This window comes from Stylophora pistillata, chromosome 10 (assembly GCF_964205215.1).
Source record: "Stylophora pistillata chromosome 10, jaStyPist1.2, whole genome shotgun sequence".
Classification (NCBI taxonomy): domain Eukaryota; kingdom Metazoa; phylum Cnidaria; class Anthozoa; order Scleractinia; family Pocilloporidae; genus Stylophora; species Stylophora pistillata.
The window spans coordinates 28,460,917-28,531,051 of NC_142528.1; the positions used below are offsets into that span (position 1 = coordinate 28,460,917).

Consider the following 70,135-nt stretch of genomic DNA (forward strand, 5'->3'; position numbering starts at 1 on the left):
AAGGGCTCTGGTATGAAATGCCTCATTTGTATTTCATAGAAGCAAGCCAAGTTGCTGAGAATTAACTCCCCTACTGCGCTGTGTGAATATTCAAGAGACAAGATTACGTCGATTACTCAGTTACTACACTGATATTTTCATAAAGTTTTTTCAGATGTAATTTCAGCAATGGTCTCTGAACTCGGTATTGTATCGATGGAACGTATTTATTCTTTTGTTCACTCTGATGATTAAGCGCATTGTTCTTCAATATCGATCACTGAAAGTTGCTCTGAAAGTAAATACAAATGAAGTATCGAGTAACTTCGACGCCAAGGAACTAACGTATGCAAATTATTTTCCATTTGTTCATAAGAACTGAAACGGCTTGACAGTAGATTGTCAAATGAGCACTTAATTATTTCCGGAGGGTTGACAAAAAAACCCTTGTTGCTAATACCGAATCGGAAATAAACTTTCTGTAAATGATTTAGCACTTAATTCTAGCAAATTAGTATATGAGCACTTAATTAATTCCTTTGCGTGGGTTGAAAAAAACCCCTTGGCGCAAATACCGAAAATAAGCTCTCGGTCAATACTTTGAAGAATGTTAATGAAGGAACTTGTTTGATTTAACAACAAATTTTCAGAGCTGAAATCTTGTTAAAATAAGTAGCAGATAGGAGAATTGTTTAATCTTGGGGGGGGGAGTTGTGTGGGAGTGAAAGATTAAAGAAAAGCTTCCGTTGGACTTCAGGCTAACAATAAACTGAAGTTTCTTGCTAAGTTCGGTAATGCTCAGTGAACAATAACGAAATCAAAATAACGACGATCGGTTAATTTAAACTGTAGCTTTCTTAAAGTTCATTTATGAATTTCTAGATAAGTTGCTATACGTTTTTGTCAATCGAACAATCGCCCTCTTTGGTAATGTATCGACTTATGATATTTATTCCCCCTGAGCCGGTTTAGATGCATTATTAATATTCATGGTATCCATTACTGATTGAGCGAGTAAGGCGAACATTTTACAATGTATAGAGCCTAGTAAGATGAACCCATTACTTTTTATTTCAGTTTTGTTTAATAAGTAACAATTTATGTCAAAATATCCTTTCATGTGCTTATATAATGACTGGACTTCGCGTCCTTCATTAATAGTTCCTGCGTTTGCCAATAGTGTCCTAATTTTTCACGGCAATTAAACAGTTCCATACCTTCACTTAGCAAGATTCAGTTTGTTTGTGTAAGGTTCGCGCTAGGTCCGTGAATCCGAGCAAGAGAAGACTCGGTCCGTAGATTAAAGTAAAAATACCTCAGCCGAAAGCCTAATTTCGACTCGACGTTTCAGCTTAGGAAGTTTTTAATTCATGCCAAAGAGCCTGAGTCAGCCATTTGATATCATTTGGCTTTCAAAACTATTTGGCAAAAACCTTTCTAACCATTTTCATTAGTGGACAAATAGGAAACTATTTGAACTATGAAGCCCACGGAAAGAAGAGTGTGAAGTTCCCTGATGATAAAAGAACTCGAAGATACATTTTACGAGAATGATTCTTAAAGAACGTATCCTGAAGTCATTGAAGAAATGTTTGCCATTACTGGCCAACCTTCTTAACTTGGAATTAAGGCAGAAATTCCTAGGTACTTTATTTGTTCAGTAAGGTGAAGTATTTTCAATTTTAGGGCTACAATCAGTTTGGGATATTAAAGAACAATGCACTAAAACAAAATATCACGTCACGCCTGATATGGCACAGAGTATAGTGAGTGCGGTTTCCCCAAGACCCCAGACGTAAGCTCGATATGAAACTGTACGAAGTGTAAATGAACGGTATTTTCGATACCCAAAACATCCTTTCAGATGCTTTCGCAATGGCAGGTGTTGTGTATACATTTAGTGGAGACACACACTCCTCAATTGCTTACTACTATTCTATCTTTATTCGTTGATCAAGTATCTTATAAGCTGGTAGAATAGTCTTACTTAGTAACAGTACTTTCACATCACTCAGTAATCTTACAGTAATATCACTAACACTAGTACAAGTACTTTTACTGTGTTCTCAATACACTACACCAGGACTTCGTTTCGTTCATTCATAGTGTCTGTGTTTGGTAATAGATTTCTAATTTTCTACAACAATTAAACAGTTTGATCATTTTAATTAGAAACTCAAGCAAAAACCCGAATCGAAAATGATATTTAGATCATTTCTATTCTACGAGCTTCTGTTGACTCTTAAGACTGTCCGTTTCATTCATAAAGACGTTTTGGTATGATCAGAACTTGGCAGAGTTCAGTGGCGTGATGGTTTTGTTCTTATGTTTTTCATGCAGGTATAGGAATCGTCCACTTTTACGTCTGGCTCCTGAGAAATTGGAGGTGCAGAAATTTCACGGATGTGAATAGATAAATGTTTTTGTCAGAGTTATTTCTCCAAGAGTCATTTTGGTGGTTGTTAAACCTGCCTGTTAAGAAGACGTTACCGAATTTATGCGCGAGCGACTCGCGCGCGCTCGCTTTGAGACTTTGAAGTTAAATGTCGTCGACAAATCACGAGGCCTTTTTTTTTGTTGACGGGTGCTAGTTTCTTCTAGAGGATTTGAAAGTTTTCAGTTTTTTCGCGTGAAAATGTTTTGGCGGTCGTTGGTATTTACCGTGTTTACTGTGAGTTTACCGTTTACCGTGTTACGAATAAACGTGTTTGTTTGATTTCCGTATCGCTTCTGGACCCTGCTGGGTCTATTAAAATTCAGACTTAGAACACAGACGCCATTCCATTCAATTATAAACAAGATTTAGCTGCTTGCTTCGTGAGTTGATGCGTGTCGTTAGCTGTGCTTCCAAGGGAAGTGGTCTGAAGGCTTTTAAAAGTTTAGAAGTTGAATAGAAAACAAAGAATGTTCATGTTGAACTACGAAAGCAGAATAATTTTCTTTCAGGTTGTTTCGCTGAATAAGACAAACAACTTTTGTTTCCGTGTTCCCGTTTTCATTTTCAAAGAATCAGAGGAAGTCTGCGCTCGCAATATCTTCATTACATCACATGTTTACAATATGCCCAAGTGTGCACCTACAATTAATTTGAACAGCTATTTCCCCTGTACCAAAATAAATGAATTTGGAAACCAGTTATTCAGAACTTTTGTATTTTTTTATTTCCTTTTGGATAGATCATTGAGGTTTAGCAAAAACCGAAACCACTTTGAGCAACCCTGGGGTTGTTAGGTTTAAAATAGCTAGTTGAGTATTGACTACAAACTTTTCACTTAACACTCAGTCTAGCCGGCAGGAAAGTCAATACGTCTTTACCAGAAGCAGGAAAATGGAAATGAGCTTCTTTGAGTTCGCAAAAACCGCTGAGAATAGCAGATTTTACTCAGGCTGGAGTTTGCCACGTAAGCACTTTCACTACGGAAGTACTTTCACTCTCTAGATGTGTATCTACCTAAAGATAGCATTTATTAAGAAAGATTGCATTTGCTATCTGAAGTCTAAGCTGTGCACTCGAAGTCGGTCGACTAACGGGTATATAATGAGTAGCAGTACACTGATTGAGGTGTTCGGTCACATCGCGTTCAGTTTTACACGAGGTGTTACAGAGCATTACAACCCTGAAGAACCTGAATTTACGGCGGAGTCCTTTGGCTACGATCCTTTAGAAAGCACCGGACGAGAATGGTATTATCATCCTGCTGATGAGTTTATATTTCAGGAATACAGCGATAGAAGAGACACAGCTTTTTCTTCTTTTCCGTCAAGTCTGATTGATGCGAGATGTATAGACGCGTGCGCACCAGAGGAAAATGAAGAGACATTAGACAACGAACAAGATGAAGATCGAGCAATGGCTTGGAAGCGGCTCAGACCATCCGCTCTTTCCACAGTGGGGAAAGCAATGTGTAATGGGGCACTGATTTCACTGATGATGGCCACTCTCATAGGCTCGCTATTCATGTTGATCACTTATCTCTCGTATAAAACTGAACTCAACTGTCAGTTTCACTCCAAAGAGTCAATTCCGGTACAAGTTCAGTGGATCATTTCAATATCTGGTATCCTCTTCTGTGCTCTTCTGTACATGTGGTTTTTCGCAAGTGTGATTTTGTTATTTCGCCCATTTCAGCTGATCGGGGTGAAGAAAAAACTTATTTTAGTAACTTTTCTACTGTATGGCTTGGATACACTTTATCGTGTTATTCTTCAAGTGTTTCAAGTAAATCAGACAAAGGCTTTCAGGAAGCAAAAGATCCCTCTCCATTTTTTGTTTCTTATGAGCATATGCGGGCAAGTTTATCTTTTAATGAGGCATTTTTTGAGAGGAGGTTCGAGAAGACAACAGGCAACCTTTTTCTTTCAAATGATTCTGCCATCCTGTTTTAGCGTCCTTCTGGGTTTCATCGCAACTGTTTCCGTTTACCCAGCGTACAACAGACAAAACAAGGAAGGAAAACTTCTAATCGCTATTTTCGCTCCGCTTGTTGGAGTTGTACTTAAAGTAATTTCTAGGATTCCCATTCAGCGGTTGTGGAAATTTACTCATCCGGGATATTCTTACGTGTTATTGGCGCCGGTGTATTTTGGCTCAGCGGTTATGTTTCGAGTTTTGCAAGCCGATTTAGACAGTTTACAATCCATGGCTACTCTTGGAGTAATTCACGGATTTGCAGAAGTATTGGAAAGAAGCATGATGGTTATCATCGATCACTTCTGCCATGTAATTTGGAAAAGAAAATCAGCTCCTTGGGGAAGTTTTCGCACTCCTCGCCGTGAGAGGCTAATGGCTGACATTGCCATCATGAGCATGTTGTACGAGTCAATCGGACTCGTGTCTGTTAATGGAGTTTTCTTCTTGTATCAACTTATTTACATGAAAAGCGAATCCTTTGTAAAGTTGCTTCAATCGTTTGCCATCCGAACATCAATTTTGCTGGTGATTGAGTGGTTTTTCACAAGTGTATCTCTTGCGATAGAAACTCACTATCAGAACATGGCTGTCATGGCAGTTTGGCGGAAACGATGGAGAAGACATATCCTTGTGGCAATTATTAATGCAGTTCCCTTAGCAGTGTGGTCGAGCGGGTATATGATAGAAATTTTACACGGACATGTCAATGAAACTAACCATACTTGCAAAATGCCGTTTTCTTGAGAGTGTGCAATTGAAATATGGACTAACTCAGATATGATGTGTGTATGCATCTATCGTCTATGAGCTATATGTCTGGGAATAAGAATTCCAATAGGATAAAAAATGGACAGGTTTGCGCCGTTCGGTCGGTGGCATCACTCGTTTATTCTTCCAAAGAATTCTACAATAATATGGAATTCTTGAAACCCGACAAGAGCCAAATCCGAAAGAATTTTGTTTTTTCCTATCATGAAATGAGTGAGACACTAAGTGCACTGTGATTAGTCAAAAGCTCAGTATATTTTATTGCATCATTAACCCGCAGCTATGGATAAAAATGAATGAATTGTACTCTCTTTAACCGGGTGGCTAACCGGGAGGTTGTACTCTCCTTAAGGTTAGCTCAATGGAGAGACCGCTGGACTGTTGTGCGGGAGGTCGAGGGTTCGAGCCCCGGCCGGACCAACACTCAGGGTATTAAAATAATTGAGAAGAATAGCTACCTTTCTATAACATCAAGAAATGATTAGATATTCTAGTCTTCTCGGATAGGGACGAATAAATGGAGGTCCCGTCTCCTGCAGGGTTAGGGGCAGGAGACGTTAATTTCCCACGCACGAGATTACTGTGTGATGGATGTCCTCCCCTGGGGTGGGATGGGTGGGTAACAGGACCCCCGTTGATACCAGTGTTTACTACACTGAAGGGGCTATCCTGTATAAATATAGATGTCTACTCTACTCTACTCTACTCTTTCGGTTTAGAGGGCTGATAACCCACTATAGGTGCTATTGAAACACGCGAAAGGTTTCTAAATAACTTAACATAGGCTCGTGAGCCAACTTTTGTTCCGCTTACCACACATCCCACCAGTGTTATTACACCAGTGAACCTACCGAAATATTTCATATCAATGCTGTATAAGCCTGAAGTATCATTTATACTTGCTTAAATTTTGTTGGGTGTAAAATTACCCTTTTACAGAATCCGGTGTTGAAAAAAAACTGCAGATCCTTGTCTTTCGAAGAAACGATCTCCTCGCCAAGAAGTCGTCTCTTTTCTTTGCTTTTAGGAGTTATTATTTGTAGTTCGTATTCTTCAGAGGCCCAGTGATCAACCGCTTTGAAAATTTCCACCTCGTTGACGGTAAACGGATCTCTTGCAACAACTGACGTCACTAAAGATCGTTCAAGTGTAACTAATCCATCAGAAGTCACGGCTTCTCGCGTTTACCTTTCGATCACTTTCCCACATTGTTTTTCCAAATCTTGCCTTTGTTAGCATTTAATAGGATAAAGAAGATGTTCGATGTATCTAAATTTTCTCACAGGCAATTAGTACACAGCCCAGCGAGAGAGGGCACCATGTATTCGTTCGTTAAGTACAACACTTGCATTACATTATTTCCGCTCAAATTCACTTTGTCGCTGTACATGTGACGAAGCAACCCCAACTAACTGTGATAATCTCAGCCAGGCATTTGAATAGAGTTTTTTTTCCGCCACTTGACCATAGAACATCGTAAAGACGACGGGACTACTGACTGCAAGCACAAACTTGTGAGCTGGAATTCTTTTTTAACCAAAAAAAAAAACGAAACTGTAATGATATATTACAATATTACGATATTACAAAAAAGAGATATGTACTGTCCGCAGTTAGCAAAGGCTAGTCGAGGCGGGCCGTGTTTAATATGTATATTATAAAATATAAAATAAAAAGATTTACAGAGCAAGAGATTCAAAATTCTAGACAAATTTCAACTAAATTAATACATTTAAGATACGGCAAGAAAACAGAACAAGCTGGGGTCTTATAGTTGTGCTATTAAAGTAGACAAATCAATATAATCGTCATATTTTTCGAGTCTCTGGAGGAGGAAATCATGAGTTTTACTCTTAAAATTGTATTTTGATAGCTGGCGCACTTCACAAGACAAGCTATTCCAGATTCTAGCACCATTTCTTGAAAATGCCCTTTTTTGTATATCTAATCTTGAATTTTGAACAAAATAGTCGCCTCTGAAGAGGATCTTGTCTTATGGGGCTGAATATTAGCTTGATAAGTGAATAATTTAGATATGTTAGAAGGTGACAAATTATTGGATATGTCATACATCATGATGGCAAATGATTTAAAGTAAAGCATATCCAAAGGAAGAAAACGGGATTGCAGGAGATCTGTAGTCACCAAAGTACATTAAGCGAAGGGCTCGTTTTTGAAGGATTAGAATTTTATCTCTATGAATTTTTGCAGCTCGACCCCACGCGACTATACCATACAACAAATAGGGTTGGATAAGTGACCTGTAAATGTGGTTTAGAGTACTAAGGGCTACAAAGTGTCTTAATCTAGAGATAAAGCTGATTTATTTACTTATTTTGGATGCAATATGAGCAAATATGGTGACCCCAATCATCAACTTACCTTACTTTTTCACCCGATTCGACCCTGCTGGAGCAACAAACTTCACATCGCTTAGTAGGGACCTTAAGCAGTCAGGACGGCAACGCCAAGGAAGACTTCGATTAAAAAATGAATTTCTACTCTTAGTTAGAATTTTAAAAATGGCTGCAGGAGCTTACTGTCTCATACGACGCCACAGCTCAACTTCAGCATGACGTATAAAAGCAGCGTTGAGTTCCAAATGGAAATTAAAATAATTTGCCGTCGCGGTTTCGGTTCGCAGACGACGCAAACTTTGGCGATTTCACGTTGTTGTTTTGCATAGGACGGCTAAGAAATGTACAAAGTTTCAAAATGCACGTGCTGAGCTATTGTTCTGCCAATTAGATCTCTTGTTTTTCCACGTCCTCGTTGCCGTCGCCTTCGTGGTTGCTTAAGGTCCCTAATAACTCCCCATTGACGATAAATTCAGTCCTTTCCCTGATTGATAAACATTGTAACGGGCAGTTCCCGTCGCCACCCACCATCTTCACCCTGAAAGAAGCATCCATTGAAGTAGTATTCAATAAATATATCTTATTAGACGTTTTGTTGTGTAGTATCGCTGATTATTTTTACGAGTTGTGCCATATTTTGACGAGCCCGTAGGGCGAGTCAAAATACAAATAACGAGTAAAAATACTCAGCGATACTACACAACAAAACGTCTAATAAGTTATTTATTATCCAACATGCCAAACTGTTATTTCAGTGCGGGCGAATTTTGCGGATATTTATTTACGGGGAGTGCGTGACTGAAGTGTGCGAAGCGGAACGGAATTGGCGCGTTGTTGTGTTGCTGTTTCTGTTTTCTTCATTAAATGAAGAAATTTTCTGGTCGTCAAGCTGTTTTTCTTCGTTCGATTCATCTGATAAACTTGGATGTATATTTGCCAGCCATTCTGAATCTTCGTCGTCGGAAATATGATTCAAATTGTCCGCCATTATTTTTTTCGTAACTACAATTGAATTCTGCGCTTGCGCGATGAGAGAAAACCTGTTTAACCGGTTATCTAGAGTACAAATACTGCCTGATATTTGTACTCGTCTATGGCGTTATTTGTACTCTTCGAAGTGTAGTTGGATAATAATGTCTCTTCTTTTGACTTGAGCGATATTTTTACCCCACAGTGCATATGTGGTGTAACAGTCATGTGGTGGTTTTTACCTTTGAGTACTTACGGCTGATGAACAATGACCAGTCATTGTTCATCGCCTGGGAATGGTGGGGAGGGAGCCTGATTCCACCCCCTCCCCCAAGGCTCTGAAATATCATGGTCCCCTTCAATGGCAGTCAATGTTTGGCAGTGCCCCGGACCCCTTTATATTCTGTCGGCGACATTGATCCCCCTTCGTTCCCCATGAAAACCGTGTGATCCCACAAATCCTCCTCTCTCCTCCCCCTCTCAGGTGACAAATGATGATTGGTCCCTAGAGTATATTGGACTTAGTCGAGAAATTGAGAATTAAACTAGACTTACCTTTAAGTTGAAGGTTGGTGGTATACGTAATTCTATGGAGTCATCATGAAGTGTAAGGGATCACGTGAGATTGCACAATCCAACCCCAGAAATCAAGTTTTAAAGGCGAACAAATGCTGAATAGTAGGTCTAAGAATGGGCGGGTTCGCAGTAGAAGGGTGGGCATGTGATCCGTTACACTTCATAATGACTCCATAGAATTACCATCAAACTTTACAGGTAAGTCTCGTTTAATTCCCAATTCTATTTCGTCCTCATTCAGTATAGGACTTTGAAAAGTTCCACCTCGTTGACGGTAAACAGGTCTCGTGTGACAACTGACGTCACTAATGATCGTTCAACTGTAACTAATTCAACAGAAGTTACGGCTTCTTGTGTTTACCCTTCGAACATTTTCCAACATTGTTTTTCCGAATCTTAATTGTCTTTGTCAGCATTTGATAGGATACAAGAGACATTCGATGCATCTAAGTTTTCTAACAGATAATTTTTACACAGCCAAGCGAGAGAGGGCAGCATATATTTGTTCGCTAAGTACAACACCTGCCAAATTTATTTTGTCGCCGTACATGTAACAAAGCAACTCCAAGAAGCTGTTTTAATCATAGTCAGGCATCTAACTAGAGTTTTTGTGTCCGCCACTTGACATCGTAAAGAATACGGGGCCACTGACTGCAAGCACAAACTTGTGAGCTGGAATCACCAACTTACGTCTCTTATTAACCCGATTCGACCTGGCTGGAACAACAAACTTCACATCGCTTAATAACTCTGTTGATCGAGGGATCGTGCACATATACAACTCTGTTGATGATAAATTCAGTCCTTTCCCTGATTGATAAACATCATAACTACGAATTCCCGTCGGTATCCGCCATCTTAACCCTAAAAGAAGGATCCATTCAAGTAGTATTCAATAATGTCGCTTCTGTTGACTCGAGCGCGTTTTTCTTTTTTTGTTTTTAACTTTTTTTACCCTCAGTGCATACGTGGTGTAACAGTCATGTAGTGGTTTCCCCTCGAGTTGTTTAATTAAGGAACCAAGGAGCCTGATTACACCCCTTAAGTCTCTGATGTATCATCATCCCCTTCATTGGCAGCCAATTTTTGGCAGTGCCTCCTTTATATTCTTTTGCCTCCTTTATACTCCGTTCCCTATGAAAAAAATAAAATTTTATTACACTGTTTGGTGTTCAACTCTCAAAAGAAAGGCTACAACAAAATGTAACCGTATCAGTAATGAAAGTGAGCGGCTTTCAGATCTCGGGAACGATCGATGACCACATTTGATCGACGCAACGAGAGCTTTTTCCGAAAAAAAACTGTTTTCGGTGCAAGTGAAGTTACAATGTGTCAAAGGCTGGAATGATCTTATCAATGAAATAGGCAACACTAGATTTGAAGCTGTGACTTAAACCTCGCTAACACCAGTATCTGGTATTTTATATTCTGTAGGGTAAAACATTAATGCCATGGAGGTAAGTCACCCAATATGCAATGTTATAACTTACAAACGTTAACGGAAACAAGATGCGGCTTGCTTTGTCCACTTTAGCGGAGAGTTCCATCGGGCGATAGTTCCTTTTGTTGAAGAAGCAGCGAACAACTGTGTCGTAATGCGCCTGCGTGTTTTCCTCGTCCATTTCGACCCAGGCCTCATCGGGCAAAGGCGGACGCATCTCCCCGAGGCTCAAATGCCTGTATTCATCTTTTATCATATGGGAAAGTTCTCCGTGTTCATTTGATTCCCAGCGATTCAGGCGATTTCCTCCCTCGTTGTTTGTTTGAGTGCCAGTATCTGCTTTTCGTGGTCTCAGAATTTGAACACCAGACACATAACGGCAGTTCAGTCCACTTCTGTCCCTCATGGAATTCTATTTAGAAGAAAATGCAATTGAATCAGTTCTACGAGGAGGCAAATTGTTAAAAAAATCCTATTATGATAGAATTACGAACGGGGAACAATTTTCAAATCGATGGTACTATATATAAAGTAGACGGTGGCACTATGGGACAAAACCAATAAGATTTCAGTATCATATGCGGGGCACATATCATATCATTAAAATCTGGTTGGCCATGTCCCACATTTTGTTTTTTTTTTTTTACCGTTCTTAGTTCACATAAAGTGAAACACAATAGAGAGGTAAAGCAGTTCCGAATGGATGTGACGGGGGTTTATCACAATGACGCGATGCTGAGACAAATAACTGAAGGAGTGAGGATAAATAATGTGAACGAAGACTCGCTTATGAACTCCAAGAACGAATGGAACTTTTTTCAAATCCCACGAGCTGTGATTGATACATCATGACCGCTTACATGAAGCCTGGAAGAAGTGTGGACATTTCAGAGTCACTTATATGAACAATTATTTATGAGTATTTTAAACATGGCGGAGTACTACTGATGAGGATCGTAATTGATCGAAATCGATTTGGAATTCCGCTACATTTTTACAAGTGACTTTTTATATACCATTTTACACGTTTTTACAATTCTTGTATTCGTTTTATAATAGTTTTTAGTGCGTCGAACGTGACTACGAGACGTTATGTCTAGCAAACTGACTCAATTATCGAACACGTTCCTGGCCTCGGCCCACAAAATTTCATCACAACGTTCTTAGTTCCTTGTCACCAGAATTCCTCGTGTTTCTGTTTTTTCGTTCGTCTTCTATTTTCCTGGCGTTTGCTCTCCACAACCTGTCCACGACAATGCATTCCAACAGACTCAGAAAAATGATTGTGAAACGCACCATTAGGTACCAGTCCATTCCTTTAACATAGCTGACCTGTGATCAAAAAGTATATGAACAATTTCTTAGCAGAAGTCACTAATCCACACAACCTCTTTAAATTACATACATCTATGCTTTCTTAAGCGTGGCTAGCTGTAGTTTGCAGCTCAATATTTTACGTTTTTCTCTCGCTTGGTATATTGAGTGGAAATTAGTATTAGTTATATTTTGGAATATTTTGGCCATCAGCGCAAGTTAGTGTTTGATTTTCGGGTTTGTTTTTATCCTCTCCCTCTCCAACAGATCAACAAATATAAAGCGGATATCGATCAGCTGGGACAAGAATTTCAACAACAGACGAAAGACTTTGAAGAGGAAAAAAGACGACTTGTTGCAGAGGAGCGAGCCAAATGTGGGAGGGAAACCAGCGTTATGCGCTCAAAGCTGAAAAGCGTTACACAGCAGCTGATTTTAATGAAGAACACTTTGGACAATATAAAGAGAGAACATCAAGATCTAAGGATAAACTGTTTAAAACTCGGGACTCGAATTAAACCGGCAATACGCGAGGTGATAAAACAAGTAGGTTTCACTTCCTGTAGCTCGCATGTTTCAAGACACTAAGTACAGTGGAACCTCAATTTACGAAGTGCCAAGGGACTGGGGAAATTGGCTCGTTATATCGAGGTCTCGTGGCATACATTTTACTGTAACTTTAGCCGGGCTGAAGCTGAAGTATCGTTCGTTATACTTAGGACTTCGTTATATAGAGGTTCGTGAAGTCGAGGTTCCACTGTATGGGGTACCTCGTTTACACAAGGATGGATTTCTCCTGCGAGAATTTCGCGATCTGTTTGCAATTTCAGTTCTGAATGGAACTCCACTTTTGTTTTCCTTACAGATTGTGCAGCGCATCGAAGGAATTGATGACAAAGATAAAGAATTGGTTACGAAGTACAAAAAGGAAATGGCGCTGAGGAAAAAGCTACACAACGAACTAGTGGAATTGAAAGGCAACATTAGAGTATATTGCAGGGTAAGGCCTGTGATCAAAGAAGACGGAGGAGGAAAAATGGCTGCCAATGTTGTTTCTTTTGACGAAGATGACGATGGTGTTCTTGGTGTTTTCTCCAAAGGATCAACAAAACTGTTCGAGATGGACAAGGTGTTCACATCAGAGTCCACTCAACAGCAGGTAATTTTTTTTTTTTGTTATGCCAGTAGATGTTGTATTTGATGAGTCAGACGTGACATCATGCGTTCGGGCTTTAATTTTTTAATGCAAACCTCGCGCTAACGAACAGTAACTGATGCAAAAGAAGGCAGTGATGGTGTTTCCTTCATCAATGCACCAGTTTAGCAGCCAAATCTCGGAGCAAACTTTCATTTAAAGGAGCTTTGAGACAGTTGTGTGTACTGGAAAATATTGCTTGAAAATCTTTTTGTTCGTCATTTGCGACCCGTACTAAATCCTCGCTATACTTAATGTGTGATTCATGTTTGTTTATTATTAGCATGTAAGTATTTTTATCAAAGTGTGGTAAAGTTTTTGCAATTTCGGTGAACTGCTCTAATGAAGTAGAGATATATTTAGCCAATAGACGCTCTTTTAATCTGCAATCCGCTTTTCTCTCTCTCCAGGTGTTTGAAGAGGTTAAGGCAGAGGGAAAATGATAAGACCAACGATTTTCTTTTTACATTATTCATTAGCTCCTGAGAACACTTTGAATATATGGGAAGAAACCTAGAAAGTTAAAGGTCTTCAGGCGGTGATTATGGATGAAAAAAAGTTATTTCGAAAATTTCTGTGGGCAAACCGAACCAAGCTGCCTCTCTTCTTCTATCTCTTCTCTTTCAGTACTAGTTTCTGTGCTGCGTCCCATTACACTAGAAAGCGTGTATGTGCTGCTCTTTTTTAATAATGATAAATAAAAACGGTCCGCTTCAAGAGGATTTGAAAGAAATACTAGAATCATTATATTATCATACTCCAAACCTGAACTCTACGGTCGCTACATCGACGGCTGTATCGGCGCTACCTCCTCTACCAGAGAGGAACTCACTCAATTCATAACCGCAGTCAATTCTTTTCACCCGGCTCTGAAATCATGTACCTGGGAAATTTCTGACAATTCTTTATCCTTTTTAGACATCAAAGTTTCAATTGAAGGCAACGGTTTATGCACTAGTGTGTATGACAAACCTACAGACTCGCATAATTACTTGTTATATTCGTCTTCGCATCCATCTCACGTTAAGAATTCCATTCCTTTTTCTCAGTTTCTAAGACTTCGTCGTTTATGTGGTGATGACTCTGATTTCTAGCACAAATCAGAGTCAATGTGCCAGTTTTTCGATAAACGTGGTTACCTTGATTCTGTCGTTCAAGCGGGTTACCACCGCGCCCAACTTATTGATCGACATTCAGCACTACAAACGTCACAAAAGGAAGATTCCGACCACACTCCATTCACTCTTACGTTTCACCCTCCCAACCACTCAATTAAATCCATCATTCTTAAAAACTTTGAATTACTTCAAAACGATCCAGAGACAAGCACTATCTTTTCGCAGCCTCCGCTCATTTCATTCAAACGCGACAAAAACATAGGCAATTTTTTGGTCAGAAGTTCTTTTCAGACTAATGACCAACCAGGCACTTTTAAATGCGCTCGTGCACGATGCAAAACGTGTCCTTCCATTCACAAAACTGATAAAATATCGGGACCCAAACGATCCATTAAGATCACCGCTCACTTCACGTGCACCTCCGCCAATGTAATCTATTGCATAACTTGCACCTATTGCAAAAAGATATACATAGGCGAAACAGGCAGAAGACTAAAACCAAGGCGCTGGACATAAAGAAAAAGGGAATTACCAGCTTGAAGAACCAAGCGATGGCTGCTGGTGATGCCGTGAAAAATATGTCCAACGAGAACGAAGTTAATGAGCGAAGCGCCTCCCAGCGGATGCAGAACATGGAGAAGGAAATAGCCAGATTGCAGAAATAGCCTGCTACTCTGGAGGAAAAGCTGGTAAAGAAGGATGAAGAAATCAGAAAAACGAACGATTCAAGAGAAAACATCATGAAAACCATGCCTCAAACATTACAGGTGGCTAACGCCAAAAAGGCAGAGAATGAGATCAAACTGTCCACAATCCGCGAGCAGTGTAAGCAGGACTTGAGAAGAGAGATGGAAGAGCAACTGCGGGAAAACGAAACGGGATTACCAGAGACACTTTGACGACAAGGATAGGAGTGTAGAGGAGATTAAGCATGAGAAAGAAAACGTAGAAAGAGAACTTGCTGCTGAAAAAAGCGACTCTTCAAAAACAGATCCCTCTTCTTCGGTGAGAATAAAGTTTATGGGTTTCATTTTGTATCCCTGTTGACTCTGTTTACACTCATCAGTGCTAGTAGTGCTGTGGGTGTTCGAAACTAAATTAAGTCTTCTTTTATTTTATTCTAACGCTCATTTGTTATTTTTCTTCTTTTAACTTGTATGAAGAAAAGGGACATTATATCAGTTCAAGATCATTTTGCAGTTATTATTGCGAAAGCTGTTTCACAATTTCGACCTAAGGAGCTGGTAGCAAGACCTTAAAACTGTTTGTTTATTTGTTTGTTTCTTTTGGACCCTGATGTAGCAGACAAGGCGAATCCGACAACGGCTCCTTCAAGATCAGCAAAGAAATCCTTCAAGGGGAACAGCAGTGACATACCATTGGCTCAGGTAGAGATTAAACCTTTTCCAAACCCACTCGGCAAAATAGCTACAAGATCCTTATTTTTGACGTAGAGCTGTTCCAAAGCTTGGCGCTGATCGTTTATCAGATCGATTCCGCGTTGTTCTAGGATGCCTGTTTTTTATCACTTTAACGGCTGAGTGACAGTTATTTGATCTCGACCAATGAGAATTCTTTATTATTTGTTTTGCATCGTGCACGAGCGCATTTAAAAGTGCATGGTTAGTCATTCTAAGCAACTTAGGGCAAATCTGCGGTCTTTCCTTACAATTAGGTTGCACGGAAAGCCGCAAAACCCTTGAACAAAAGCTCATCTTTCACACCGGCAGTCTAAATCCCACAGGTATAAACGAACGCTTTTCATTCCACTAATTTATTCATGTTTTTCTCCTTGCCATGTTACCACCAGTCACGTAGCTCCACTTTCTGCCTTTTAAAGGACACACAACCCACAATTCCTCTATTCGCTCCGACGAAGGGCTAACGCTCGAAACGCCAGCTTTTATAACCGTAACGGTGGCCAATTTACCATTTCAACTTTGTTGATATATTCAAATGATTATTATTATATTATTATTGTTATTTTTATTATTATTATTCTAGTAAATTATAGTAAATTTTATAGTAAATTTTTTTACTATTCTTTTGCGTTGAACTTTTGAAGACTTTGCATTTCCTTTGTCAAGAGACTTAAAGTAAGATATAGACTTCCTAAACAGCACATTATAATTTTATTATTCATAGCCATATAACTATGTAGTTTTGGTTAGTGATATTTTTCCTTAAAAGGAGAATTGTAACTAGCAAGATTTTTTTTATTTTTTTATACACATGTTAGATTCAATAAGTCTTTTCTCATTAAAGATGTTGCTTAGCTACAGAGTATTCCTCAAATGATTATTATTATTTTTTTTTTTTTTTTCATGCGCGGGATCAATGCTGGCAATCCCGGCCCATCTTACCCGCTCGGCTAGCCGATCACAACACAGGATTCGCTCCTTCTTGCCCACGGTCGCTGCGTGCGATGTAATAAACTCTATTATGTAACCCCGTACGTTGCTTGCTCTGTTTCAGCTCAAAATCGAATGGACGAAAGTACAAAAAACCGAGGACAGTGACGAGGTCTTTACTCCGGGCTCTTCAAGAGAACGTAAGAGCACACTCCTACTCACTGACTAGCTTTCACAAAAGTCTCCTTAGGAATGAAACAGTTCAGTCGCTACCGTACGAACTTGGAAAATCCCAAAGTAGTCACTTCGTTTGATTTGTTGTTAGCCACCGTCTCAAAGGATCTTAGTCAACCACGCCTTTGTTATTTTTTACATACGGGCAAGTGCGGAGAAAGTCGTTCATATTACACTCGTAGCCTGGCAAGAGTCGTGCTGGTCCGTCAACCCTTTTTTACCAAGCGTAAAGAAAGGAGTTGCAGAAAGAGTAGCGTGCTGCATCCTAAGAAAAAATCCCACGCGATCCACGATTACTAAACACGAACAGATTTAAAATACGCTTAAACAAATATTAAATATCTTTAAGGAAGTTTGTAAAACGTTTCTCGATTGCACTCTCGGCCGAAGCGTATACCATATCAACTTGTGATAATGAATCCCAATTATCGAGAACTTCGGTTAGATTACAACCAGTTAAACCAAGAGATTCAAGTTGGAATATTTGATCCTGTATGATGCTTGTAAGTGGAGTTATAACCAACACAACGGGCCGTTCATCATCGTTACCCATACGCTACCAATACGCTACCCATACGTTACGCTACCCATACGCTACGCTACCCATACTCTACCCTACTCATACGCTCTGGAATAATCACTTTTTTATGCCTTTGCACTGATGCATGTCATGCCATGGAAAAAAAAAGAAAAAAATGTTACGTATGATGCACGATCCTCGCAGTAGATAGCGCTATTTATGCAATAGCGAAAATCAGACCTGAAAAAAATCAGGCCTGTACGGGACTCGAACCACTGACCTCTGCGATACCAGTGCAGCGCTCTACCAATTGAGCTAACAAGCCAACTGGGAGCAGGCCGTTAAGTTGATTGCACCTTGTTCTTAAGGTTACAAATGAGTGCAACGAGGTTCATTGCTCCAAGGACAGCATACTATGAGAATGATTTTAAACGCAAGCCTGAACCTTGCGCTTACTAACCCTTAAACTCCGAGGACCAGGACAAATATTGTTCTTTCAGAATCGATCCTATATCAAGCAGACCAGGAAGCCGTTACCGGGCAGACAAGCTAGTGATGGGAATAAAGTGTATCTTAGGGAATCATTAGATAATCCAATACCAAATGCTTCAGACTTAATTTCTAAGAATTCTATGGCGCGCAGTTAAGAGAATTACTATTGAGATCTGGGAGTGAAAGGGGGTGAGAGGGCAACAGGACTCGGTAATCGTTTCCATATTTTCCGCCAGTGTTAATTAAGCTCCAAATTGAGCCTAAATAATCAACCTGTCATACATTTTAGTCATGTCAAAAATTGACCAAATTGTCATTGACCAAATCAAGAAATCTTGTTAGGATACCAACGAACCCTTTTTTTGTTTACATACGGGCAAGTGCGGAGAAAGTCGTTCATATTACACTCGTTGCCTGGCAAGAGTCGTGCTGGTCCGTCAACCCTTTTTTACCAAGCGTAAAGAAAGGAGTTGCAGAAAGAGTATCGTACTGCATCCTAAGAAAAAAGGCTAGGGTATGCCTGACACAAAAGTTATGTCGAGTTGTACTGTCTGCATTCAGTAAAAACTACCTTAACCGACCACAGAGAATGTCAAGTCTGTTTGTTTCAAAAGAGTAAGAGGATGAGAGGTCAAATTAAGACTTCGTCTATGTACATTTGCATGATTTTTATAGTGCAGTTGGACTATAAAGGTTTTTCATACACGAGAAGAAAAGAGAGACATCATGTGATGAACGTAATGCACTTCTCAAATGTGCTTTGGAATCATGTTCTTGTTTTTCGCAGATACAGGAAAGGACAAAGATGTGATTGCCAACCTAAAAAAAGTGTTAGAAGAGCGAGATATAATATTAGCTGAACAAGGACAGGCACTTGACGAACGTCAAGATGAATTGGAAACTCTTTACACAGAACTGCAAACTTGGCAAGAAAAGTGCGCTTAGCAACCAAGGCGCTGGACATAAAGAAAAAGGGAATTACCAGCTTGGAGAACCAAGCGATGGCTGCTAGTGATGCCATGAAAAATATGTCCAACGAGAACGAAGTTAATGAGCAAAGCGCCTCCGAGCGGATGCAGAACATGGAGAAGGAAATAGCCATATTGCAGAAATAGCGTGCTACTCTTGAGGAGTAGGCTAACGCCAGAAAGAGTAGGCTAACGCCAAAAAGGCAGAGAATGAGATCAAACTGTCCACAATCCGCGAGCAGTGTAAGCACGATTTGAGAAGAGAGATGGAAGAAGAACTGCGGGAAAACGAAACGGGATTACCAGAGACACTTTGACGACAAGGATAGGAATGTAGAGGAGATTAAGCATGAGAAAGAAAACGTAGAAAGAGAACTTGCTGCTGAAAAAAGCGACTCTTTAAAAGCAGATCCCTCTTCTTCTTCTTACTAGGTTAGCTTCAGTCCCAGAGTCATGCTTTTGTTTATATCTGCCTTACCGCTATTATTTCGGCGCCCCTTGTGGAAGAGAACGCGTAGAACAGTATACGGTATATTCATACCGTTAGAACAGTCTATTGTATATTCATACGGCTGCCAGCAAGTTCTCTGTTGCTCGCGTACTTTTAGAGGCAGCTGCGTAAGTATTGAGTAGTGTGGAATCCGCATGAGAAACTCAATTTTCTTTGTTTCACGTTCGTTGCAAATAACTGAACAGTGATCGCAGCCTTTCAAGTTTTCATTTGGACAAAAAAAGACGACTTTTGACACCTGCTCTTTCCTTCAAAGGTAACGCGCGAAAAAAAAACGTCAAAGAGGTCCTTTGAGAATTAGTTCGTGCGGTTAAAATTTCACGTGCAACTGCGCGCAGTACATTTAAAAGTCAAGTACGAGGGTGTAATCAAATATTTCACTGCAAATATTGAACTGCAAGGTTTCAGCGAAAGTTTGTCAGATAAGTTCTGAAGGCTCCTGGAAAATGTGCGCTCTGTTTGGCAAAGTCGAGTGACAGCTAGAAGCTCATATGCGTTTAGGCATAGTTAGTAGAGGGTGACTGGTTAGGAAAGCCGGCGAACTACAGAGAGGTATGTTATTGTTCTAGATTGACATTTGACCACATCAACCTCAATACTTACTCAAAGATGCGTGTCACCCTGGCTGCTCAGGTGCTGAGTGCTTCAATGGCTGCAGTGCTCTGGTCATTTGGACCTCCAGAAGCAGAAGGTACAGTAAAGTACTGCGAGATGGTGGATGGGTTTTTCGATTGCCTTAATGTCCGGAGCACCAAAGAACACCAAAGGAAAAGAAAACCCTTACTTGCTCCATACCGTGACTCTCAGGATGGCAGGTATGGCAATTATTATTGTTATTATAGTTCTATATGTTGTCATCTGTATATTTTCCTCTTTTTTTGTATTTATAAATTTAACATGTGACTGTGGTATACCTAAATCTTGTCATTAGTTTGTTTGAATGCTATACATGTAGTGCAAATTGTATGTTTATTGTAACCCTAACCCCACAGTTAAACCAATTAGTGCTTTACACTGGTATAATAATATCCTGTACTTTGTTGACAGCAGAATAACCTAAAAAATACACCCTTATGTAAACCACATAAAAACGAGGCTCCCTTGCTACATCCAATGTAAACAATCAAAATAATGGATAGTGCAGCTGTGGTTCTTGATGAAAATGTAAATTTACACTGTTCTGTTAACCATTCTGTATACATGGAAATTTTCATAGAGCAGATTAATGTATAATATGACAACTCTAACCCTTGCAATATGACAATTCTAAATTTTATTTAATTTGTATTTCAGGTTTCAGTGGTTACTGAAACTCCTTGATTACCTTAAGACCTGGAAAGAAACACGTAACAACAGACCTGGAAATTTCGATCAGAATGCAAGGAGCAAAATGTTTATCTGGTGGCAAACTCATGAAGGTTTTCAGCTCACAGTCTATTCTGTTATTGAGGCTACGCAATTTCTCCTCCAAGAAGGGGTGGAGTTTGTCTTGACTGAGCGCTTCTGTCAAGATTCTCTAGAGGAATATTTTGGCCATCAGCGCAAGTTAATGTTTGATTTTCGTGTTTGTTTTTATCCTCTCCCTCTCCAACAGATCAACAAATATAAAGCGGATATCGATCAGCTGGGACAAGAATTTCAACAACAGACGAAAGACTTTGAAGTGAAAAAAAGACGACTTGTTGCAGAGGAGCGGGCCAAATGTGGGAGGGAAACCAGCGTTATGCGCTCAAAGCTGAAAAGCGTTACACAGCAGCTGATTTTAATGAAGAACACTTTGGACAATATAAAGAGAGAACATCAAGATCTAAGGATAAACTGTTTAAAACTCGGGACTCGAATTAAACCGGCAATACGCGAGGTGATAAAACAAGTAGGTTTCACTTCCTGTAGCTCGCATGTTTCAAGACACTAAGTACAGTGGAACCTCAATTTACGAAGTGCCAAGGGACTGCGGAAATTGGCTCGTTATATCGAGCTCTCGTGGCATACATTTTACTGTAACTTTAGCCGGGCTGAAGCTGAAGTATCGTTCGTTATACCTAGGACTTCGTTATATAGAGGTTCGTGAAGTCGAGGTTCCACTGTATGGGGTACCTCGTTTACACAAGGATGGATTTCTCCTGCGAGAATTTCGCGATCTGTTTGCAATTTCAGTTCTGAATGGAACTCCACTTTTGTTTTCCTTACAGATTGTGCAGCGCATCGAAGGAATTGATGACAAAGAGAAAGAATTGATTACGAAGTACAAAAAGGAAATGGCGCTGAGGAAAAAGCTCCACAACGAACTGGTGGAATTGAAAGGCAACATTAGAGTATATTGCAGGGTAAGGCCTGTAATCAAAGAAGACGGAGGAGGAAAAATGGCTGCCAATGTTGTTTCTTTTGACGAAGATGACGATGGTGTTCTTGGTGTTTTCTCCAAAGGATCAACAACACTGTTCGAGATGGACAAGGTGTTCACATCAGACTCCACTCAACAGCAGGTAATTTTTTTTTGCTATGTCAGTAGATGTTGTATTTGATGAGTCGGACGTGACATCATGCGTTCGGGCTTTAATTTTTTAATGCAAACCTCGCGCTAGCGAACAGTAACTGATGCAAAAGAAGGCAGTGATGGTGTTTCCTTCATTAATGCACAAGTACAGCAGCGAAATCTCAGAGCAAACTTTCATTTAAAAGAGCTTTGAGACAGTTGTGTGTACTGGAAAATATTGCTTGAAAATATTTTTGTTCGTCATTTGCGACCCGTACTAAATCTTCGCTATAATTAATAATGTGTGATTCATGTTTGTTTATTATTAGCATGTAAGTATTTTTATCAAAGTGTGGTAAAGTTTTTGCAATTTCGGTGAACTGCTCTAATGGAGTAGAGATATATTTAGCCTTACTTGCTCCATACCGTGACTCTCAGGATGGCAGGTATGGCAATTATTATTGTTATTATAGTTATATATGTTGTCATCTGTATATTTTCCTCTTTTTTGTAATTATAAATTTAACATGTGACTGTGGTATACCTAAATCTTGTCATTAGTTTGTTTGAATGCTATACATGTAGTGCAAATTGTATGTTTATTGTAACCCTAACCCCAAAGTTAAACCAATTAGTGCTTTACACTGGTATAATAATATCCTGTACTTTGTTGACAGCAGAATAACCTAAAAAATACACCCTTATGTAAACCACATAAAAACGAGGCTCCCTTGCTACATCCAATGTAAACAATCAAAATAAATGATAGTGCAGCTGTGGTTCTTGATGAAAATGTAAATTTACACTGTTCTGTTAACCATTCTGTATACATGGAAATTTTCATAGAGCAGATTAATGTGTAAGATGACAACTCTAACCCTTGCAATATGACAATTTTAAATTTTATTTAATTTTCATTTCAGGTTTCAGTGGTTACTGAAACTCCTTGATTACCTTAAGACCTGGAAAGAAACACGTAACAACAGACCTGGAAATTTCGATCAGAATGCAAGGAGCAAAATGTTTATCTGGTGGCAAACTCATGAAGGTTTTCAGCTCACAGTCTATTCTGTTATTGAGGCTACGCAATTTCTCCTCCAAGAAGGGGTGGAGTTTGTCTTGACTGAGCGCTTCTGTCAAGATTCTCTAGAGGAATATTTTGGCCATCAGCGCAAGTTAGTGTTTGATTTTCGTGTTTGTTTTTATCCTCTCCCTCTCCAACAGATCAACAAATATAAAGCGGATATCGATCAGCTGGGACAAGAATTTCAACAACAGTCGAAAGACTTTGAAGAGGAAAAAAGACGACTTGTTGCAGAGGAGCGGGCCAAATGTGGGAGGGAAACCAGCGTTATGCGCTCAAAGCTGAAAAGCGTTACACAGCAGCTAATTTTAATGAAGAACACTTTGGACAATATAAAGAGAGAACATCAAGATCTAAGGATAAACTGTTTAAAACTCGGGACTCGAATTAAACCGGCAATACGCGAGGTGATAAAACAAGTAGGTTTCACTTCCTGTAGCTCGTATGTTTCAAGACACTAAGTACAGTGGAACCTCAATTTACGAAGTGCCAAGGGACTGGGGAAATTGGCTCGTTATATCGAGGTCTCGTGGCATACATTTTACTGTAACTTTAGCCGGGCTGAAGCTGAAGTATCGTTTGTTATACCTAGGACCTCGTTATATAGAGGTTCGTGAAGTCAAGGTTCCACTGTATGGGGTACCTCGTTTACACAAGGATGGATTTCTCCTGCGAGAATTTCGCGATCTGTTTGCAATTTCAGTTCTGAATGGAACTCCACTTTTGTTTTCCTTACAGATTGTGCAGCGCATCGAAGGAATTGATGACAAAGAGAAAGAATTGGTTACGAAGTACAAAAAGGAAATGGCGCTGAGGAAAAAGCTCCACAACGAACTGGTGGAATTGAAAGGCAACAATAGAGTATATTGCAGGGTAAGGCCTGTGATCAAAGAAGACGGAGGAGGAATAATGGCTGCCAATGTTGTTTCTTTTGACGAAGATGACGATAGTGTTCTTGGTGTTTTCTCCCTGAAAGGATCAACAACACTGTTCGAGATGGACAAGGTGTTCACATCAGAGTCCACTCAACAGCAGGTAATTTTTTTTTTTGTTATGCCAGTAGATGTCGTATTTGATGAGTCGGACGTGACATCATGCGTTCGGGCTTTAATTTTTTAATGCAAACCTCGCGCTAGCGAACAGTAACTGACGCAAAAGAAGGCAGTGATGGTATTTCCTTCATCAATGCACCAGTTTAGCAGCCAAATCTCAGAGCAAACTTTCATTTAAAGGAGCTTTGAGACAGTTGTGTGTACTGGAAAATATTGCTTGAAAATATTTTTGTTCGTCATTTGCGACCCGTACTAAATCCTCGCTATACTTAATAATGTGTGAATCATGTTTGTTTATTATTAGCATGTAAGTATTTTTATCAAAGTGTGGTAAAGTTTTTGCAATTTCGGTGAACTGCTCTAATGGAGTAGAGATATATTTAGCCTTACTTGCTCCATACCGTGACTTTCAGGATGGCAGGTATGGCATTTATTATTGTTATTATAGTTATATATGTTGTCATCTGTATATTTTCCTCTTTTTTGTAATTATAGATTTAACATGTGACTGTGGTATACCTAAATCTTGTCATTAGTTTGTTTGAATGCTATACATGTAGTGTAAATTGTATGTTTATTGTAACCCTAACCCCACAGTTAAACCAATTAGTGCTTTACACTGGTATAATAATATCCTGTACTTTGTTGACAGCAGAATAACCTAAAAAATACACCCTTATGTAAACCACATAAAAACGAGGCTCCCTTGCTACATCCAATGTAAACAATCAAAATAATGGATAGTGCAGCTGTGGTTCTTGATGAAAATGTAAATTTACACTGTTCTGCTAACCATTCTGTATACATGGAAATTTTCATAGAGCAGATTAAAGTGTAATATGACAACTCTAACCCTTGCAATATGACAATTCTAAATTTTATCTAAATTTTATTTAATTTTTATTTCAGGTTTCAGTGGTTACTGAAACTCCTTGATTACCTTAAGACCTGGAAAGAACCACGTAACAACAGACCTGGAAATTTCGATCAGAATGCAAGGAGCAAAATGTTTATCTGGTGGCAAACTCATGAAGGTTTTCAGCTCACAGTCTATTCTGTTATTGAGGCTACGCAATTTCTCCTCCAAGAAGGGGTGGAGTTTGTCTTGACTGAGCGCTTCTGTCAAGATTCTCTAGAGGAATATTTTGGTCATCAGCGCAAGTTAGTGTTTGATTTTCGTGTTTGTTTTTATCCTCTCCCTCTCCAACAGATCAACAAATATAAAGCGGATATCGATCAGCTGGGACAAGAATTTCAACAACAGACGAAAGACTTTGAAGTGAAAAAAAGACGACTTGTTGCAGAGGAGCGGGCCAAATGTGGGAGGGAAACCAGCGTTATGCGCTCAAAGCTGAAAAGCGTTACACAGCAGCTAATTTTAATGAAGAACACTTTGGACAATATAAAGAGAGAACATCAAGATCTAATGATAAACTGTTTAAAACTCGGGACTCGAATTAAACCGGCAATACTCGAGGTGATAAAACAAGTAGGTTTCACTTCCTGTAGCTCGCATGTTTCAAGACACTAAGTACAGTGGAACCTCAATTTACGAAGTACCAAGGGACTGGGGAAATTGACTCGTTATATCGAGGTTTCGTGGCATACATTTTACTGTAACTTTAGCCGGGCTGAAGCTGAAGTATCGTTCGTTATACCTAGGACTTCGTTATATAGAGGTTCGTGAAGTCGAGGTTCCACTGTATGGGGTACCTCGTTTACACAAGGATGGATTTCTCCTGCGAGAATTTCGCGATCTGTTTGCAATTTCAGTTCTGAATGGAACTCCACTTTTGTTTTCCTTACAGATTGTTCAGCGCATCGAAGGAATTGATGACAAAGAGAAAGAATTGGTTACGAAGTACAAAAAGGAAATGGCGCTGAGGAAAAAGCTCCACAACGAACTGGTGGAATTGAAAGGCAACATTAGAGTATATTGCAGGGTGAGGCCTGTGATCAAAGAAGACGGAGGAGGAAAAATGGCTGCCAATGTTGTTTCTTTTGACGAAGATGACGATGGTGTTCTTGGTGTTTTTTCCAAAGGATCAACAAAAATGTTCGAGATAGACAAGGTGTTCACATCAGAGTCCAGTCAACAGCAGGTAATTTTTTTTTTGCTATGCCAGTAAATGTTGTATTTGATGAGTCGGACGTGACATCATGCGTTCGGGCTTTAATTTTTTAATGCAAACCTCGCGCTAGCGAACAGTAACTGATGCAAAAGAAGGCAGTGATGGTGTTTCATTCATTAATGCACAAGTACAGCAGCGAAATCTCAGAGCAAACTTTCATTTAAAAGAGCTTTGAGACAGTTGTGTGTACTGGAAAATATTGCTTGAAAATATTTTTGTTCGTCATTTGCGACCCGTACTAAATCCTCGCTATACTTAATAATGTGTGATTCACGTTTGTTTATTATTAGCATGTAAGTATTTTTATCAAAGTGTGGTAAAGTTTTTGCAATTTCGGTGAACTGCTCTAATGAAGTAGAGATATATTTAGCCAATAGACGCTCTTTTAATCTGCAATCCGCTCTTCTCTCTCCAGGTGTTTGAAGAGGTTAACGCAGAGGGAAAATGATAAGACCAACGATTTTCTTTTTACATTATTTATTAGCTCCTGAGAACACTTTGAATATATGGGAAGAAACCTAGAAAGTTAAAGGTCTTCAGGCGGTGATTAGGGATGAAAAAAAGTTATTTCGAAAATTTCTGTGGGCAAACCGAACCAAGCTGCCTCTCTTCTTCTATCTCTTCTCTTTCAGTACTAGTTTCTGTGCAGCGTCCCATTACACTAGAAAGCGTGTATGTGCTGCTCTTTTTTGATAATGATAAATAAAATCGGTCCGATTCAGGAAGATTTGAAAGAAATACTAGAATCATTATATTATCATACTCCAAACCTGAACTCTACGGTCGCTACATCGACGACTGTATCGGCGCTACCTCCTCTACCAGAGAGGAACTCACTCAATTCATAACCGCAGTCAATTCTTTTCACCCGGCTCTGAAATCATGTACCTGGGAAATTTCTGACAATTCTTTATCCTTTTTAGACATCAAAGTTTCAATTGAAGGCAACGGTTTATGCACTAGTGTGTATGACAAACCTACAGACTCGCATAATTACTTGTTCTATTCGTCTTCGCATCCATCTCACGTTAAGAATTCCATTCCTTTTTCTCAGTTTCTAAGACTTCGTCGTTTATGTGGTGATGACTGATTTCCAGCACAAATCAGAGTCAATGTGCCAGTTTTTCGATAAACGTGGTTACCTTGATTCTGTCGTTCAAGCGGGTTACCACCGCGCCCAACTTATTGATCGACATTCAGCACTACAAACGTCACAAAAGGAAGATTCCGACCGCATTCCACTCACTCTCACGTTTCACCCTCCCAACCACTCAATTAAATCCATCATTCTTAAAAACTTTAAATTACTTCAAAACGATCCAGAGACAAGCACTATCTTTTCGCAGCCTCCGCTCATTTCATTCAAACGCGACAAAAACATAGGCAATTTTTTGGTCAGAAGTTCTTTTCAGACTAATGACCAACCAGGCACTTTTAAATGCGCTCGTGCACGATGCAAAACGTGTCCTTCCATTCACAAAACTGATAAAATATCGGGACCCAAACGATCCATTAAGATCACCGCTCACTTCACGTGCACCTCCGCCAATGTAATCTATTGCATAACTTGCACCTATTGCAAAAAGATATACATAGGCGAAACAGGCAGAAGACTAAAACCAAGGCGCTGGACATAAAGAAAAAGGGAATTACCAGCTTGAAGAACCAAGCGATGGCTGCTGGTGATGCCGTGAAAAATATGTCCAACGAGAACGAAGTTAATGAGCGAAGCGCCTCCGAGCGGATGCAGAACATGGAGAAGGAAATAGCCAGATTGCAGAAATACCCTGCTACTCTGGAGGAAAAGCTGTTAAAGAAGGATGAAGAAATCAGAAAAACCAACGATTCAAGAGAAAACATCATGAAAACCATGCGTCAAACATTAGAGGTGGCTAACGCCAAAAAGGCAGAGAATGAGATCAAACTGTCCACAATCCGCGAGCAGTGTAAGCGGGACTTGAGAAGAGAGATGGAAGAGGAAATGCGGGAAAACGAAACGGGATTACCAGAGACACTTTGACGACAAGGATAGGAGTGTAGAGGAGATTAAGCATGAGAAAGAAAACGTAGAAAGAGAACTTGCTGCTGAAAAAAGCGACTCTTCAAAAGCAGATCCCTCTTCTTCGGTGAGAATAAAGTTTATGGGTTTCATTTTGTATCCCTGTTGACTCTGTTTACACTCATCAGTGCTCATCGGCTTCCCATCCCCTTTCCCCCTTCCTCTGGGGCCGCTACTCAGGCTAAGTTGCTTTGTTCGAGTGCCCATTAAATGCTGAATTTAAATCTCTTCGCAGGACGAGACAGAGTAACTCAAAGTAGAGTCAAAAAAGAGAAAACTCTTCCAAGACTTGCAAGATAGCGTTGCAGGTATAAAGTTTTGTGAAGTTCTGATGCAATCTCGAACCATGGACATTTCCTAATTCGTACAGGCGTGCCTCTTTATCGAGCTTTGAAGTGTATATCTCTTTTTCAGGTGAAGACAATGAAAAGGGCACATCACCAACGTTAACTCAACCCTCCGCGAAAAAGAGAAAAAAGCTGTTTAAGAAACCTGCGATGCCGGCATATTTGTCTCTGGCAAAACAGGTACAATGATCCCCGTGAGGCACAAATCCATCCAGTTTGAAATCAGACGTTTTTTCTGCCACAAAGAGTTTTGGTGTAGCTCACTTTATATTTAATCTTTTGATACCTTTAGGGATGTCGTGGAGCAAAAACAGAGCAAGACTCCACAAGAACCATAATTGCCAGACGACTGCGTCCGCGAGCTGTGAAATATAACTATAACTATTAAGTCAATTGCAAGTTAGCGCAGAAATAAAGTGACACTTTTTCACTTGAGAATAGCAAAGCATGAAAAAACATTTAAGTTGTGTAATGTTATCATAAAGCTGCCGTAAAGATCTACTTTACACAGCTTTACACCACATTTACATTTCGTAAAGGCACGCTTTACACGGCCATTACGCACTGACGTAAAGCTGGAGTAATGAGACTTATTTAAGAGACCTTTACGCACGGCGTAAAGTTGGTGTATAATAGAGATTTACGCTGCCTTTAGTTGGCGTAAGATCAAACTGTCCACAAACCGCGAGCAGTGTAAGCAGGATTTGAGAAGAGAGATGGAAGAGGAACTGCGGGAAAACGAAACGGGATTACCAGAGACAACTTGACGACAAGGATAGGAGTGTGTAGGAGATTAAGCATGAGAAAGAAAACGTAGAAAGAGAACTTGCTGCTGAAAGAAGCGACTCTTCAAAAGCAGATCCATCTTCTTCGGTGAGAATAAAGTTTATGGGCTTCATTTTGTATCCGTGTTGACTCTGTTTACACTCATCAGTGCTAGTGGTGCTGTGGGTGTTCGAAACTAAATTAAGTCTTTTTTTTTTATTCTAACGCTTATTTGTTACTTTTCCTTCTTTTAACTTGTATGAAGAAAAGAGACATTATATCAGTTTAAGATCATTTTGCAGTTATTATTGCGAAAGCTGTTTCACAACTTCGACCTAAGAAGCTGGTAGCAAGACCTTAAAACTGTTTATTTGTTTGTTTCTTTAGGACCCTGATGTAGCAGACAAGGCGAGTCCGACAACGGCTTCTTCAAGACCAGGAAAGAAATCCTTCAAGGAGAACAGCAGTGACATACCTTTGGCTCAGGTAGACATTGACGAGCCAGTTCATTCCTGGTTTAATGTTGACGAAAAGTTAATCATAACAATTCCCTGACTACGACATTTGACAAAAATACCAACCAAAGATTTCATGAAAGGTCGAGGAATGATTGGGTAAGGAAGGAAGGAATTGATGACAAAGAGAAAGAATTGGTTACGAAGTACAAAAAGGAAATGGCGCTGAGGAAAAAGCTACACAACGAACTAGTGGAATTGAAAGGCAACATTAGAGTATATTGCAGGGTAAGGCCTGTGATCAAAGAAGACGGAGGAGGAAAAATGGCTGCCAATGTTGTTTCTTTTGACGAAGATGACGATGGTGTTCTTGGTGTTTTCTCCAAAGGATCAACAAAACTGTTCGAGATGGACAAGGTGTTCACATCAGAGTCCACTCAACAGCAGGTAATTTTTTTTTTGTTATGCCAGTAGATGTTGTATTTGATGAGTCGGACGTGACATCATGCGTTCGGGCTTTAATTTTTTAATGCAAACCTCGCGCTAGCGAACAGTAACTGATGCAAAAGAAGGCAGTGATGGTGTTTCCTTCATCAATGCACCAGTTTAGCAGCCAAATCTCGGAGCAAACTTTCATTTAAAGGAGCTTTGAGACAGTTGTGTGTACTGGAAAATATTGCTTGAAAATATTTTTGTTCGTCATTTGCGACCCGTACTAAATCCTCGCTGTACTTAATAATGTGTGATTCATGTTTGTTTACTATTACCATGTAAGTATTTTTATCAAAGTGTGGTAAAGGTTTTGCAATTTCGGTGAACTGCTCTAATGGAGTAGAGATATATTTAGCCTTACTTGCTCCATACTGTGACTCTCAGGATGGCAGGTATGGCAATTATTATTGTTATTATAGTTATATATGTTGTCATCTGTATATTTTCCTCTTTTTTGTAATTATAAATTTAACATGTGACTGTGGTATACCTAAATCTTGTCATTAGTTTGAATGCTATACATGTAGTGCAAATTGTATGTTTATTGTAACCCTAACCCCACAGTTAAACCAATTAATGCTTTACACTGGTATAATAATATCCTGTACTTTGTTGACAGCAGAATAACCTAAAAAATACACCCTTATGTAAACCACATGAAAACGAGGCTCCCTTGCTACATCCAATGTAAACAATCAAAATAATGGATAGTGCAGCTGTGGTTGTTGATGAAAATGTAAATTTACACTGTTCTGTTAACCATTCTGTATACATGGAAATTTTCCTTCATCAATGCACCAGTTTAGCAGCCAAATCTCGGAGCAAACTTTCATTTAAAAGAGCTTTGAGACAGTTGTGTGTACTGGAAAATATTGCCTGAAAATCTTTTGTTCGTCATTTGCGACCCGTACTAAGTCCTCGCTATACTTAATAATGTGTGATTCATGTTTGTTTATTATTAGCATGTAAGTATTTTTATCAAAGTGTGGTAAAGTGTTTGCAATTTCGGTGAACTGCTTTAATGGAGTAGAGATATATTTAGCCTTACTTGCTCCATACCGTGACTCTCAGGATGGCAGGTATGGCAATTATTATTGTTATTATAGTTATATATGTTGTCATCTGTATATTTTCCTCTTTTTTGTAATTATAAATTTAACATGTGACTGTGGTATACCTAAATCTTGTCATTAGTTTGTTTGAATGCTATACATGTAGTACAAATTGTATGTTTATTGTAACCCTAACCCCACAGTTAAACCAATTAGTGCTTTACACTGGTATAATAATATCCTGTACTTTGTTGACAGCAGAATAACCTAAAAAATACACCCTTATCTAAACCACATGAAAACGAGGCTCCCTTGCTACATCCAATGTAAACAATCAAAATAATGGATAGTGCAGCTGTGGCTCTTGATGAAAATGTAAATTTACACTCTTCTGTTAACCATTCTGTATACATGGAAATTTTCATAGAGCAGATTAATGTGTAATATGACAACTCTAACCCTTGCAATATGACAATTCTAAATTTTATTTAATTTTTATTTCAGGTTTCAGTGGTTACTGAAACTCCTTGATTACCTTAAGACCTGGAAAGAAGCACGTAACAACAGACCTGGAAATTTTGACCAGAATGCAAGGAGCAAAATGTTTATCTGGTGGCAAACTCATGAAGGTTTTCAGCTCACAGTCTATTCTGTTATTGAGGCTACGCAATTTCTCCTCCAAGAAGGGGTGGAGTTTGTCTTGACAGAGCGCTTCTGTCAAGATTCTCTAGAGGAATATTTTGGCCATCAGCGCAAGTTAGGCAGACGGAATGATAATCCTGATATTCGAGCATTTGGTTATAATAACAATGCAATCAGAATTCAAAGGCAAGTGTCATGTCAAAGTGGAAATACCCGAGGGAGAAAAGACAGGACCAGAGCCTGGGAGCAAGTCACAGATGACCCCAATTCCACGTAAAAAGAAAGTGATCAGACATTGAACATTATTCAATTTTTTATATTATTATTATTATTATTATTACAAAAAATGACATGAATATTATTTAATTATGAGAGGTTTTTTAATTTCTTTCGCAGCGACGAGAAATTAATGCATGCGATACAACACTCCACTTTCCCCTATATCGAGCAAGACAAATAAAATGACTCACCAAATTTCACGGCACAACTCCCTTTTGAAAATATATTTAAGCCTGTACTTCAACAGGCCAACCATCTATCTAAGTTATATAAAACAGTTTAGTTCTGAACGAAACACACTGCAACGCTGAAAAACTGCGATTTACGAAAAAAAAAGACACTTGTTCACACTGGGAACATACCTTGAGGAAGAAATGGTTTTTCGCATTACATTTACATCGCGTGTATCATTTTGACAACGTCAGACATGTAATGGTTGGTGGAAACTGATTAACCATGCAGGCAGTTGCACGCTTAGCAGCAAAACGTTATTATTAGAAACACTCGGGTAAAATAACAGACGCCCTCCTCTGCGCAAAACTTCGCACTCGTGTTCTAGTACAGGCAATGAACAGAAATTCTCTAATTTTTGACAACTCAGGCGAGATTCGATGTACTTTATGTAAAATTGCAAAACACCTGTTTTTCCGTGAACGTGGCAAAGATACTGCTCAGTTTTTCCTTTGCCCTTAGAGAGACTTAATTAATGTACTGTGTTTTTTTCATTAACTTGTTGTTGACTTAGTCGGCTTCTTGATAGCAGATATACGCCGCACGTAATTCTATTTAATTTGTTTGTTTGTTTGCTTTTCCATGCTTTTCCTTTTTGATCGATGGGTGCGTAAGGAAGTGATGTCCATGCAAAAGACCATCGAAGACAGGAACAAAACAGTCGAAGAACTGGAGCAAAACATTAGGAAAGCATCAGTTAAAAATGAAAAATCCCGAGAACAGATCAGGACACTCGCGAACAAAGTGAAAACGCTTAATGACGAAAAGAGTTCCATGTAAAGAAACCTGCGTCTAGTCTCATCAGGTAGCTGCTGAGAAAGTTTCATTTTTTCAATAATATTGCTTTATATAGAGGATGTTGAGCGATCGCTGAGCAAGAATTGTGACGGCTAGGGTATGCCTGACACAAAAGTTATGTCGAGTTGTACTGTCTGCATTCAGTAAAAACTACCCTAAGCGACCACAGAGAATGTAAAGTCTGTTTGTTTCAAGAGTAAGAGTATGGGAGGTCAAATCAAGACTTCTTCTATGTATATTTGCATGATTTTTATAGTGCAGTTGGACTATAAGGTTTTTCATACACGAGAAGAAAAGAGAGACATCATGTGTTGAACGTAATGCACTTCTCAAATGTGCTTTGGAATCATGTTCTTGTTTTTCGCAGATGCAGGAAAGGACAAAGATGTGATTGCCAACCTGAAAAAAGTGTTAGAAGAGCGAGATATAATATTAGCTGAACAAGGACAGACACTTGACGAACGTCAAGGTGAATTGGAAACTCTTTACACAGAACTGCAAACGTGGCAAGAAAACTGCGCCTTAGCAACCAAGGCGCTGAACATAAAGAAAAAGGGAATTACCAGCTTGAAGAACCAAGCGATGGCTGCTAGTGATGCCATGAAAAATATGTCCAACGAGAACGAAGTTAATGAGCGAAGCGCCTCCAAGCGGATGCAGAACATGGAGAAGGAAATAGCCAGATTGCAGAAATACCCTGCTACTCTGGAGGAAAAGCTGGTAAAGAAGGATGAAGAAATCAGAAAAACGAACGATTCAAGAGAAAACATCATGAAAACCATGCGTCAAACATTAGAGGTGCCTAACGCCAAAAAGGCAGAGAATGAGATCAAACTGTCCACAATCCGCGAGCAGTGTAAGCAGGACTTGAGAAGAGAGATGGAAGAGGAAATGCGGGAAAACGAAACGGGATTACCAGAGACAACTTGACGACAAGGATAGGAGTGTGTAGGAGATTAAGCATGAGAAAGAAAACGTAGAAAGAGAACTTGCTGCTGAAAAAAGCGACTCTTCAAAAGCAGATCCCTCTTCTTCGGTGAGAATAAAGTTTATGGGTTTCATTTTGTATCCCTGTTGACTCTGTTAACACTCATCAGTGCTAGTAGTGCTGTGGGTGTTCGAAACTAAATTAAGTCTTCCTTTTTTATTCTAACGCTCATTTGTTGCTTTTCCTTCTTTTAACTTGTATGAAGGAAAGGGACATTATATCAGTTCAAGATCATTTTGCAGTTATTATTGCGAAAGCTGTTTCACAACTTCGACCTAAGGAGCTGGTAGCAAGACCTTAAAACTGTTTATTTGTTTGTTTCTTTAGGACCCTGATGTAGCAGACAAGGCGAATCCGACAACGGCTCCTTCAAGATCAGCAAAGAAATCCTTCAAGGGGAACAGCAGTGACATACCATTGGCTCAGGTAGATCTTGACGAGCCAGTTCATTCCTGGTTTAATGTTGACGAAAAGTTAATCATAACAATTCCCTGACTGACATTTGACAAAAATACCAATCAAAAATTTCATGGAAGGTCGAGGAATGATTGGGTAAATTAAAATGTCAAGCGACTGGTTTCGATGCGTCCTTGTCGTTCCTCTCCATGTCGCGAAGGTTTTCTCGCAATCGGTCACCTAGTCCTCTGCCTGTTTCGCCGATGTAAATCTTTTTGCAATAAGAGTGAGTTATGCAATAGATTACATTGGCGGAGGTGCACGGAAACAAGCAACATAGGGCAATCTGCGGTCTTTCCTTACACTTAGGTTGCACGGAAAGCCGCAAAACCCTTGAACAAAAGCTCATCTTTCAAACCAGCAGTCTAAATCCCACAGGTATCAACGAACGCTTTTCATTCCACTAATTTATTCATGTTTTTCTCCTTGCCATGTTCCCACCAATCACGTAGCTCACTTTCTGCCTTTGAAAGCACACACAACCCACAATTCCTCTATTCGCTCCGACGAAGGGCTAAAGCTGGAAACGCCAGTGTTTATAACCGTAACGGTGGCCAATTTACCATTTCAACTGTTGTTGATATATTCAAAGGATTATTCTTATATTATTATTATTATTATAGTAAATTATAGTAAATTTTATAGTAAACTTTTTTACTATTCTTTTGCGTTGAACTTTTGAAGACTTTGCATTTCCTTTCTCAAGAGACTTAAAGTAAGATATAGACTTGCTAAACAGCACATTATAATTTTATTATTCATAGCCATGTAGTTTAGGTTAGTCATATTTTTCCTTAAAAGGAGAATTGTAACTAGCAAGATTTTTTTTATTTTTTTATACACATGTTAGATTCAATAAAGGTCTTTTCTCATTAAAGATATTGCTTAGCTATAGAGTATTTCTCAAATGATTATTAAGATATATTTTTTTTCATACGCGGGATCAATGCTGGCAATCCCGGCCCATCTTACCCGCTCGGCTAGCCAATCACAACACAGGATTCGCTCCTTCTTGCCCACGGTCGCTGCGTGCGATGTAATAAACTCTATTATGTAACCCCGTACGTTGCTTGCTCTGTTTCAGCTCAAAATCGAATGGACGAGAGTACAAAAAACCGAGGACAGTGACGAGGTCTTTACTCCGGGCTCTTCAAGGAGAACGTAAGAGCACACTCCTACTTACTGACTAGCTTTCACAGCTTAGGATAAAAAGTCTCCTTAGGAATGAAACAGTTCAGTCGCTACCGTACGAACTTGGAAAATCCCAAAGTAGTCACTTCGTTTGATTTGTTGTTAGCCACCGTCTCAAAGGATCTTAGTCAACCACGCCTTTGTTTTTGTTTACATACGGGCAAGTGCTGAGAAAGTCGTTCATATTACACTCGTAGCCTGGCAAGAGTCGTGCTGGTCCGTCAACCCTTTTTTACCAAGCGTAAAGAAAGGAGTTGCAAAAAGAGAAGCGTGCTGCATCCTAAGAAAAAATCTCACGCGCTCCACGATTACTAAACACGTACAGTTTTAAAATACGCTTAAACAAAGGAATAGAGGATACCCGTCGAAGTTCCGGAGGAATATATAACTAGGCTATCTGCTCCAGTAGAGAAGGGTCACTTAAAAACAAAGAAAGTAGCACACAGAATAAAACAGAGTCTTTTGTAATGTATTGTCACCCGGCTTTATCTAGCCTCAAGAACCTTCTGACAGGGAAATTGCACCTCTTCCAAAAGGAACAAAATTAATCACATCGCAAAGGAAAGTCATCAAAATGTCTCCTGGTCAGAACTAATCTATGAGAGTAGAAGGTTAAAATCGCTTGCAAATGGCGAATTCAAGCACGCTCGTCAATAGTTCAAGTTCTAACTGGTCGTTTGCTTCCTGTGACCTTGGCACCTAGTGCGAAGCTTGTCAACGCTTTAATGAAGCAAAACATCCCTAAATTGGATATTATAGGTTGACTCTTAATGCTGGGACTATCCTATTTGTCATTCGGCTGGTTAAAGTTTCTCGTCTGCTCCGTGGATTTAGGTCTTCATGTGAAGGAACGCGAGATACCATCGAAGGTCCCTGTTACAAAAAGAACTCTCGAGGAAATTGCGAGAAGCCACTAAAATAACCATCCGGAATAAACCACAGGTATCCAGAGGACTTCCATGACAATTTAAGTCCTCAATATATTTAAAACGCTCAGATGCACTCGGATGAGAGACCACAATGAAAATTTCACTAATTTAGATGACATAGACTAGTAGTTTCAACGTGAAAGTGGGTGCTGGCGTCAGAGCTTGAAGGAAATACTGATAATACGATTTCAAACTGAAACGGTATAGTAAGGGTTGATGTGGCTTTTTAAAAGAGAATTACGATTTTTCCAACTAGTTTTGTTTTAAAGGGCTTTTTGAAACAACAACAGAGCCCTAAATTTTTTATTTGAGTCAAGAAAAGAACGATTACTGTGATTGGAAGCATTTTTGCCTGATCTCCATGAAGTAACTCCATTCGCGAATATTCGGAAAAATTTGCTCGCATGATAGGGCAGCCAAACACATGAAAATCTCTTGTCTTCCTCGAGAGTCATCAGCAAACCGTTCATGATCTTAATGAATACTTCCACAAGCTATTAAGCTCAGACCTAAGATCCTAAATCCTACAATTTTTGGCTTTTTCTCGTTATTGTAAAGAATAGGCTGCTGCCTCGCTAGGGTCCGCCGGAAAAAATGGCGGACTAAGCGAGTAATGTCTTGTGGTTAAGCCAATTCATGCTACCTGAGGTATTCCTCAGTATTGCACTGCGAAACCTGTACTGCGCATAAAAATCACTTAGTCAAGCGAATGAGCTCTCGCAAGTTCTAAGAACATGGTATTGTTTTTTCATTTAGTAGACCGGGTAAAGAGGTTGGATAGCCTTAAGCTCTTGAACGAGCACGGTGACCTTTTTTTATCATTGCGTAATTTTGGTGCACAAATTATCCCTTTAAATTGGAGAACTTTAAAAAAATATAATCGAAGGGAAAAAAGGATTTATCGTAAAAGCCCGAGGATAAACCGCACTTTTTTTCCCCAAAATCGTCGCTAGAAATTGAGGTTGCGGCTTATCGATTCCGCGTTGTTCTAGGATGCCTGTTTCTTATCACTTTAACGGCTGAGTGACAGTTATTTGATCTCGACCAATGAGAATTCTTCATCTATGAGAGATCGGATATTTCGAAGAATCCACGTGGTCGCTTGCAGGCCCCTCCTATCCTCTTCCCAAGCCTCGCTCCGCTCGCCCTCCTATCCCTTCCCCAAGCCTCTCTCCGCTCGGCTCCCCACCCCGTTTCCCCCTCCCCCAAGGGCCACTACGCAGGCTAAAGCAACTGAGAATTCACAACTCCAATATCCATTGACTATTTCTTCATAGAACAAACTGACGCGTGTTAATCAGGTAATAGAATCAGATAACCTTACCGCTGACGACTTTTTTGCGGGTAAAGTCGTCGACTTTGTCGCGGATGTCGTCCGCTTGTTTCTCGCCGATTCTCTTGTGTTCGGGCGACTTCGCCTACGAAAAAATAAGAGAATTGCCCAACTAACGAACGAGCCTTTAAAAAGCTGTAGGGGAGAATAGTCAAGTTGATTCCTCAGAAAGAAGTTATCAAATAAGTTTTTCAAATTTTCTTTAAATGTTTCCCGTGTCGAGTTGTATTGTCTGCATACAGTAAAAACTACCTTAAGCGACCACAGAGAATGTAAAGTCTGTTTGTTTCAAAAGAGTAAGAGGATGGGAGGTCAAATTAAGACTTCTTCTATGTACATTTGCATGATTTTTATAGTGCAGTTGGACTATAAAGGTTTTTCATACACGAGAAGAAAAGAGAGACATCATGTGTTGAACGTAATGCACTTCTCAAATGTGCTTTGGAATCATGTTCTTGTTTTTCGCAGACACTTGACGAACGTCAAGGTGAATTGGAAACTCTTTACACAGAACTGCAAACTTAGCAAGAAAAGTGCGCCTTTGAAACCAATGAGCTGGACATAAAGAAAAAGGGAATTACCAGCTTGAAGAACCAAGCGATGGCTGCTAGTGATGCCGTGAAAAATATGTCCAACGAGAACGAAGTTAATGAGCGAAGCGCCTCCGAGCGGATGCAGAACATGGAGAAGGAAATAGCCAGATTGCAGAAATACCCTGCTACTCTGGAGGAAAAGCTGGTAAAGAAGGATGAGGAAATCAGAAACACGAACGATTCAAGAGAAAACATCATGAAAACCATGCGTCAAACATTAGAGGTGGCTAACGCCAAAAAGGCAGAGAATGAGATCAAACTGTCCACAATCCGCAAGCAGTGTAAGCAGGATTTGAGAAGAGAGATGGAAGAGCAACTGCGGAAAACGAAACGGGATTACCAGAGACAACTTGACGACAAGGATAGGACTATAGAGGAGATTAAGCATGAGAAAGAAAACGTAGAAAGAGAACTTGCTGCTGAAAGAAGCGACTCTTCAAAAACAGATCCCTCTTCTTCGGTGAGAATAAAGTTTATGGGTTTCATTTTGTATCCCTGTTGACTCTGTTTACACTCATCAGTGCTAGTAGTGCTGTGGGTGTTCGAAACTAAATTAAGTCTTCTTTTATTTTATTCTAACGCTCATTTGTTACTTTTCTTCTTTTAACTTGTATGAAGAAAAGGGACATTATATCAGTTCAAGATCATTTTGCAGTTATTATTGCGAAAGCTGTTTCACAATTTCGACCTAAGGAGCTGGTGGCAAGACCTTAAAACTGTTTGTTTATTTGTTTGTTTCTTTTGGACCCTGATGTAGCAGACAAGGCGAATCCGACAACGGCTCCTTCAAGATCAGCAAAGAAATCCTTCAAGGGGAACAGCAGTGACATACCATTGGCTCAGGTAGAGATTAAACCTTTTCCAAACCCACTCGGCAAAATAGCTACAAGATCCTTATTTTTGACGTAGAGCTGTTCCAAAGCTTGGCGCTGATCGTTTATCAGATCGATTCCGCGTTGTTCTAGGATGCCTGTTTTTTATCACTTTAATGGCTGAGTGACAGTTATTTGATCTCGACCAATGAGAATTCTTTATTATTTGTTTTGCATCGTGCACGAGCGCATTTAAAAGTGCATGGTTAGTCATTCTAAGCAACCTAGGGCAAATCTGCGGTCTTTCCTTACAATTAGGTTGCACGGAAAGCCGCAAAACCCTTGAACAAAAGCTCATCTTTCAAACCGGCAGTCTAAATCCCACAGGTATAAACGAACGCTTTTCATTCCACTAATTTATTCATGTTTTTCTCCTTGCCATGTTACCACCAGTCACGTAGCTCCACTTTCTGCCTTTTAAAGGACACACAACCCACAATTCCTCTATTCGCTCCGACGAAGGGCTAACGCTCGAAACGCCAGCTTTTATAACCGTAACGGTGGCCAATTTACCATTTCAACTTTGTTGATATATTCAAATGATTATTATTATATTATCATTATTTTTATTATTATTATTCTAGTAAATTATAGTAAATTTTATAGTAAATTTTTTTACTATTCTTTTGCGTTGAACTTTTGAAGACTTTGCATTTCCTTTGTCAAGAGATTTAAAGTAAGATATAGACTTCCTAAACAGCACATTATAATTTTATTATTCATAGCCATATAACTATGTAGTTTTGGTTAGTGATATTTTTCCTTAAAAGGAGAATTGTAACTAGCAAGATTTTTTTTATTTTTTTATACACATGTTAGATTCAATAAAAGTCTTTTCTCATTAAAGATGTTGCTTAGCTACAGAGTATTCCTCAAATGATTATTATTATTATTTTTTTTTTTTTTCATGCGCGGGATCAATGCTGGCAATCCCGGCCCATCTTACCCGCTCGGCTAGCCAATCACAACACAGGATTCGCTCCTTCTTGCCCACGGTCGCTGCGTGCGATGTAATAAACTCTATTATGTAACCCCGTACGTTGCTTGCTCTGTTTCAGCTCAAAATCGAATGGACGAAAGTACAAAAAACCGAGGACAGTGACGAGGTCTTTACTCCGGGCTCTTCAAGAGAACGTAAGAGCACACTCCTACTTACTGACTAGCTTTCACAAAAGTCTCCTTAGGAATGAAACAGTTCAGTCGCTACCGTACGAACTTGGAAAATCCCAAAGTAGTCACTTCGTTTGATTTGTTGTTAGTCAGCGTCTCAAAGGATCTTAGTCAACCACGCCTTTGTTATTTTTACATACGGGCAAGTGCGGAGAAAGTCGTTCATATTACACTCGTAGCCTGGCAAGAGTCGTGCTGGTCCGTCAACCCTTTTTTACCAAGCGTAAAGAAAGGAGTTGCAGAAAGAGTAGCGTGCTGCATCCTAAGAAAAAATCCCACGCGATCCACGATTACTAAACACGAACAGATTTAAAATACGCTTAAACAAATATTAAATATCTTTAAGGAAGTTTGTAAAACGTTTCTCGATTGCACTCTCGGCCGAAGCGTATACCATATCAACTTGTGATAATGAATCCCAATTATCGAGAACTTCGGTTAGATTACAACCAGTTAAACCAAGAGATTCAAGTTGGAATATTTGATCCTGTATGATGCTTGTAAGTGGAGTTATAACCAACACAACGGGCCGTTCATCATCGTTACCCATACGCTACCAATACGCTACCCATACGCTACGCTACCCATACGCTACGCTACCCATACTCTACCCTACTCATACGCTCTGGAATAATCACTTTTTTATGCCTTTGCACTGATGCATGTCATGCCATGGAAAAAAAAGAAAAAAATGTTACGTATGATGCACGATCCTCGCAGTAGATAGCGCTATTTATGCAATAGCGAAAATCAGACCTGAAAAAAATCAGGCCTGTACGGGACTCGAACCACTGACCTCTGCGATACCAGTGCAGCGCTCTACCAATTGAGCTAACAAGCCAACTGGGAGCAGGCCGTTAAGTTGATTGCACCTTGTTCTTAAGGTTACAAATGAGTGCAACGAGGTTCATTGCTCCAAGGACAGCATACTATGAGAATGATTTTAAACGCAAGCCTGAACCTTGAGCTTACTAACCCTTAAACTCCGAGGACCAGGACAAATATTGTTCTTTCAGAATCGATCCTATATCAAGCAGACCAGGAAGCCGTTACCGGGCAGACAGGCTAGTGATGGGAATAAAGTGTATCTTAGGGAATCATTAGATAATCCAATACCAAATGCTTCAGACTTAATTTCTAAGAATTCTATGGCGCGCAGTTAAGAGAATTACTATTGAGATCTGGGAGTGAAAGGGGGTGAGAGGGCAACAGGACTCGGTAATCGTTTCCATATTTTCCGCCAGTGTTGATTAAGCTCCAAATTGAGGCTAAATAATCATCCTGTCATACGTTTTAGTCATGTCAAAAATTGACCAAATTGTCATTGACCAAATCAAGAAATCTTGTTAGGATACCAACGAACCCTTTTTTTGTTTACATACGGGCAAGTGCGGAGAAAGTCGTTCATATTACACTCGTTGCCTGGCAAGAGTCGTGCTGGTCCGTCAACCCTTTTTTACCAAGCGTAAAGAAAGGAGTTGCAGAAAGAGTATCGTACTGCATCCTAAGAAAAAAGGCTAGGGTATGCCTGACACAAAAGTTATGTCGAGTTGTACTGTCTGCATTCAGTAAAAACTACTTTAACCGACCACAGAGAATGTAAAGTCTGTTTGTTTCAAAAGAGTAAGAGGATGAGAGGTCAAATTAAGACTTCGTCTATGTACATTTGCATGATTTTTATAGTGCAGTTGGACTATAAAGGTTTTTCATACACGAGAAGAAAAGAGAGACATCATGTGTTGAACGTAATGCACTTCTCAAATGCGCTTTGGAATCATGTTCTTGTTTTTCGCAGATACAGGAAAGGACAAAGATGTGATTGCCAACCTAAAAAAAGTGTTAGAAGAGCGAGATATAATATTAGCTGAACAAGGACAGGCACTTGACGAACGTCAAGGTGAATTGGAAACTCTTTACACAGAACTGCAAACTTGGCAAGAAAAGTGCGCTTAGCAACCAAGGCGCTGGACATAAAGAAAAAGGGAATTACCAGCTTGGAGAACCAAGCGATGGCTACTAGTGATGCCATGAAAAATATGTCCAACGAGAACGAAGTTAATGAGCAAAGCGCCTCCGAGCGGATGCAGAACATGAAGAAGGAAGTAGCCATATTGCAGAAATAGCGTGCTACTCTTGAGGAGTTGGCTAAAGCCAGAAAGAGTAGCCTAACGCCAAAAAGGCAGAGAATGAGATCAAACTGTCCACAATCCGCGAGCAGTGTAAGCACGATTTGAGAAGAGAGATGGAAGAGGAACTGCGGGAAAACGAAACGGGATTACCAGAGACACTTTAACGACAAGGATAGGAATGTAGAGGAGATTAAGCATGAGAAAGAAAACGTAGAAAGAGAACTTGCTGCTGAAAAAAGCGACTCTTTAAAAGCAGATCCCTCTTCTTCTTCTTACTAGGTTAGCTTCTGACCCAGAGTCATGCTTTTGTTTATATCTGCCTTACCGCTATTATTTCGGCGCCTCTTGTGGAAGAGAACGCGTAGAACAGTATACGGTATATTCATACCGTTAGAACAGTCTATTGTATATTCATACGGCTGCCAGCAAGTTCTCTGTTGCTCGCGTACTTTTAGAGGCAGCTGCGTAAGTATTGAGTAGTGTGGAATCCGCATGAGAAACTCAATTTTCTTTGTTTCACGTTCGTTGCAAATAACTGAACAGTGATCGCAGCCTTTCAAGTTTTCATTTGGACAAAAAAAGACGACTTTTGACACCTGCTCTTTCCTTCAAAGGTAACGCGCGAAAAATAAAACGTCAAAGAGGTCCTTTGAGAATTAGTTCGTGCGGTTAAAATTTCACGTGCGACTGCGCGCAGTACATTTAAAAGTCAAGTACGAGGGTGTAATCAAATATTTCACTGCAAATATTGAACTGCAAGGTTTCAGCGAAAGTTTGTCAGGTAAGTTCTGAAGGCTCCTGGAAAATGTGCGCTCTGTTTGGCAAAGTCGAGTGACAGCTAGAAGCTCATATGCGTTTAGGCATAGTTAGTAGAGGGTGACTGGTTAGGAAAGCCGGCGAACTACAGAGAAGTATGTTATTGTTCTAGATTGACATTTGACCACCTCAACCTCAATACTTACTCAAAGATGCGTGTCACCCTGGCTGCTCAGGTGCTGAGTGCTTCAATGGCTGCAGTGCTCAGGTCATTTGGACCTCCAGAAGCAGAAGGTACAGTAAAGTACTGCGAGATGGTGGATGGGTTTTTCGATTGCCTTAATGTCCGGAGCACCAAACAACACCAAAGCAAAAGAAAACCCTTACTTGCTCCATACCGTGACTCTCAGGATGGCAGGTATGGCAATTATTATCGTTATGATAGTTATATATGTTGTCATCTGTATATTTTCCTTTTTTTTTTAATTATAAATTTAACATGTGACTGTGGTATACCTACATCTTGTCATTAGTTTGTTTGAATGCTATACATGTAGTGCAAATTGTATGTTTATTGTAACCCTAACCCCACAGTTAAACCAATTAGTGCTTTACACTGGTATAATAATATCCTGTACTTTGTTGACAGCAGAATAACCTTAAAAATACACCCTTATGTAAACCACATGAAAACGAGGCTCCCTTGCTACATCCAATGTAAACAATCAAAATAATGGATAGTGCAGCTGTGGTTCTTGATGAAAATGTAAATTTACACTGTTCTGTTAACCATTCTGTATACATGGAAATTTTCATAGAGCAGATTAATGTGTAATATGACAACTCTAACCCTTGCAATATGACAATTCTAAATTTTATTTAATTTTTATTTCAGGTTTCAGTGGTTACTGAAACTCCTTGATTACCTTAAGACCTGGAAAGAAGCACGTAACAACAGACCTGGAAATTTCGATCAGAATGCAAGGAGCAAAATGTTTATCTGGTGGCAAACTCACGAAGGTTTTCAGCTCAAAGTCTATTCTGTTATTGAGGCTACGCAATTTCTCCTCCAAGAAGGGGTGGAGTTTGTCTTGACTGAGCGCTTCTGTCAAGATTCTCTAGAGGAATATTTTGGCCATCAGCGCAAGTTAGTGTTTGAGTTTTCGTGTTTGTTTCTATCCTCTCCCTCTCCAACAGATCAACAAATATAAAGCGGATATCGATCAGCTGGGACAAGAATTTCAACAACAGACGAAAGACTTTGAAGAGGAAAAAAGACGACTTGTTGCAGAAGAGCGGGCCAAATGTGGGAGGGAAACCAGCGTTATGCGCTCAAAGCTGAAAAGCGTTACACAGCAGCTGATTTTAATGAAGAACACTTTGGACAATAGAAAGAGAGAACATCAAGATCTAATGATAAACTGTTTAAAACTCGGGACTCGAATTAAACCGGCAATACGCGAGGTGATAAAACAAGTAGGTTTCACTTCCTGTAGCTCGCATGTTTCAAGACACTAAGTACAGTGGAACCTCAATTTACGAAGTGCCAAGGGACTGGGGAAATTGGCTCGTTATATCGAGGTCTCGTGGCATACATTTTACTGTAACTTTAGCCGGGCTGAAGCGGAAGTATCGTTCGTTATACCTAGGACCTCGTTATATAGAGGTTCGTGAAGTCGAGGTTCCACTGTATAGGGTACCTCGTTTACAAAAGGATGGATTTCTCCTGCGAGAATTTCGCGATCTGTTTGCAATTTCAGTTCTGAATGGAACTCCACTTTTGTTTTCCTTACAGATTGTGCAGCGCATCGAAGGAATTGATGACAAAGATAAAGAATTGGTTACGAAGTACAAAAAGGAAATGACGCTGAGGAAAAAGCTCCACAACGAACTGGTGGAATTGAAAGGCAACATTAGAGTATATTGCAGGGTAAGGCCTGTGATCAAAGAAGACGGAGGAGGAAAAATGGCTGCCAATGTTGTTTCTTTTGACGAAGATGACGATGGTGTTCTTGGTGTTTTCTTCCTCAAAGGATCAACAAAACTGTTCGAGATGGACAAGGTGTTCACATCAGAGTCCACTCAACAGCAGGTAATTTTTTTTTGCTATGCCAGTAGATGTTGTATTTGATGAGTCGGACGTGACATCATGCGTTCGGGCTTTAATTTTTTAATGCAAACCTCGCGCTAGCGAACAGTAACTGATGCAAAAGAAGGCAGTGATGGTGTTTCCTTCATCAATGCACCAGTTTAGCAGCCAAATCTCGGAGCAAACTTTCATTTAAAGGAGCTTTGAGACAGTTGTGTGTACTGGAAAATATTGCTTGAAAATCTTTTTGTTCGTCATTTGCGACCCGTACTAAATCCTCGCTATACTTAATAATGTGTGATTCATGTTTGCTTATTTTTAGCATGTAAGTATTTTTATCAAAGTGTGGTAAAGTTTTTGCAATTTCGGTGAACTGCTCTAATGAAGTAGAGATATATTTAGCCAATAGACGCTCTTTTAATCTGCAATCCGCTCTTCTCTCTCCAGGTGTTTGAAGAGGTTAAGGCAGAGGGATAATGATAAGACCAACGATTTTCTTTTTACATTATTCATTAGCTCCTGAGAACACTTTGAATATATGGGAAGAAACCTAGAAAGTTAAAGGTCTTCAGGCGGTGATTATGGATGAAAAAAAGTTAGTTCGAAAATTCCTGTGGGCAAACCGAACCAAGCTGCCTCTCTTCTTCTATCTCTTCTCTTTCAGTACTAGTTTCTGTGCAGCGTCCCATTACACTAGAAAGCGTGTATGTGCTGCTCTTTTTTGATAATGATAAATAAAAACGGTCCGCTTCAGGAAGATTTGAAAGAAATACTAGAATCATTATATTATCATACTCCAAACCTGAACTCTACGGTCGCTACATCGACGACTGTATCGGCGCTACCTCCTCTACCAGAGAGGAACTCACTCAATTCATAACCGCAGTCAATTATTTTCACCCGGCTCTGAAATCATGTACCTGGGAAATTTCTGACAATTCTTTATCCTTTTTAGACATCAAAGTTTCAATTGAAGGCAACGGTTTATGCACTAGTGTGTATGACAAACCTACAGACTCGCATAATTACTTGTTCTATTCGTCTTCGCATCCATCTCACGTTAAGAATTCCATTCCTTTTTCTCAGTTTCTAAGACTTCGTCGTTTATGTGGTGATGACTGATTTCCAGCACAAATCAGAGTCAATGTGCCAGTTTTTCGATAAACGTGGTTACCTTGATTCTGTCGTTCAAGCGGGTTACCACCGCGCCCAACTTATTGATCGACATTCAGCACTACAAACGTCACAAAAGGAATATTCCGACCGCATTCCACTCACTCTCACGTTTCACCCTCCCAACCACTCAATTAAATCCATCATTCTTAAAAACTTTAAATTACTTCAAAACGATCCAGAGACAAGCACTATCTTTTCGCAGCCTCCGCTCATTTCATTCAAACGCGACAAAAACATAGGCAATTTTTTGGTCAGAAGTTCTTTTCAGACTAATGACCAACCAGGCACTTTTAAATGCGCTCGTGCACGATGCAAAACGTGTCCTTCCATTCACAAAACTGATAAAATATCGGGACCCAAACGATCCATTAAAATCACCGCTCACTTCACGGGCACCTCCGCCAATGTAATCTATTGCATAACTTGCACCTATTGCAAAAAGATATACATAGGCGAAACAGGCAGAAGACTAAAACCAAGGCGCTGGACATAAAGAAAAAGGGAATTACCAGCTTGAAGAACCAAGCGATGGCTGCTAGTGATGCCGTGAAAAATATGTCCAACGAGAACGAAGTTAATGAGCGAAGCGCCTCCGAGCGGATGCAGAACATGGAGAAGGAAATAGCCAGATTGCAGAAATACCCTGCTACTCTGGAGGAAAAGCTGTTAAAGAAGGATGAAGAAATCAGAAAAACCAACGATTCAAGAGAAAACATCATGAAAACCATGCGTCAAACATTAGAGGTGGCTAACGCCAAAAAGGCAGAGAATGAGATCAAACTGTCCACAATCCGCGAGCAGTGTAAGCGGGACTTGAGAAGAGAGATGGAAGAGGAACTGCGGGAAAACGAAACGGGATTACCAGAGACACTTTGACGACAAGGATAGGAGTGTAGAGGAGATTAAGCATGAGAAAGAAAACGTAGAAAGAGAACTTGCTGCTGAAAAAGCGACTCTTCAAAAGCAGATCCCTCTTCTTCGGTGAGAATAAAGTTTATGGGCTTCATTTTGTATCCTCGTTGACTCTGTTTACACTCAACAGTGCTCATCGGCTTCCCACCCCCTTTCCCCCTTCCTCTAGGGCCGCTACTCAGGCTAAGTTGCTTTGTTCGAGTGCCCATTAAATGCTGAATTTAAATCTCTTCGCAGGACGAGACAGAGTCACTCAAAGTAGAGTCAAAAAAGAGAAAACTCTTCCAAGACTTGCAAGATAGCGTTGCAGGTATAAAGTTTTGTAAAGTTCTGATGCAATCTCGAACCATGGACATTTCCTAACTCGTACAGGCGTGCCTCTTTATCGAGCTTTGAAGTGTATATCTCTTTTTCAGGTGAAGACAATGAAAAGGGCACATCACCAACGTTAACTCAATCCTCCGCGAAAAAGAGAAGAAAGCTGTTTAAGAAACCTGCGATGCCAGCATATTTGTCTCTGGCAAAACTGGTACAATGATCCCCGTCAGGCACAAATCCATCCAGTTTGAGATCAGACGTTTTTTCTGCCACAAAGAGTTTTGGTGTAGCTCACTTTAAATTTAATGTTTTGATACCTTTAGGGATGTCGTGAAGCAAAAACAGAGCAAGACTCCACAAGAACCATAATTGCCAGACGACTGCGTCCGCGAGCTGTGAAATATAACTATAACTATTGAGTCAATTGCAAGTTAGCGCAGAAATAAAGTGACACTTTTTCACTTGAGAATAGCAAAGCATGAAAAAACATTTAAGTTGTGTAATGTTATCATAAAGCTGCCGTAAAGATCTACTTTACACAGCTTTACACCACATTTACATTTCGTAAAGGCACGCTTTACACGGCTATTACGCACTGACGTAAACCTGGAGTAATGAGACTTATTTAAGAGACCATTACGCACGGCGTAAAGTTGGTGTAAAATAGAGATTTACGCTGCCTTTAGTTGGCGTAAGATCAAACTGTCCACAAACCGCGAGCAGTGTAGGCAGGATTTGAGAAGAGAGATGGAAGAGGAACTGCGGGAAAACGAAACGGGATTACCAGAGACAACTTGACGACCAGGATAGGAGTGTGTAGGAGATTAAGCTTGAGAAAGAAAACGTAGAAAGAGAACTTGCTGCTGAAAGAAGCGACTCTTCAAAAGCAGATCCCTCTTCTTCGGTGAGAATAAAGTTTATGGGCTTCATTTTGTATCCCTGTTGACTCTGTTTACACTCATCAGTGCTAGTGGTGCTGTGGGTGTTCGAAACTAAATTAAGTCTTCTTTTTTTATTCTAACGCTCATTTGTTACTTTTCCTTCTTTTAACTTGTATGAAGAAAAGAGACATTATATCAGTTCAAGATCATTTTGCAGTTATTATTGCGAAAGCTGTTTCACAATTTCGACCAAAGGAGCTGGTAGCAAGACCTTAAAACTGTTTATTTGTTTGTTTCTTTAGGACCCTGATGTAGCAGACAAGGCGAGTCCGACAACGGCTTCTTCAAGATCAGCAAAGAAATCCTTCAAGGGCAACAGAACTAACATACCATTAACTCAGGTAGATCTTGACAAGCCAGTTCATTCCTGGTTTAATGTTGACGAAAAGTTAATAATAAAAACTCCCTGACTCCGACATTTGACAAAAATACCAACCAAAAATTTCATGGAAGGTCGAGGAATGATTGGGTAAGGAAGGAAGGAATTGATGACAAAGACAAAGAATTGGTTACGAAGTACAAAAAGGAAATGGCGCTGAGGAAAAAGCTCCACAACGAACTGGTGGAATTGAAAGGCAACATTAGAGTATATTGCAGGGTAAGGCCTGTGATCAAAGAAGACGGAGGAGGAAAAATGGCTGCCAATGTTGTTTCTTTTGACGAAGATGACGATGGTGTGCTTGGTGTTTTCTCCCTGAAAGGATCAACAAAACTGTTCGAGATGGACAAGGTGTTCACATCAGAGTCCACTCAACAGCAGGTAATTTTTTTTTTGTTATGCCAGTAGATGTTGTATTTGATGAGTCGGACGTGACATCATGCGTTCGGGCTTTAATTTTTTAATGCAAACCTCGCGCTAGCGAACAGTAACTGATGCAAAAGAAGGCAGTGATGGTGTTTCCTTCATCAATGCACCAGTTTAGCAGCCAAATCTCGGAGCAAACTTTCATTTAAAAGAGCTTTGAGACAGTTGTGTGTACTGGAAAATATTGCCTGAAAATCTTTTGTTCGTCATTTGCGACCCGTACTAAGTCCTCGCTATACTTAATAATGTGTGATTCATGTTTGTTTATTATTAGCATGTAAGTATTTTTATCAAAGTGTGGTAAAGTGTTTGCAATTTCGGTGAACTGCTCTAATGGAGTAGAGATATATTTAGCCTTACTTGCTCCATACCGTGACTCTCAGGATGGCAGGTATGGCAATTATTATTGTTATTATAGTTATATATGTTGTCATCTGTACATTTTCCTCTTTTTTGTAATTATAAATTTAACATGTGACTGTGGTATACCTAAATCTTGTCATTAGTTTGTTTGAATGCTATACATGTAGTACAAATTGTATGTTTATTGTAACCCTAACCCCACAGTTAAACCAATTAGTGCTTTACACTGGTATAATAATATCCTGTACTTTGTTGACAGCAGAATAACCTAAAAAATACACCCTTATCTAAACCACATGAAAACGAGGCTCCCTTGCTACATCCAATGTAAACAATCAAAATAATGGATAGTGCAGCTGTGGCTCTTGATGAAAATGTAAATTTACACTGTTCTGTTAACCATTCTGTATACATGGAAATTTTCATAGAGCAGATTAATGTGTAATATGACAACCCTAACCCTTGCAATATGACAATTCTAAATTTTATTTAATTTTTATTTCAGGTTTCAGTGGTTACTGAAACTCCTTGATTACCTTAAGACCTGGAAAGAAGCACGTAACAACAGACCTGGAAATTTCGATCAGAATGCAACGAGCAAAATGTTTATCTGGTGGCAAACTCATGAAGGTTTTCAGCTCACAGTCTATTCTGTTATTGAGGCTACGCAATTTTTCCTCCAAGAAGGGGTGGAGTTTGTCTTGACTGAGCGCTTCTGTCAAGATTCTCTAGAGGAATATTTTGGCCATCAGCGCAAGTTAGTGTTTGATTTTCGTGTTTGTTTATATCCTCTCCCTCTCCAACAGATCAACAAATATAAAGCGGATATCGATCAGCTGGGACAAGAATTTCAACAACAGACGAAAGACTTTGAAGAGGAAAAAAGACGACTTGTTGCAGAGGAGCGGGCCAAATGTGGGAGGGAAACCAGCGTTATGCGCTCAAAGCTGAAAAGCGTTACACAGCAGCTGATTTTAATGAAGAACACTTTGGACAATAGAAAGAGAGAACATCAAGATCTAAGGATAAACTGTTTAAAACTCGGGACTCGAATTAAACCGGCAATACGCGAGGTGATAAAACAAGTAGGTTTCACTTCCTGTAGCTCGCATGTTTCAAGACACTAAGTACAGTGGAACCTCAATTTACGAAGTGCCAAGGGACTGGGGAAGTTGGCTTGTTATATCGAGGTTTCGTGGCATACATTTTACTGTAACTTTAGCCGGGCTGAAGCTGAAGTATAGATCGTTATACCTAGGACCTCGTTATATAGAGGTTCGTGAAGTCGAGGTTCCACTGTAGGGGGTACCTCGTTTACACAAAGATGGATTTCTCCTGCGAAAATTTCGCGATCTGTTTGCAATTTCAGTTCTAAATGGAACTCCACTTTTGTTTTCCTTACGGATTGTGCAGCGCATCGAAGGAATTGATGACAAAGATAAAGAATTGGTTACAAAGTACAAAAAGGAAATGGCGCTGAGGAAAAAGCTCCACAACGAACTGGTGGAATTGAAAGGCAACAATAGACTATATTGCAGGGTAAGGCCTGTGATCAAAGAAGACGGAGGAGGAAAAATGGCTTCCAATGTTGTTTCTTTTGACGAAGATGACGATGGTGTTCTTCGTGTTTTCTCCCTGAAAGGATCAACAAAACTGTTCGAGATGGACAAGGTGTTCATATCAGAGTCCACTGAACAGCAGGTAATTTTTTTTTTGTTATGCCAGTAGCCGTTGTATTTGATGAGTCGGACGTGATATCATGCGTTCGGGATTTAATTTTTTAATGCAAACCTCGCGCTAGCGAACAGTAACTGATGCAAAAGAAGGAAGTGATGGTGTTTCCTTCATCAATGCACCAGTTTAGCAGCCAAATCTCGGAGCAAACTTTCATTTAAAGGAGCTTTGAGACAGTTGTGTGAACTGGAAAATATTGCTTGAAAATTGTTTTGTTCGTCATTTGCGACCCGTACTAAGTCCTCGCTATAATTAATAATGTGTGATTCATGTTTGTTTATTATTAGCATGTAAGTATTTTTATCAAAGTGTGGTAAAGTGTTTGCAATTTCGGTGAACTGCTCTAATGGAGTAGAGATATATTTAGCCTTACTTGCTCCATACCGTGACTCTCAGGATGGCAGGTATGGCAATTATTATTGTTATTATAGTTATATATGTTGTCATCTGTATATTTTCCTCTTTTTTGTAATTATAAATTTAACATGTGACTGTGGTATACCTAAATCTCGTCATTAGTTTGTTTGAATGCTATACATGTAGTGCAAATTGTATGTTTATTGTAACCCTAACCCCACAGTTAAACCAATTAGTGCTTTACACTGGTATAATAATATCCTGTACTTTGTTGACAGCAGAATAACCTAAAATATACACCCTTATGTAGACCACATGAAAACGAGGCTCCCTTGCTACATCCAATGTAAACAATCAAAATAATGGATAGTGCAACGGTGGTTGTTGACGAAAATGTAAATTTACACTGTTCTGTTAACCATTCTGTATACATGGAAATTTTCATAGAGCAGATTAATGTGTAATATGACAACTCTAACCCTTGTAATATGACAATTCTAAATTTTATTTAATTTTTATTTCAGGTTTCAGTGGTTACTGAAACTCCTTGATTACCTTAAGACCTGGAAAGAAGCACGTAAAAACAGACCTGGAAATTTCGATCAGAATGCAACGAGCAAAATGTTTATCTGGTGGCAAACTCATGAAGGTTTTCAGCTCACAGTCTATTCTGTTACTGAGGCTACGCAATTTCTTCCCCAAGAAGGGGTGGAGTTTGTCTTGACTGAGCGCTTCTGTCAAGATTCTCTAGAGGAATATTTTGGCCATCAGCGCAAGTTAGTGTTTGATTTTCGTGTTTGTTTTTATCCTCTCCCTCTCCAACAGATCAACAAATATAAAGCGGATATCGATCAGCTGGGACAAGAATTTCAACAACAGACGAAAGACTTTGAAGAGGAAAAAAGACGACTTGTTGCAGAGGAGCGGGCCAAATGTGGGAGGGAAACCAGCGTTATGCGCTCAAAGCTGAAAAGCGTTACACAGCAGCTGATTTTAATGAAGAACACTTTGGACAATAGAAAGAGAGAACATCAAGATCTAAGGATAAACTGTTTAAAACTCGGGACTCGAATTAAACCGGCAATACGCGAGGTGATAAAACAAGTAGGTTTCACTTCCTGTAGCTCGCATGTTTCAAGACACTAAGTACAGTGGAACCTCTATTTACGAAGTGCCAAGGGACTGGGGAAATTGGCTCGTTATATCGAGGTTTCGTGGCACACATTTTACTGTAACTTTAGCCGGGCAGAAGCGGAAGTATCGTTCGTTATACCTAGGACTTCGTTATATAGAGGTTCGTGAAGTCAAGGTTCCACTGTATGGGGTACCTCGTTTACACAAGGATGGATTTCTCCTGCGAGAGTTTCGCGATCTGTTTGCAATTTGAATTCTGAATGGAACTCCACTTTTGTTTTCCTTACAGATTGTGCAGCGCATCGAAGGAATTGATGACAAAGATAAAGAATTGGTTACGAAGTACAAAAAGGAAATGGCGCTGAGGAAAAAGCTCCACAACGAACTGGTGGAATTGAAAGGCAACAATAGAGTATATTGCAGGGTAAGGCCTGTGATCAAAGAAGACGGAGGAGGAAAAATGGCTGCCAATGCTGTTTCTTTTGACAAAGATGACGATGGTGTTCTTGGTGTTTTCTCCCTCAAAGGATCAACTGTTCGAGATGGACAAGGTGTTCACATCAGAGTCCACTCAACAGCAGGTAATTTTTTTTTGCTATGCCAGTAGATGTTGTATTTGATGAGTCGGACGTGACATCATGCGTTCGGGCTTTAATTTTTTAATGCAAACCTCGCGCTAGCGAACAGTAACTGATGCAAAAGAAGGCAGTGATGGTGTTTCCTTCATCAATGCACCAGTTTAGCAGCCAAATCTCGGAGCAAACTTTCATTTAAAGGAGCTTTGAGACAGTTGTGTGTACTGGAAAATATTGCTTGAAAATCTTTTTGTTCGTCATTTGCGACCCGTACTAAATCTTCGCTATACTTAATAATGTGTGATTCATGTTTGTTTATTATTAGCATGTAAGTATTTTTATCAAAGTGTGGTAAAGTGTTTGCAATTTCGGTGAACTGCTCTAATGGAGTAGAGATATATTTAGCCTTACTTGCTCCATACCGTGACTCTCAGGATGGCAGGTATGGCAATTATTATTGTTATTATAGTTATATATGTTGTCATCTGTATATTTTCCTCTTTTTTGTAATTATAAATTTAACATGTGACTGTGGTATACCTAAATCTTGTCATTAGTTTGTTTGAATGCTATACATGTAGTGCAAATTGTATGTTTATTGTAACCCTAACCCCACAGTTAAACCAATTAGTGCTTTACACTGGTATAATAATATCCTGTACTTTGTTGACAGCAGAATAACCTAAAATATACACCCTTATGTAGACCACATGAAAACGAGGCTCCCTTGCTACATCCAATGTAAACAATCAAAATAATGGATAGTGCAGCTGTGGTTCTTGATGAAAATGTAAATTTACACTGTTCTGTTAACCATTCTGTATACATGGAAATTTTCATAGAGCAGATTAATGCGTGATATGACAACTCTAACCCTTGTAATATGACAATTCTAAATTTTATTTAATTTTTATTTCAGGTTTCAGTGGTTACTGGAACTCCTTGATTACCTTAAGACCTGGAAAGAAGCACGTAAAAACAGACCTGGAAATTTCGATCAGAATGCAACGAGCAAAATGTTTATCTGGTGGCAAACTCATGAAGGTTTTCAGCTCACAGTCTATTCTGTTATTGAGGCTACGCAATTTCTCCTCCAAGAAGGGGTGGAGTTTGTCTTGACTGAGCGCTTCTGTCAAGATCCTCAAGAGGAATATTTTGGCCATCAGCGCAAGTTAGGCAGACGGAATGATAATCCTGATATTCGAGCATTTGGTTATAATAACAATGCAATCAGAATTCAAAGGCAAGTGTCATGTCAAAGTGGAAATACCCGAGGGAGAAAAGACAGGACCAGAGCCTGGGAGCAAGTCACAGATGACCCCATTCCATGTAAAAAAAAAGTGATCAGACATTGAACATTATTATTTTTTTATATTATTATTATTATTATTATTACAAAAAATGACATGAATATTATTTAATTATAAGAGGTTTTTTAATTTCATTCGCAGCGAAGAGAAATTAAAGCATGCGATACAACACTCCACTTTCCCCTATATCGACCAAGACAAATGAAATGACTCACCAAATTTCACGGCACAACTCCCTTTTGAAAATATATTTAAGCCTGTACTTCAACAGGCCAGCCATCTATCTAAGTTATATAAAACAGTTTAGTTCTAAACGAAACACACTGCAACGCTGAAAAACTGCGAGTTACGAAAAAAAAAGACACTTGTTCACACCGGGAACATACCTTGGGGAAGAAATGGTTCAAGATCACTTTGTAGTTATTATTGCGAAAGCTGTTTCACAATTTCGACCTGAGGAGCTGGTAGCAAGACCTTAAAACTGTTTATTTGTTTGTTTCTTTAGGACCCTGATGTAGCAGACAAGGCGAGTCCGACAACGGCTTCTTCAAGATTACCAAAGAAATCCTTCAAGGGGAACAGCAGTGACATACCACTGGCTCAGGTAGATCTTGACGAGCCAGTTCATTCCTGGTTTAATGTTGACGAAAAGTTAATCATAACAATTCCCTGACTCTGACATTTGACAAAAATACCAATCAAAAATTTCATGGAAGGTCGAGGAATGATTGGGCAAATTAAAATGTCAAGCGACTGGTTTCGATGTGTCCTTGTCGTTCCTCTCCACGTCGCGAAGGTTTTCTCGGAATCGGTCACCTAGTCCTCTGCCTGTTTCGCCGATGTAAATCTTTTTGCAATAAGAGTGAGTTATGCAATAGATTACATTGGCGGAAGTGCACGTGAACAAGCAACCTAGGGCAATCTGCGGTCTTTCCTTACACTTAGGTTGCACGGAAAGCCGCAAAACCCTTGAACAAAAGCTCATCTTTCAAACCGGCAGTCTATATCCCACAGGTATCAACGAACGCTTTACATTCCACTAATTTATTCATGTTTTTCTCCTTGCCATGTTCCCACCAATCACGTAGCTCTTCTTTCTGCCTTTGAAAGCACACACAACCCACAATTCCTCTATTCGCTCCGACGAAGGGCTAACGCTCGAAACGCCAGCTTTTATAACCGTAACGGTGGCCAATTTACCATTTCAACTTTGTTGATATATTCAAAAGATTATTATTATACTATTATTATTATTATAGTAAATTATAGTAAATTTGATAGTAAATCTTTTTACTATTCTTTTGCGTTGAACTTTTGAAGACTTTGCATTTCCTTTCTCAAGAGACTTAAAGTAAGATATAGACTTGCTAAACAGCACATTATAATTTTATTATTCATAGCCATATAACTATGTAGTTTAGGTTAGTAATATTTTTCCTTAAAAGGAGAATTGTAACTAGCAAGATTTTTTTTATTTTTTTATACACATGTTAGATTTAATAAAGGTCTTTTCTCATTAAAGATATTGCTTAGCTATAGAGTATTTCTCAAATGATTATTATTATTTTTTTTTTTTGATACGCGGGATAAATGCTGGCAATCCCGGCTAAACTACGCAGGCTAAAGCAACTCAGACTTCACAACTCCAATATCCATTGACTATTTCTTCATAGAACAAACTGACGCGTGTTAATCAGGTAATAGAATCAGATAACCTTACCGCTGACGACTTTTTTGCGGGTAAAGTCGTCGACTTTGTCGCGGATGTCGTCCGCTTGTTTCTCGCCGATTCTCTTGTGTTCGGGCGACGTCGCCTACGAAAAAAATAAGAGAATTGCCCAACTAACGAACGAGCCTTTAAAAAGCTGTAGGGAAGAATTGTCAAGTTGATTCCTCAGACTGAAAGAGGTTATCGAATAAGTTTTTTAAATTTTCTTTAAATGTTTCCTATCAATATCTGTTTCGAAAAATTTAATTAAAAAGATAAGTCTCCGTGCTTGTTTAGGAGAGATTCTGGGCCAAACTTACTCCATTTATGCCTGTGCTGGCACTTTTGACACGCGTTACCTAATTAGTCTGTGCACAACCCCCTCTACCGTTCAAAAGAAGGGGGCTCTACCCGATTCTCTTTTGGAAGGTAGGGGGGCGGCTGTACACAGACTGCGTGTCATCGGTTGACGGTATATTTTGAGGTAACTTGAAGCAAGGGTTTTTGAAGAAACACTTGAGAAAACTTTTGAAAAAAAACCTGAAAGGTAAAAAGTCTCGAGCGTATGGAACAATTTGATCTATAATTTGTGAAAAATCAAGAAATTTTAAACGACACTGACTTAAAACGTTGCTCGAGTCGTTGCTTTCGAGGTAATAATTTGCTTCCTCGAGTAACGCGCTTTACGCACGCTTTTAGATACTTTGAAAGCCCGCGGATAAGCTGCATCCCGAATTTAGCAGCTCAAATTTTGGGAAAGTTTTTAGATAGAAATCAAAAGAAATCCAAAGTCGAGTCTTAAGAAGTCTCCTTCATCCACTGTTCATCGAACATAAACTCGTTATTCACCATGCAATTGAAAATATTTCAAAGTGTTACCCACAACGCTAGCACTTTAACGTAATGAACATCGTTTCTACTTACTTTGACATATGACTGGTCTTTTTCTGGTCTTTATTGACAGGAATTTCTTCATTCAACGCAGTTCTTCCATAGATTTCTCCATTACAACTAAAACGTGGGCAAAACATTCCAAGCTTAGTAACCAGGCATTAGATTGGACTTGATAGTGGACATTCACGACACCTTTCTTAAATGTTCCCGTAGATAACCCGCAACCCCAATTTCTAGCGATGATTTTGGGGAAAAAAAGTGCGGTTTATCCTCGGGCTTTTACGGTAAATCCTTTCTTCTTGTTTTATATCTAGGGAGGTCAGAATTTCTTAAAATATTAAAACTCTAATCAACAACGCCGTGAATGTACTTAAAGGTGGCAATGTATCTCTGGACAAGACGCCGTTGGAGCAGTGTTGGCCAGTTTAGACAACTTAGAGCGTCGGGGATGAGGCGCGATTGGGCAAATCAAGGATAACTTTTGCAGCTTTATTTTGTAGTATTTGTAAGTCTTCCATGATAGTGGCGTTATTCTTGTCTCCGCAAGGGATGTCGGTATAGTCAAAAAGTAGACTTATTAAGGAATTGTACAATGTAATTCGCGTTTCTAATGGTAACTGACGCTTGACTCGCTTTGGTAAACCGATTTTTTGTTTTATTTTGGTGATTAATGATTCGATGTGCTCGTGCCATGTCATGTTCTTGTGGATGACTACACCGATAAATTTGATTGAATTCGTATTTTCGAGTTCTTTGTTATCTATTTGAAGCTTGATACCTTGGCAGGTTTCCAATCTGCGATGGCTACCAAAGAATAAAAATTTCGATATTTTAGTGTTCAGTGTCAGATAATTACTTTCGAGCCATTGAGCTAAATTAGCAAGGTCGGCATTTAGATGGTATTGAATACGTTCGTAACTCTTAGACAATTTCGGCGACGGAAACGCAAAAAGTGGCAAAAGATAGTCAAAACAAACACAGTTGGCTTTCTTTCCGGGCTCTCAATATCCAAGAAAACAAGTCATTCTTAATTCTTAATGAAGCAAAATCTTTTTGCAATATAATAAATCCTTTATTAGCCAAGCTTGTTCGGTGAAGATGGCTGGATATTAGCCTCGTTCTTTTCTTCCCATTTTTATGTACCTCGAATTCGTCTCGGTCCGCAAAAATGCAAAAAAAAAGGAACTCGGCCAATATCCAGCTATCTTGACCTCACGCTTGGTTAATAACGCATAAGTATTAAACAACTGGATAAATGACATATACCGTCACCCCGTTGTGTCAGGACAGAGGATACCAAACATGAAAAAGCTGTCCGCAAAGATTCATGGGAATCTCCATGCAGTCGAAGAAGACACTGGTCAATGCTTTTGTATCTTTCATTTTGATTACTGCAACTCGCTCCTATTTAATCTACCTAAATACCAACTTGATCGTTTAAAGGAAAGTTCAGAACGCCTCTCACCACATATTTTCTTTTAATACCATACAATGATTGATTGCCCTGGGGCGATCCCAGCAAACGCAAGGATCCCAAGATCGGCAACGTTTTCATTCAAGTCATCAAGGACTTGATTAGTTGCATAAATTCCAGGTAAAATCCACACCTCTTCCTGCCATTAGAGGCGATGCATTGAATAAAAAATCATTTGATTTTATTCCTCGACCTTCCATGAAATTTTTGGTCTGTATTTTTGTCAAATGTTGGAATCAGGGAATTGTTATAATTAACTTTTCGTCAACATTAAACCAGGAATGAACTGGCTCGTCAAGATCTACCTGAGCCAATGGTATGTCACTGCTGTTCCCCTTGAAGGATTTCTTTGCTGATCTTGAAGAAGCCGTTGTCGGACACGCCTTGTCTGCTACATCAGGGTCCTAAAGAAACAAACAAATAAACAAACAGTTTTAAGGTCTTGCTACCAGCTTCTTAGGTCGAAATTGTGAAACAGCTTTCGCAATAATAACTGCAAAATGATCTTGAACTGATATAATGTCCCTTTTCTTCATACAAGTTAAAGAAGGAAAAGTAACAAATGAGCGTCAGAATAAAAAAAGAAGACTTAATTTAGTTTCGAACACCCACAGCACTAATAGCACTGATGAGTGTAAACAGAGTCAACAGGGATACAAAATGAAACCCATAAACTTTATTCTCACCGAAGAAGAGGGATCTGCTTTTGAAGAGTCGCTCTTTTCAGCAGCAAGTTCTCTTTCTACGTTTTCTTTCTCATGTTTAATCTCCTCTACACTCCTATCCTTGTCGTCAAAGTGTCTCTGGTAATCCCGTTTCGTTTTCCTGCAGTTCCTCTTCCATCTCTCTTCTCAAATCCTGCTTACACTGCTCGCGGATTGTGGACGATTTGATCTCATTCTCTGCCTTTTTGGCGTTAGCCACCTCTTATGTTTGACGCATGGTTTTCATGATGTTTTCTCTTGAATCGTTGGTTTTTCTGATTTCTTCATCCTTCTTTACCAGCTTTTCCTCCAGAGTAGCAGGGTATTTCTGCAATCTGGCTATTTCCTTCTCCATGTTCTGCATCCGCTCAGAGGTGCTTCGCTCATTAACTTCGTTCTCGTTGGACATATTTTTCATGGCATCACTAGCAGCCATCGCTTGGTTCTTCAAGCTGGTAATTCCCTTTTTCTTTATGTCCAGCGCCTTGGTTGCTAACGCGCACTTTTCTTGCCAAGTTTGCAGTTCTGTGTAAAGAGCTTCCAATTCACCTTGACGTTCGTCAAGTGTCTGTCCTTGTTCAGCTAATATTATATCTCGCTCTTCTAACACTTTTTTCAGGTTGGCAATTTATTTTAACAGGTAACCAATCAGATGAAGATAAGATCGACAACAGACTCGGTTGGTTGACGCGACATCTGGGAGGGACAGGAGACGAACTAGCGTTAGTCACCACCTGCTTCATGCATGCTGGGTATTTCCTCCTAGCAACTCTGTGTATCTTCTACCAGAATGCCCCTCTGTTCACTTGGCTTTTTGTCCTGGTTTTTGTACCGATCAATGCATGGATGGAGATCAATTTTGACTCCAGTTTTACGTACGGTATACTTTCTTGTATCATCGCTGAGGCTCTGCTAGGTATGTAATGGTATTTACATTTTCATTAACGTGCCAATCGTATCACTGCCACAACAAAACAAAACAAAGCAAGCCTCGCTTTGATCATGGTTAGTAGAGGGGACTGGTCAGGAAACGCGACAAACTTCAGTCGGATAGGTTATTGTTCGATTTTATCGAGGTCACGTGACAATGACCCAGCACACATAAATCCAAAATGGCGCCGTGGGCTTGTTTCGACAGTCTCTCTTTTCTTCTCGTGTATGAAAAACCTTTACAGTCCAACTGCACTATAAAAATCATGCAAATGTACATAGAAGAAGTCTTAATTTGACCTCCCATACTCTTACTCTTTTGAAACAAACAGACTTTACATTCTCTGTGGTCGCTTAAGGTAGTTTTTACTGTATGCAGACAGTACAACTCGACATAACTTTTGTGTCAGGCATACCCTAGCCGTCACACACGTTGCTCAGCGATCGCTCAACATCCTCCATATAAAGCAATATTATTGAGAAAATGAAACTGTTTCAGTAGCTACCTGATGAGACTAGACGCAGGTTTCTTTCCATGGAGCTCTTTTCGTCATTCAGCGTTTTCACTTTGTCCGCGAGTGTCCTGATCTGTTCTCGGGATTTTTCATTTTTAACTGATGCTTTCCTAATGTTTTGCTCCAGTTCGTCGATTGTTTTGTTCCTGTCTTCGCTGGCCTTTTGCATGGACATCATTTCCTTCCGCACCCATCGATTAAAAAGGAAAAGCATGGAAAAGCAAACAAACAAACAAATTAAATAGAATTACGTGCGACGCATATCTCCTATCAAGAAGCCGACTAAGTCAACAACAAGTTAATGAAAAAAAGAAAGTAAATTAATTAAGTCTCTCTAAGGCCAAAGGAAAAACTGAGCAGTACCTTTGCCACGTTCACGGAGTAGTTAAGCTGAAAGTCAGCCAATTCTTCAGCAGTAATTCAAAATGGGCTGGGACTTAGCCAAGTTGCCAAGTGAGCAGAAAAAATCGATCTCCGGTAAGGGAACCTACAGTGAACCAAACTAGAGGATCTTTTAACAGCCAGAATCTGTGTACATCAAAAAATTCGAAAGGATCTGAAGAAAAAAGCCGTATCTTGTCCAATTCTTTGAACTTTTGTTGATCTAGAGTATCTATATTTCTCTTCAGCTGGTCGATTTCTTTCACCCTCTCTTCAATTTCCTCGATTCTTTTTTTTAGTCTTGTGTTTGCCTCATTCGTTTCCTGTTCCAGCTTTGATTGGGCTTCCTAAAACGAAAAAATATTACAGCAACATTTACCTTAAATACTGAAGAAACAAGTCTGACGATCAGAGACATTGTCACTGAAAATCTAATGAAACCAAATCACGTATCTTTAAATTTTCTCTATAAAAAAATAATAATAAGTATGAGATTCAAAGTGCTGTCTTCATTTGATATCCCGCGAACAGGCCCTACAGCACTGGTGCCGCGGCACGAACGTATTTTGTCCGCAGGAAAGAATGAGGCCTGAGCAACGCGAGTCGGGGAGGGGTCGGCAAAGGCTGTGGCATTGACGTTAGAGACCTTATAATTTGAGGACGTCGCCTGTCTAGGACGCAACCGGAAGTTTGTTTTCACCTAAAAATGACACTGCGCATGTCTATGTGTGAATGGGACGCGGCGTTACACATGTGGTGAGTACGCCATTTTTTAAATTTCCCGTCGTGCACAAAACGTGAGTATGTTTTTCTTTCTGGAGCTCAAATTATTCATTTCTTTCGCAGTTTTCGCTGTTCTTTTGTATAAAATTTCGGATTGTTCGCAGAGATCGCAAAAAAGGTTGAGGTGGTCTTGTTGCCTACATAAGAGCTGATTTGTCAGTGTACAGGAGAGCGAAGCTAGAGCCCGAAGGAGTGGAATCAATCTGCTTGGATGTCAAGGACAATAAAAACAATCGTTTCCTTGTTTGTGCCTGTTATAGATCACCAGGCAAATGCAATGAGCTGGAATTTATGACCTCACTATCCTCCGCTTCAGAAACAATGTATAACAACAGGAAAGAGCTCTTATTACTCGGTGATTTTAATCAAGATATGTATGTCAGTATCGCTGAAGGCCGGACTGCAAACAGAAACCTGGTCGACTTTTGTGATCGATTTTGCCTTGGTAATAAAATCACGAAACCGACACGCGTTACTGACAAAACAAAGAGCCTTCTCGATGTCATTCTTACAAGTAACAAAGAGCGCTTTATAGCTTCAGGCAATTTGCACCTTGGCTTGAGCGACCACGACTTGGTGTTTGCTGTACGCAAAAACAAAATTCCACGTCCAAAACCACGCTTTGTTGAATATCGCAGCATGAAGCATTTTGATCACGAGAAGTTCTTGGCGGACCTAAGTGAAATTCCTTGGGGGACGGCTTATTGTTTCTCAGATGTGAATGATGTATGGGGTCATTGGAGCAAACTGTTTAAAGACGTTCTTGATAGGCAGCACCTATTAAGAAAAAAATGGGTGCGCTGTATTCAGCTTCCTTGGATAACACCCTCAAATCGAACGTGAAATTGCTCTGCGAAACAGGCTTTTCAAAAGGTACAGAAAAACCCAAAGGACAGTACATGAATTGTTTATAAGCAACAGCGTAATAAAGTAACTTCACATATGAATTTCATATATTTCATTGTATCTAACTTCACCTAAGCGCAAAGGAATCAATTTTGATACACGGCATCGGGAGCGAAACATCCTGGTGAATTTTGGAAGAAAATGAAGCCTCTTCTTCCTAATTTCGGCATAAATAAACTAAGTAACATAACTCTTGTTGAGAAAGGTGTGGTCACGACGGAACCCAGGCAGGTGGTGGAAATATTTAACAGCTATTTCGCCAAAGTAGTTTCAACAAATCACCGTGAAAATGACTTCAACGATCATCCAAGTTGAAATCTAATCGCTAGCAAAAAGCTGCTAGATCAGTTTGTCTTCCAGCCTGTGAGCTGCGGCTATGTTCGTCAAATCTTAGACAATCTAAATTCCAGTAAGGCTGTTGACGTAGATGGAATCTCACCACGTCTCTTAAGGCTCGCTCCTCCCATCCTAACAGGAGATAACAAAGCTGATCAGCTATCTGATTATGAACCAATCATGGCCAACTGAATGGAAGAGTGGGAACTTGACACCGGTATTTAAAAAAGATGAGGATACACGCAAAGAAAAGTATCGTCCTGTTTCCATTCTTACCGCCATTTCTTAAGTGTACGAGAAGGTTATGTTTGACCAGCTCTACGGCGCTTTCCATGAACATCTTTCTCCGAATCTGTCTGGGTTCTTGAAGAAACACTCTTGTTGCACCGCACTCTTTAAGATGACGGAGGACTGGAGGCGAAGCCTTGACAATTGAGAGGCAGTTCTAGCCGAGGCAGTGGACCTGTCCCAAGCATTTGATTCTATTAACCATAACCTCCTATTGGTTAAATTAAAAGCCTATGGCTCCCCTCCGTCTGCATTAAACTTGATTTCTTCCTATTTGTTGGGGCGAAGACAGCGAGTTAAGTTGTCCTGTGTTTGCTCCAGCTACTCAGAAGGAATGGTGGGCGTCCCTCAAGGGTCCCTCCTCAGACCGCTGCTGTTTAACATTTATATAAATGACTTGAACTACGCCATACCGGATGTATCTCTGAGGTAATCCACCGATGACACAACTATGTATGTCTCAGATGTGGCGCCCATGGTTCTCGAATTTGTAGTGAATAATGCTCTTGAGCGGTTATCATCGTAGTTTCGAGAGAATCATCTGGTGATCAACAACACAAAGACGTAAGCAGTACCCATTGGTCCCTGTAAGTACAGTTACGACCTGGCAATACATAGCTCTGTCATTGAGACACTGCCATCTATCAAAATACTTGGCGTTGAACTTGATAGCATGCTATCTTTCAAGGATCACATTACTAAACAGCTTCAAAAGGTATACGCTAAAAGTGGCGCACTTAGGAGAGTCAGGCGTTTTGCCCCTGGCAATGTTATGTTAACTCTATAAAACTTTCATTCTCCCTTATTTCGAATACTGTTTCCCCCTCTTTCTTGGATTGGGGAAAGTGCAAGCGAATCGGCTAGAAGCTGCCAACTATTATATTCTTAGATCACCGCTAGGTTATCGCAAGTCTACCATTTATGATGAATTGCTGCGAATCTTGAATATGGAAACGTTAGACCAGAGAAGGAAACAACAATCTCTTATTCTGTTATATAAATGTTTGCATAACGACGGTCCCAAATATATCAGAGATTGTTTTAGTGTTAGAGAAACTATGTACAATCTGAGAGGAACCGGCATTAATTTGCACGCACCTAAATTTAGTGTAGACTTTATGAAAAAAATCTTTGACTTGTGTGTGCGCAGCTGTGGAAAGGATTACCTGCAAGTGTAAAACTGGCCAATAATATCAACCTTTTTAAGAAGCTATTGAGAACAGTAAAACTTTAGCTGCTTTTCCATTTTATACTTGTATTTAAGTGACTCTCAATTTCATTGTACAGACTTAATTTTTTAATCTTAATTTTAAATTATTTAAGCTATAGCTTCACCATTTTATACCTGTATTTAAGTCACGTTGAATTTTACTGTACGAACATAAATTTAATGTTAATTGTTAGTTATTTCAATTTCTAATCAATTAGATCTTGACAGTATGTATTAGGTTTTTTAGATTCTTAATCTTAGAGGCACGTACGTATTTTGAACGAGCTCTATGACCTCCTTGACGCTACGTGGGTTAATAAAGTATTGATTGATATTGATTGATTGATCTATTGTTAACAGTGCTTGTTATTTCATAGATAAACGATGGATTCCAGTTCCCAGTAAGTAGACTCCACATCTTTCCCTTATTAACATAATGGAAAAATTTATCGTGTTGAGCTTCAATTTATCATGTCGTGTGAGAGGTCGGCTGATGTAAGTAGAGCGTATTTGTAATAAGTCTAACTCGCAGTTTATACAGCGAGCCTAATCAAAAGTTTTCGGGCCTAGCTGGTTTGGAGCGTGGTGTAGCTGCCAAGGCACCGGCCCTCTTTGCTGGGGGAGGTAAATCCACCGGTTTAGACACTCTGGTGGTCACCTGACAATAAACAAGGAGAGAATTAGACATCAATAATTGTATACTGAAAGATTTGGCTTTTAACTATTAACTTTCTGCACTAAATTCGCCAATGAATGATATATGTCTACTAACTATGGTAACATCCAGCACGTAAAGACGAGAAATATCTACATATTTTCTCACCTTTTAGGCGGTAGCCGAAAACTTCATGACATGGATTCTCCTTTTATAGGCACTTCATGACATGACACCTCTCCTTTTATAGCGCGCCATCGTGTTTAAGTGCCGTAAACCAAAGCCAAAGTTATCACATCGACCAATCAGAAGAAAGAAAAATACCCTTAGAGCCAATGAGAACTGAAAATAACGCGCAGGAAACGCGGGCGACCAAGTCGTGATCGGTTCTAGTTTTGCATCTGATTGGTTGAGAGAAAGTAGCAAGTTTTTTGGACCAATGACAAAGCGAGGTGGACCAAACCAATGCAATCCAGGATTACCTTTGACAGGATTGACCTACTTGGTCGACTCACCTGCGTTGCTTCGCCGTGTTCTAGGACGTTAGGATCAAGCGCTTTTCTGTTGAATTCTATTCTTCCTTGTGTAAAGCGTTTAATTCAGAATGAAGAAGGCAACTCCATTAGAGATTGGGGGCGTTCGAAAACCTTTCACAGTGATACGAGCTTTAGCCTCGAAGTATGAGAACAATTTAAAATGTTTAAGAAAAAAATTGAAGCCTAAAAACCGGAACGAAAACATGCGTATATTTATGTAGATACGTATGTAGATACATATAATTCCAAAAAAAAACAAACAACACCTACCTACTGTATCCAGCATGTTCTCTGTATCATTTGGAGTTTCTTGTCGACAAAGAGAGCTCGCCCAATTTAATGCCAAAGGTGAAGATTTAGAGACTCCATCAGCGTTCGATGGGAAAAATTTCTTTGTTAGGTAGATGTATAACCAGTTCCCTATAGGATCATGGGTACTATTATAAGCCTTTGACAAGTGTGCAAAATACCACGTCAGTCAACTAATCGCGTTTCATCGTAAATGGAGACAATTTGAAGGAAAACATACGAATTTCACATTTGCGAGTTATCTTGAGGATTTTGATCAAAGCATAGTTAGTAGAGGGGACTGGTTAGGAAACGCGGCAAACTTCAGAGGGCCGGCCTATTGTCTGTCCCCTGAGCTTCGCTGGAACGTCACGTGACCAATGACCCTGCACAGAACCAAAACAACATGGAGGACATCAACGACTTATTTTTCTTCGGCGACGATTTTGATGCCATATTGGAAACTTTGGGAAACGAGGAAGAATACAAGAGCACTTTGTCGAAGCAGCTGACTCTGTAAGTCTTTTAGAAGCCTTTAAAACTTTATTTTCGCTCAAAAACTTTGTATTTATTGATGCCCTTAACAACGGCATCGGTCGTAGTGCAACAACAAATTTTTTTACTGAAAGTCCTTCGATTTTTAGGTTCAATACGAAGAGGGAATTGTTTGCTAATTGTGCCAAGAGAAATGCAAGACTAAGGCTGGATTAAAAAGACATAGACAATACAGCATAAGGAGGAACAAGCGCGGGGAAATCAACCGACTCAAGAAGCCAAATTGACTGCTGAAGACTTCGAAGCGTTATCAGTGAAAGCACGAGATAAAATAATTGAAAGAAAAATCTACCCTCAAAGCGTAAAAGAAGAGCTACGAAGATATACGAACTGAGAAGAAGAAAATATGGACTTCTCAGAAGTAGAATCCATGTATATGCATTTGGTTAAAACTGGAAATGCAGAACAATTCTACTCGAAGTACTATTCAAGAATAGGCCTCAATTCAACAAAGATTTTTGTGGGGTTGTCAAGTAATGCGGCAACATTGCTTAGTACCAAAGTGGCTGATTGTTTGATAGCTCACAGCAAACAGAAAGATGAATCACCAAATCTCAATATCCCTAATAAACTGTGTGATAGAGAAATGGCAGGGTTACAATATATTGGAGGATATGTTCTGCACAAGCTTTATAGCAAGGTGAACACTGTATATAATCCCACAGCACATACTCAACAAACAGCTTCAATACTGAAAGCTGGCAAAGCAGAAGATTTGCATGTTGCAGGGAGTCAAAAACTAATTTCATCTTTAAACCGAGGTAGACTTTGGGTTATTTCTAAACAAGCTCAAACAATTTTTAAGAGAATAGAACATAATTTTAGGATTCTGACCTCCGGAAGTCTCCAGCTGAAGATTGACAATGCTAAGATAGAATCCAAATCAGCTTGTAATGTTCAATTGGTCTCAGCATATAACACCATGTTGTTGGACTCAGACATAGTGGTAGATAACAGCATTGCAAAAGATGTTTTGGACAGCATTATTCATTTATATATTACTGTACGGTGTTTTTCACTGGCCAAAGATGTTATACACAAACACAAAATTCAATGTAAACAAATGAAGACAAAAACACTACGAAAGGAAATTTGTAGAGCCAGCAAAGAACAAGAAAGGCAGATATAGTTAGAATTAAGAGCCTGCAACAGTTTGTCAATAAGTAATATATTACAAAAGATTAATTTGGTAGCTACAACCTGCAACATATTAGATATTGCTCATTAATGATTATTTTATGGACAAAAATGAGTATAAAGGCTATATGGTTAAAGTATCTAACATACAGTAACTTATTTATTTTCAGCCAGTCTTCTCGCCACTTCTTGTATTCTGCGTTTCGCGGCGCCGGTAGCTTCCACATTCTAATTCCTTTACTTCTCCTACACGTTCCACAGCCAAATAATGAACAATTTTCACCTGGCATTATGTCCACTGACTTGATTAATGTTTTAGCTATATTTTGAAGGTACGATGTCGCTCGATCACGGAGAAAATCCAAAAACTTAAACGCTACGTGACTGTCGAAACAAGCCTACGGCGCCGTTTTGGATTTATGTGTGCAGGGTCATTGTCACGTGACCTCGATAAAATCGAACAATAACCTATCCGACTGAAGTTTGCCACGTTTCCTGACGAGTCCTCTCCACTAACTATGATCAAAGCGAGGCTTGCTTTGTTTTGTTTTGTTGTGGCAGTGATACGATTGGCACGTAAATGAAAATGTAAATACCATTACATACCTAGCAGAGCCTCAGCGATGATACAAGAAAGTGTACCGTACGTAAAACTGGAGTCAAAATTGATCTCCATCCATGCATTGATCGGTACAAAAACCAGGACAAAAAGCCAAGTGAACAGAGGGGCATTCAGGAAGAAGATACACAGAGTTGCTAGGAGGAAATACCCAGCATGCATGAAGCAGGTGGTGACTAACGCTAGTTGGTCTCCTGTCCCTCCCAGATGTCTCGTCAACCAACCGAGTCTGTTGTCGATCTTATCTTCCATCTGATTGGTTACCTGTTAAAATAAATTACACGATAATAGTTGCTTCAGAAACTTTTCAAGAAGCAATCATTTCACGCAAATCGTTGAGGTTCTATTCAAAAAATTAATTTGGAAATGTAAAAGTAACATCCTAAATTTGATATTAAAAGCCGATCTTTTAACAATATAGCTTTATATGTAGGGGGTTATAAGCAAAAAAGACTCAATTAAAAGACAAGTGATCACGCGCAGTTCTAATTTACCCACACACTTGCAAAAAGTCAAACCAGATTTTTCTTACCTCTATTAAGTATCCAATCGTATCGCTGATAGTTTTCAGATTTTCCATGGTCTCATTGTAATGTTGAGTGGTCTCACTGTGGTACGATTTCATTCGAAGTGTGCTGTGGTCCTTTAAAATTCTGCGGTGGCTCTTTTCATGGTCCAAATCTTGCTTATGAATTTCTATTGTAGCATTCTCTGTTGATTAAGAACGGAAGATACTTTTATGTTATTGTGCAATGAAAAGCATCTCTAACTCTTTATACTCTAATTTAAACTTAACCTCAATATTTTATTTGCATCCAATTTCCCACCTGAGAAAAAAACTGCCCGAGACACTAATAAATGTGTATGCATTTTTATCTGTCTCAACGACGACTTGATTTGGATCGATCGACCACACTAGAAAAAACATTGCTACGTGAGAATACGTTGCCAGGACAAGGTAGAAAATTGATCCTTAGTGTGATTTGAAGATTGTAGCTCAAAGGGGATTAATCTCGG

General features: G+C 39.6%; 8 protein-coding genes and 1 pseudogene across 13 annotated transcripts in view; 7 read left to right on the top strand and 2 right to left on the bottom strand.

Moving 5' to 3' along the window:
* Positions 1-292, bottom strand: part of LOC111319062 (uncharacterized) — a 2,859-nt gene extending 2,567 nt beyond the window's left edge. Inside the window, exon 1 of the mRNA XM_088736629.1 lies at positions 1-292. This exon is cut by the window's left edge and continues 2,567 nt beyond it. Coding sequence (XP_088592755.1) covers positions 1-26 — 26 coding nt within the window. The 5' untranslated portion in view covers positions 27-292.
* Positions 293-3,434: 3,142 nt separating this feature from the next.
* On the top strand, positions 3,435-6,848 carry LOC111319063 (uncharacterized). Its single transcript, XM_022921894.2, has one exon. The coding sequence runs from the start codon at positions 3,518-3,520 to the stop codon at positions 5,132-5,134; it is 1,617 nt and encodes a 538-aa protein (XP_022777629.2). The 5' UTR covers positions 3,435-3,517; the 3' UTR covers positions 5,135-6,848.
* A 3,663-nt stretch (positions 6,849-10,511) lies between these two features.
* Positions 10,512-20,782, top strand: LOC148722550 (kinesin-like protein KIFC3). Its single transcript, XM_088737052.1, has 4 exons — positions 10,512-10,517; positions 12,029-12,361; positions 12,681-12,974; positions 20,498-20,782. Exons 1-4 carry the CDS (start codon positions 10,512-10,514, stop codon positions 20,522-20,524), a joined length of 660 nt encoding a protein of 219 aa, XP_088593178.1. The 3' UTR covers positions 20,525-20,782.
* Positions 13,353-14,679, top strand: LOC148722551 (uncharacterized; annotated as a pseudogene).
* A 1,643-nt stretch (positions 20,783-22,425) lies between the features above and the next one.
* LOC148722552 (kinesin-like protein KIFC3) lies at positions 22,426-23,883 on the top strand. The gene is made up of 3 exons (XM_088737054.1): positions 22,426-22,728; positions 22,905-23,183; positions 23,503-23,883. The coding sequence occupies exons 1-3, from the start codon at positions 22,687-22,689 to the stop codon at positions 23,881-23,883; spliced, it is 702 nt and encodes a 233-aa protein (XP_088593180.1). The 5' UTR covers positions 22,426-22,686.
* A 5,880-nt stretch (positions 23,884-29,763) lies between these two features.
* Positions 29,764-46,453, top strand: LOC148722553 (kinesin-like protein KIFC3). 6 transcript variants are annotated; one of them, XM_088737075.1, is made up of 4 exons: positions 43,794-43,903; positions 44,381-44,505; positions 44,683-44,961; positions 45,281-46,453. In XM_088737075.1, exons 2-4 carry the CDS (start codon positions 44,464-44,466, stop codon positions 45,614-45,616), a joined length of 657 nt encoding a protein of 218 aa, XP_088593201.1. In that variant the 5' UTR covers positions 43,794-43,903; positions 44,381-44,463; the 3' UTR covers positions 45,617-46,453. The 6 variants fall into 6 exon arrangements, 4 of the variants coding, with proteins under 4 accessions (XP_088593203.1, XP_088593205.1, XP_088593201.1 ...); XM_088737076.1 differs by lacking the exon at positions 43,794-43,903 and adding an exon at positions 44,014-44,251; XR_015992819.1 differs by lacking the exons at positions 43,794-43,903; positions 44,381-44,505; positions 44,683-44,961; positions 45,281-46,453 and adding exons at positions 29,900-30,021; positions 31,623-33,075; positions 40,489-40,601.
* Positions 46,454-49,392: 2,939 nt separating this feature from the next.
* On the top strand, positions 49,393-51,221 carry LOC148722554 (uncharacterized). The gene is made up of 2 exons (XM_088736663.1): positions 49,393-49,681; positions 50,896-51,221. The coding sequence occupies exons 1-2, from the start codon at positions 49,451-49,453 to the stop codon at positions 51,214-51,216; spliced, it is 552 nt and encodes a 183-aa protein (XP_088592789.1). The 5' UTR covers positions 49,393-49,450; the 3' UTR covers positions 51,217-51,221.
* A 1,363-nt stretch (positions 51,222-52,584) lies between these two features.
* On the top strand, positions 52,585-57,080 carry LOC148722555 (kinesin-like protein KIFC3). The gene is made up of 4 exons (XM_088734587.1): positions 52,585-53,284; positions 53,604-53,895; positions 54,809-55,218; positions 55,705-57,080. The coding sequence occupies exons 1-3, from the start codon at positions 52,802-52,804 to the stop codon at positions 55,006-55,008; spliced, it is 975 nt and encodes a 324-aa protein (XP_088590713.1). The 5' UTR covers positions 52,585-52,801; the 3' UTR covers positions 55,009-55,218; positions 55,705-57,080.
* An 8,798-nt stretch (positions 57,081-65,878) lies between these two features.
* Positions 65,879-70,135, bottom strand: part of LOC148722556 (protein brambleberry-like) — a 13,637-nt gene continuing 9,380 nt past the window's right edge. The window contains exons 5-9 of the mRNA XM_088737055.1: positions 69,651-69,829; positions 69,106-69,382; positions 66,790-66,939; positions 66,499-66,563; positions 65,879-65,986 (exon numbers count right to left, since the gene is read on the bottom strand). Coding sequence (XP_088593181.1) covers positions 65,879-65,986; positions 66,499-66,563; positions 66,790-66,939; positions 69,106-69,382; positions 69,651-69,829 — 779 coding nt within the window. The remainder of the gene's footprint in view (positions 65,987-66,498; positions 66,564-66,789; positions 66,940-69,105; positions 69,383-69,650; positions 69,830-70,135) is intronic.

Bases quoted from the DNA above. Each gene is read 5' to 3' on its own strand.
- LOC148722554 (XM_088736663.1), top strand. From the start codon at position 49,451: ATGGCGCTGAGGAAAAAGCTCCACAACGAACTGGTGGAATTGAAAGGC. The intron at 49,682-50,895 runs GTAATTTTTTTT...CCTCTCCAACAG, and splicing joins CAGAGTCCACTCAACAGCAG to ATCAACAAATATAAAGCGGA.
- LOC148722550 (XM_088737052.1), top strand. The intron at 12,362-12,680 runs GTAGGTTTCACT...TTTTCCTTACAG, and splicing joins TACGCGAGGTGATAAAACAA to ATTGTGCAGCGCATCGAAGG. The intron at 12,975-20,497 runs GTAATTTTTTTT...TTTGTATTTCAG, and splicing joins CAGAGTCCACTCAACAGCAG to GTTTCAGTGGTTACTGAAAC.
- LOC148722553 (XM_088737075.1), top strand. From the start codon at position 44,464: ATGCAAGGAGCAAAATGTTTATCTGGTGGCAAACTCACGAAG. The intron at 44,506-44,682 runs GTTTTCAGCTCA...CCTCTCCAACAG, and splicing joins CTGGTGGCAAACTCACGAAG to ATCAACAAATATAAAGCGGA. The intron at 44,962-45,280 runs GTAGGTTTCACT...TTTTCCTTACAG, and splicing joins TACGCGAGGTGATAAAACAA to ATTGTGCAGCGCATCGAAGG.
- LOC148722552 (XM_088737054.1), top strand. From the start codon at position 22,687: ATGCAAGGAGCAAAATGTTTATCTGGTGGCAAACTCATGAAG. The intron at 22,729-22,904 runs GTTTTCAGCTCA...CCTCTCCAACAG, and splicing joins CTGGTGGCAAACTCATGAAG to ATCAACAAATATAAAGCGGA. The intron at 23,184-23,502 runs GTAGGTTTCACT...TTTTCCTTACAG, and splicing joins TACGCGAGGTGATAAAACAA to ATTGTGCAGCGCATCGAAGG.
- LOC111319063 (XM_022921894.2), top strand. From the start codon at position 3,518: ATGAGTAGCAGTACACTGATTGAGGTGTTCGGTCACATCGCGTTCAGT.
- LOC148722555 (XM_088734587.1), top strand. From the start codon at position 52,802: ATGTTTATCTGGTGGCAAACTCATGAAGGTTTTCAGCTCACAGTCTAT. The intron at 53,285-53,603 runs GTAGGTTTCACT...TTTTCCTTACAG, and splicing joins TACGCGAGGTGATAAAACAA to ATTGTGCAGCGCATCGAAGG. The intron at 53,896-54,808 runs GTAATTTTTTTT...TTTTTATTTCAG, and splicing joins CAGAGTCCACTCAACAGCAG to GTTTCAGTGGTTACTGGAAC.